This window comes from Adiantum capillus-veneris, chromosome 12, assembly GCF_014529385.1.
Source record: "Adiantum capillus-veneris isolate H3 chromosome 12, ASM1452938v2, whole genome shotgun sequence".
NCBI lineage: Eukaryota > Viridiplantae > Streptophyta > Polypodiopsida > Polypodiales > Pteridaceae > Adiantum > Adiantum capillus-veneris.
Genome location: NC_140942.1, coordinates 85062892 through 85134980, shown reverse-complemented (window position 1 = coordinate 85134980; position 72089 = coordinate 85062892). Strand labels below are relative to the sequence as shown.

General features: G+C 40.6%; 2 pseudogenes; one reads left to right on the top strand and one right to left on the bottom strand.

Moving 5' to 3' along the window:
• Positions 1–36087: 36087 nt before the first annotated feature.
• Positions 36088–37048, bottom strand: LOC147446066 (uncharacterized; annotated as a pseudogene).
• A 14852-nt stretch (positions 37049–51900) lies between these two features.
• Positions 51901–55701, top strand: LOC147446065 (uncharacterized; annotated as a pseudogene).
• Positions 55702–72089: the final 16388 nt, after the last annotated feature.

Sequence of the window (72089 nt, the reverse complement as noted above, 5' to 3'; positions counted from 1 at the left end):
TATGAAAAAATATTGAGGTGAAATTTCAGTTCAGGAGTTACAACTTTTGTTTGTATCACCTTTTCAAATTCGGGGAGCATGTGATCTTTAAAATTTTAGAAAAACCGACTGTTTTTTCCACTGCACAAGGTCCTTGTGAGGTCCCTCTTTGGATGATTCTTTTGAATACCTCCAAGAGTGAGCTCCCCATGGTGCATGCATGCATGCCACATACCCTTGACCTTATTTGTTAGGTCTATAATTGAAGATATTGTTGAGATCATGATATAAGTGAATAGTACAACTAAGAAAATCAAATATTGAGGGGTCTAAAAAAATATGTACATGTCAAATATAAATAATATAGGTGGAAAAAATATAAAGGGGTCAAAATAAATCTCTCTCATTGTAGGTCTACCATAAAAAGATGAATATTTTTGGTGTTCTAATTTATGAGAGTAAAAGAGAATAGATGTAGGAAGAAAAAATCACAATAGTGAAAAAATATACACATAAATAAAACTAGTTTTTCTGGATTTTTGTTGGGATGGAGTTACACCAAAAATAAGAGAAGCTTGCATGAAATTATTTTTATATGGAATAAAGAGTATGCAAAATGCTAAGAAAAAATATGGTAATGGTGAGTCAATGTACATAGCATAAATAACACACCATAGGTAGAAATATTTAAATAAATACCAAAATAATTTTGAAAAATCCTTTTATTTAGGCCCTATATACAATGAAATATTTACACACAAATGGGCCATAATATACTTATATTTTATATATATATATATATATTTTTTGGCTCAACTAGCCTAGTGACTAGCTAATTAAGGGTTTTAAAGGAAATATAGGGAAAGTCTCCTAACTCACAAACGCCTATGTACAGTGAAATGGTAAGGATAACCAAAATGTTTGAGTGATTTGATAGGGTGAGGTAGCTTACTATGGCAATTATGGAAAGCTAAAAAACGGCTATCAATACTAAAGGTTTGACTTCCATAAACATTAGGCAAAATTTGGACTCACAAAGGGGCCCTTTAAGGAGTTTGACTTTACCTCTTTCTACCAAAACGGGCGCATCGATAAATTTTTGCAAATAAACTCCAAAGTTGACGGAGTTCTCACAGTTAGAATGTCCTTTTCAAGCTCTATCTACTGATATATAGCACACCATGAGATTCTTCATATTTTAAAAGATTCTTTTTTTGATTCACCTATGATGTGACAACTCTGTCGGAATCTAAGTGAATCAAAAAAAGAATCTTCGAAAATATGAGGAATCTCATTGCGTGCTATATATCAGTAGATAGAGCTTGAAGAGGACATTCTAACTCTCAAACCTCCGCCAACTTCGGAGTTTATTTGCAAAAAATTATCCATGCGCCTGTTTTGGTAGAGAGAGGTAAAGTCAAACTCCTTAAAGGGCCCCTTTGTGAGTCCAAATTTTGCCTAATGCTGCCAAATAAAGAGGCCCTCCTAGACCCCATTCTCTTCCTAAGGCCATCTCTGTTCCGAACCCTGGCATAGGTTGAGCCATCATCCAGGACCTTGGTTTCCATCCGCACATGCGTAATGTAGGGTTGTTCCAAAATAAATGGATAAGAGGAATGCTCTTGTATAAAGAATTTTTTCTCATCACAGACATCCCCTACAGTTACCTTAGCATTTGCACATGCACCATAGAGGTCGCCTGGAAGCATATTAGCAGCTCAAATCTGCCAACCATGGTCTACATCATTAGGCCATTTTACCTTTTTGGGTAAGCTTTTTTCCATCAAAGGTATCCCCGATCCATGATCTATTAGTGCTAAGACCTGTTCTTCAATGTGGCCAAGCTTCACAACAGTTTTGATTGTTGGCCTTGCCTAGTGAGTCCTTCAAAAGTGACTCGTGGGTGTCTTTGTCATCATTAAAATGAACATGTCTTCCCTCGGGTACAATTGGGTTTGAAACCACCACATACCTCGCCTCTTCTTCTTCAAGATCTCATAGTCATCCAAAATTTCTTCAATGCATCGAACCTTCTAGCTCTTAGCTGATTTTGCCTCCTGCGGCTCACTTGGTATCTGTTGCTTCCTCTTGATAATATCAATGATCTCCTCATGGAACTCGCGTTTGGAAATTCCAGAAAATATCGCCCAATCTGAGCTCCACTTTTCTATTTAGGATGCGCTTTTCAAAAACTTTCTTTAGATCTGTAGCCAATTCAATGTCAGATTTAAGCTTATACGAGGATCTCCTAGGCTTACCTTGCTTTTTGTCCTTGGGTGCCTCCTCCATAACCACTTCAGGAGCGGGATTAGGAGTAGGACCTTCTTCTTTCTTGCTGCCAGATCTTGTTGCCCTTTTTGATGTCCCTACAGATAGAATTCCCTACTTGTCATAGCTTCCCATAAGTTACCTTAGCTGCTTCTGTTGTCTTTAGAGCATAAGGCCACAATTGACCCTTTGTACCTACACCATCATCATTACCCTTTTTGCAAACTTGTAACCCATATGTTGCTGCTTCCACAAGAGAAACATTATGCTGTATATCTTCAACTAACTTTTTCATGCCGCCCTACCAAAGTTCAGGTGGAGCATCTCACGTGTTGCCGTGAGGTGATTCTTGTCCTTACCAAAAACATTATTCCTTTTGTAAGCTTCATGAAACTCATCACATTCCTCTATGGTCTTCACTATCGCACCACATACACCAATCCTCGCCTTTGCATGGAGGTTGCTGCCTAGGCTCAGAAGTAGACCCCTTTGGAGCTAACCCTTCAAATCTTACAGCTTTGAAATTCAAATTTAACTCTAGAATACCTTTCATCAATTTGTCAAGAATTGGCTCCTCCACTTTGGGTATTGTCGAGGTTGATTTCTCCTTAGTTTCCTCTTCCACATCATCCATGACATCAACCACAATCAGCTTATCAACTCTCATCTATTGTTTCACGATTATATTTATTGCTTTAGAGACTATCTTCCATTCAAACATTAAGCGCACTTCACTTAGTGAATCCTCCAACAATTGCACTAGACTCCTCTAAAGCCATGGATTAGTAGCCTGAATAAACAATTCAACCTTCTAATCCTTCATCGAACGTTGCTCTGTGGAGGAAAATTGGTCAAATTTATTTTCAAACTCTTGTAACAATTCTTGTGCATATTTTTTTTTCCCCCCTTCAGCACCCACTTCATGAAGCTTTGTCTGATTACCCTTTATGAATCTTCAAGAATATATTCTTCCTGCAACGCCTTCTTAAATTCTTGCCAATTTGGGCCTTGAGCCGCCTGAATTTCTTTAAGTCGGTCCCTAAGCTCTGGAACCGTCATTAAATGAAACCCTTCCACTGCATTCTGATAATGGATTCCATTATCTTCCATTGCGTGCTCGTAGATATTGCAAAATTTGCTAATCTCCCAGCCTTCAAATTGTTGTGATTTATCTGTAATTGTCTGTCGAGCTTTACGAATCCACTCTTGCAGATTATATTGCTATTGGGCAACCTATTTTTGTTGCATAGACACTGCAAACTACTGCATCATTTGTTGCATGGCTTCCTCTTGCGATGTCAACATCTTCCTCCACAAATTCTTCTCACCCCGGCTTGTTTTGCGTTGGGTTCACCAAGATGTCGTCAGGGGATTTGTGTTTGAAAGGTGAGAGGGAAGAAGCAAGGCCTCTAGCTATGAGAGCTGTGAGAAAGAATGTTGCAGCAGATACAATTAATGTAGACAAAGCTTAAAACTGACAACTTGAACACAGTTTTGAAGCTTGATTACCCAAAGTGGACAATGAACAACACCACTCCTTAAATTATTTAAACTACTTACATCAGTTTAATGTGCCTTCATTGGCTTGCCGAGCTTGCCTTGATAATATTTCTCTCCTTTGTTCTTCCTCTTCTGCTTTAAGATTGAGAGAGAGAGAGAGAGAGAGAGAGAGAGAGAGAGAGACAGGCAGAGAGAGAGAGAGAGAGAGAGAGAGAGAGAGAGAGAGAGACGGAGAAAGACCCCGGGAAAATGATTAATAATGGCTTATGAAAGAGATTACGGCTTGGGTTATGGACTCTTTGATTAGAGTGGCTATGGAAGATTGCCTTAGAGTGGGCTATGGAAGCTTGGCTTAGATTGTGCTATGGAAGCTTGGATTAGGATTAGAATGCTCAAATCTTATAGCTTCCCCCCCTAATACAACAGAGTACAAAAACTTAAATATCTCCTAATAGGTGCAGAATTAGCCCCTGTGCGTGAGACAGAAAAATGCTGCAAAACGATGTTTACAAAAAGGCTGTTTTACAAACAATTTAGAAACTAAGACTTTTTCAGCCTCCCTTGTGCAGAGGTGTGAAGTCTCTCACACACTTTCCTTTTTACCACTAACCACATGTCTTCCTCTACCCAAGTTGCCTTGCATGTCCTAAAAGCCTTTTCACATGTAATTTTTTTTTTCTTCAAGCATGAAATCTCTACGCTTAGGCATTCATAACCACATAAAACATACACTTCCTTGATCTCCTTGCTTATTCGCGAGCCCTGGTCACTGCTCAATAAATGTGTAAGCTTCAAATGTAGTTTTTCTACCTCTCTTTTCTCTTTTTCCCATCATGGAAGCGGAGCTGCATGACAACGAGGGGAGATTTATCTTCTGTTTTCATTTCATATCGTATTTAGGGAAGACACTTCCATAGAGATAGTATCTATATTTGGTCAGACCCCCATTGCATATCCTACAATTCTCAAACATTTTCATCCTATGCACAATAAAATGATCATCACTCTATTATATAGTAAAGATATGTTGTATATGATCCATGACTTGTATGGAGACATGAATCAAGGAGTTGATGAAGATGAAGGGCATAATGAACTTAATGAAGAACACAAATGGTAGTCAAGACACATGAAGCAACACAATCTTCACCACTTTTATGGTTATAAATATGATGTACTCTAGAATTGAACCTAAGCATGATAAAATGTCCACCTTCTGAACATAGAGAGATGTATCTTTGTTGAACCTACTATGATGTATCAATGGATCATCGCAAACCCTAGATGAATCACTAAAGAGTACCATGATTAGGTTTCAAGGGGAGTTTGTTAGGGTAAACCTCCTCATGGAAACCATCTCTTTCCTATGACATATAATGTATGAGGCATACATGCATGCATACATCCATGACCCATGAAGACCCCATTAAATGAATCCCACAAAGATTGCATTTAGGAAGGTCCACGATCTCAATCTTTTAGCAGCCTAACTTTTGGCTATAAAAGAACTTAGTACATTGTTCATTATGTATCTAATGCATTGTTGTTTTCATTTGCACTTCTGGTGAGCTTACTTGTTATTTTATTTAATTCATGACTAATCCCATATTCTAATCAATCATGAATGGCACTAATACCCATCCACCCTAACTAATCCCCATAAACATAAAGAGGGACCAAGCCAAAGTAAATAGCTAGACTCATCAATGGGATCATGTAATTAGTAAATATATGTTCGAAGGAAAAATAAATCTATAAGATTTTAATTTAGTGTGTTTATGGGTGAGTACTCTATCCAGGGCTTCATAAGTCTATGTGAACCTTAGATCCGATTGTGTAATAGGAAATCAAGGCCTATTTGGAGAAAACACCAGTAGAGTATCCACCGAAGAAAGCGTGAATCAAGGAAATTTCTTGCACACAATTCCTGAAGAAGTCTCGAACACTTTTTCAGATTCAACATCTGAAATGTCATCTTACTCGACTCACTCGAAAATCCAAACGACAATGCGCTATAAGCATATACTCTCTTTTTACAAGACTAACCGTCATGGAGCCCAGGTTTACTTGGATCCTAGCGAAGAGTATGCTATTCGCATTGATGACCATGGTATTGAGTTCAAAGAAGAGGTTAGGGCAAACAAACAAGGAAAAATGTACATGGATCGAAACGGAATTCAATATGTACAAGTCAAAAATCCTGATGTGGTAGACAAATGGGGATTAGAAGTAAACACTATCATCCCATATATGTCAGCAAAAGAAGGACCACTAACTTTGGAATTCAAGGGATACGATCAAGTAGACTTGAAGCCTTTGAAACGGCTTAGTACATATAATCCTAGGGTAGGATTATATGTATTGTTCGGAAGATAGAAACATAAAAGATCTTTTGTGGACTTCTCATGCTAGACCAGGACAATTAACGGCCATGAAGATCATCTATATCTTCAAGATCAAAGATAAGGGATGTGCGGTCCTACCAACTTACTTGTTTAGGGATTGTTATAACAACAATTTTTTTATGATGACTCCTGAGGAGATAGAACAAACCAAATACCACGGGTATTTCATATGGGATTGGATATTGGGTCAGGGACCAGAAACCACTACAAGAGATGAACAACGTGAAAGATTATCTGAGAGTAATGTGAAGAAACCAAAAACCACCTCATCACGTAGAAAACCGGGTGACACTAAGGCCAGTCCAGGGACACATGAGTCACTATTTCCGACATACTGATTTGAAGGACTCGGAACAGGACCAACTCCAAGAAGACCTGGAGTTGAACCAAACAGATATGTCAAACCAACTGATTTTCAGAAATGGGTTAGAAAATACAGTGGATCAGGGATCCATATGACCACTTAGCAAGCTTTAAGCAAGTGCTAAGAGCAGAGCGTATATTCGATTTCCATACTCAATTGGAGGGGTTTGGAATGACATTAGAAGGAAAATATTTGACATGGTTCCAAAAGATTCCACCAAAGTCAATCATGGACTTGAGTACATTAGCTCAAGGATTTGTAGCTGCTCATTCTAAAACGGGGATTAAACATAATACGGTAGCTCAAATCTAGAGCTTTAAACAGAAACATGATGAGTCTGTTAGGGATTGTGCAACTCGAATGAAACAATACATTTCCAGATGTCCAGAGATGGAGATACCTGTGGAAGAACGACTTGTATCATTGTTTCTGGAGGGACTGCTAAATAAGAAACTTCATGCTATACTCTATAGTAAAAAGACTACAACCCTAGAGGTGTGTGTGTCTGATGTTATTGATGTAGGAGACAATTGTGAGATCTTCAATGAAGAGGATGTCCCTAAGGATAACCAAAGCAAGAAGACATCCACAAAACCAGCACAGGTGGGAACGACTGCTGCGGCACCACTCTCAGCCATCGAAGATATGCTAAAAAGGATGAATGACATGATGAACAATATGCAAAAAGTGTCTATGAGAGGACCAGGAGAGGGGACAACCAATTAGGACACAAAAATGGTGTGAAATCGAGGGTAAATGGACCAACCATGAGACACACGAGTGCTACTTCAGACCAAAGTATGATGGGAATGTTCAGTACGTGCCCATGAGGCCCCAGGGACAACCCATGTACAGATATTAACATAATATGGCTCAAGTTCAAAGACCACCAATGGGTGTGGAGAGACCTCAACCTGTGTTGGGACAACAACCTCCTTATCGAGGACATAATGCGGTGCCTGTAAAGTACATGCACTCAGAAGGAGTCATAGATGAACAAGCATTAGTGCCTGTTACACCCTATGTAGAGCCTAGTCCATCTATAGTAATGGTAGAGGGAGATTGGTATAGTTCACACCCACCACCAATGGAGAAAACCATGACTTATGCTCCACCAGAGCTCGCACCAAATTTATTATGTAGCTAATCAAGTTGTCAGACCTCCCATGGGAAGACCCATGACAAAGCCCAAAACAGGAAACTATCATAACTCTGGTGCTGATGACCATTGGAAGAACGAATGTCCAGAGCCTGACAGAAACCTCACACCAATTGAATCCTATTGCATACAATGTTTCAAAAAGAAAGGACACTTTCCGGAATATTGTCCTAAGAATCCTTTGAACGAGGGAAAAACTGTAGTAAACGTAGTCCAAGTGATGCCTAGTAGCTCATCAGAGAGCGAATCAATTGTTCCAATCAAGGTAATCACTAGAGCCCAGGCAAAGAAAAAGAAACACAATTCCTCTGATGATGCGGAGAACACAAAAGTTTCTTCCCAAAGAATCAAAAGGATCAAAAGAAAAAGATATGAGACGAGAAAACAAAAACAACGGATTGAAAACAAAGAGAAAGCAAAAATGCTAGTCCTGGACAAGTTGAAAGAAACTGGCAGTGATCAAGGAAACAACCGTGAAATCTGGAGGATCCATTCTGGTTGATAGAATTTTGAGCCTATTAATGCTGCCTTGGAAGCCTACCAAGCAGGACTTAAAGCAGGACAAAACATGGAAAACAACTGAAAAAACTATGCATCTCTAGACATGGAAGCAGCTAAGCTAGAAGCCTATCAAAACTTCGTAAGAATTACACAAGAAATGCTGGATAAACAAAAACCCAAGGTTTAAAGTATTGCAAAACCGGAAGAGCTTGCGGTAGAAGAAATGAAAGCAAAATTTGATGTGGTGGCAGAACCCCACCTTGAAACAAATGAACCAGAGCTTATAGTGCCGAACAACGAAGATGCCTTAAACGGAGCTCCATCCGTAGAGGAAGACTGGCCAGGACACTGATGGGAAAAGGTGAGAGAGATCAATGATGGGAGCCTAACTTTAAGGTCAGCTCCTATAGAGGAAGTTTGGCTAGATAACCTTCCATCTCTAAGAATCTGGGCAAGTTGAAAAATGAAATGGAAAACAAAGAGATTCGATCAGTTCCGATGAACAAGGTCGGAGAATATTATGAAGGGGAACAAGAAAACACTACCCTCCCAGTGAAATAGAATGACATTGAAACCATGGCAATACTGGATAGTGGAGCTGGCATAGCCATAGCCACTAAAGCAGTATGGGAATCCTAGGGACAGCCAGCCATTAGACAAACGCGAATGAAATTGTAGTTGGTTGACGGACACATTGAGAGACCACTAGGGCTACTAGAAAAAATGATAGTCAACCACACTTTTGCCATAGTAAACTTTGGAAAAAAACTCAAATATGAAATCATATTGGGAATACCTTTCATGCGACAGGTACAGCTTATCCAAGATTGGGAAAATGACTATTTGTACTTGAAGCAGGTGGGATTTATAACAAGAGTCAATCTAAAGGATTATACCTATCGAGATGTCTTGAAAACACCCATCCAAGCTTTTGATACCTCTATTATGACACAATTGATGAGTTAGATGAATACTCAGCTACCTCAGAAGATTCGGGATTAGAAAAAGAATGTACAAGGGCTCAGCTACTCTTAAAGAGAGGGGAGGAAAAGTTTTTTGACTTTCCAAACCAGAAATCAAGAAGACAAAAATGGTATAGAAGAAAGAGAGACACTAAAATTGTGAAAGCACGACCTATGCCATCAGTCTCCAGTAAAATGCAATTCCTGATGCACATAGATGCTAATGATTGTGTCAAGGACAAAATAACTGGTAGATATCCTTTAAACAGAAACTCAAAAATGTCTCAGACATCGAGAAAAACAAGGAAGGATACTCATGAAGAACATCAGGATAAAAAACCACTCATGACCAAAGTCGAGCAGAAAAAGAAATATCAAGAGTTAAAAAAAACTCTAAAGGAGATATACTCTACCGAAATGGAAACCACGGAAGAGGATGGTAAGGATGTAATGCATGTTCCATCCCATTACAAAAAGTATACTCTCCAAGATCGGAAAATCATAATTGAACAATCTGTTAGGGAACTATAGAAACAAGGCGAGTCTTACGAAGTACCTGGACACGTTAAAAGGGTAGAATTAGCTGAACCAGGAGAAGAGCTTAGACCGGCTTACATTGCAAATGACCTAACAGAAGAAGAAGAAAAGATTTTGTTGAGCTTGGTAAAGGAATACCGGGATATCTTCGCTTGGTCTTACAAGGATCTCAAGGGTGTTGATCCAAAAATGTGTCAACATACTATACCCATGAGAGATGATGCGAAACCAAGTAGACAGAGACCATACACTTATAAGGAAACATTTGCGAGAAAGATCAAAGAAGAGATTGAAAAACTGAAGGAAGCTGAATTCATTTACGAAATTGAACACACTGATTGGGTGTCTCCAATTGTGGTAGTACGTAAGAAGACTGGGAAATTACGAGTGTGTTAATCTCAAAAAAGTGAATGAAGCTACCATTAGAGACAACTTTCCTCTTCCGATAACTGAGCATGTTTTAGAACGAGTGGCAGGAAAATAAGCCTACAGCTTCTTAGATGGTTTTTCGGGATACAATCAACTTTTGGTTGACCCAAAAGATCAGCATAAAACTGCTTTTGCAATAGAATGGGGTATATTTGCTTATCGGGTTATGCCGTTTGGGTTAACTAATGCTCCAGCCACATTTCAGAGATTGATGAGCCATGCTTTCAAAGAATATCTTTTGAAATTCTTGGAAGTATACATGGATGATCTATGCGTACATTCCTCAATCCGAGCTGATCATTTTGAACACATCAAAAAGGTATTCAAGAAATGTAGACTTTACGGGATTTTCTTAAACCCTGAAAAGTGCACATTCATGGGAAGACAAAGGAAAATCCTAGGACATATAGTGTCTAAAAATGGCATAGCTACCGATCTTGAAAAGATTCATGTCATTGCTGATTTGCCTAGACCAACAACAGTCAAAGGGGTACAAGCCTTCATGGGACATTGTGGATATTACCGACCATTCATCTACATGTATGCTATAATTGCAAAACCCATGTATAGCTTGATTACACACTTTGAATGGACCGAGGCATGTGAAGAATCCTTCATGAATCTTAAGCAAGCTCTCACCTCAGCTCCAATATTGAAAGCACCCGATTGGGATAAGGTATTCCACGTACATGTAGATGCTTCAAACTTTGTTATTGGTTGTATACTAGCCTAACCAAGAGATGAGAAAATTGACTTTCCTATTTCGTATGCTAGCCGACAATTGAACATGGCAGAAAAGAATTACACCACCACTGAAAGAGAAGGACTAGGAATGATCTATGCCATTAAAAAGTATAGACATTACCTATTCGCCAACAAGTTTGTGTTTTTTTGTAGACCACCAAGCCTTGTTATATTTGGTCAACAAACCATGCAGCACAGGGAGAACTGTGAGATGGTTCATCATTCTTCTCGAATTTGATTTCATTGTGGTTGTAAAAAAAGGCACTACATATCAACGAGCAGATCATTTGTCACGGATTTTTTCAGGGGAATCACCTAAAGGAGTAGACGATGATCTACCATATGCATATTTGTTCTCCGTGGAAATGATACCTAGATGGTCGGAAAACATTGTGTCATTGATGACAATAGCTCAAGTGGATTCACCACTTTCTATCACAATTGATTTAATAGAGTAGTTGGCTATGTCTCAATTACTGTTTGAAAGGCTTTATAAGAGAAATCGAGACGGGATATTGCTTTTATGCATTAACCCTGAAGAAAAGGATCAATACCTAGGTCAAGCACATGTTACCATAGTAGGACTTCACATTGCAGAACACCAAACTATGCAACGAATCTTAAGACTTGGAGTATTTTGATCGACTATGAGAAAAGATGTTAGATCTTTTGTAAAAGATTGCCCTCAATGTCAAAAACAACCACCCATTCCTCATGTAACATTGTTTCAAATATCACCTATTCCCAAGTGGAGTAACTATGTGATTACTTACTTATCAAGCAGAACGTTTTCTGAGGATATGAGTAAACGCCGTCAAAGAGCAATTGAAATTGAAGCAAGAGACTATGCTCTTATTGGGAACCAATTGTATTGGAGGGGTAAAGATCAGCATTTGCGTCTTTGTGCAAATGAACAAAAGTATGTTCCAATTATAGAACAAGCACATGCTGGATTAGCTAGGGGTCACTTTTCTAGTGAGACCACCGCAAGAGAAATCTTAATGGTAGGCATATGGTGGCCAACACTTTTTGCTGATGCCAAAGAATATGTTCGAAGGTGTGATGCTTGTCAACGAGCAAAAATGCCAACACGAGTAGATAGCATGCCCTTAAGACCAATGATGGGGGCTAGAGCCTTCGTAAAATTTTGTTGGACCGATACAGCCACTTGCTTACAGAACCCAAGCTCAATATATCATTGTAGCTATGGACTATCTCACCAAGTGGGCCGAGGCTAAAGCAACCCAAAAGAGTGATGCCAGAACCACTGTTGTATTCTTATATGAGTATGTATTCACAAGGTATGGACTGCCAATAGAGATTGTCAGTGATCAGGGAACTCATTTATTCAACAAGGTAATAGAGTATTTGCTTAATGAGTTTATGGTTATCCATAACAAATCAACTCCCTATCACCCACAAGCAAACAAACAAGCTGAGCATACGAATAAAATTATTATCTCAGTACTGACTAAAGTGGTTAGTTCAGGAAGGACAGACTGAGAAATGAATCTCCATGCTGCTCTATGGGTTTATCGAGTTTCATTCAAAACAACTATAAATGCTACACCCTTTAACCTTGTTTATGGTCTTGATTCCATACTGGCAATGGAATTTCTATTGCCAACATTAAGGGTAGCACAAACTCTTGAGTGGATTGGACATGAATTGCCAGAAAGACTTGAAGTTTTGGAAAAGCTAGACGAGCAAAGGCTAGCTGCTGCTGTAGCTCATATCTATGCACAAAAGTGGAAACAAAAATAGTGTTTTGATTCCCACTTAATCACAAAAAATTTCAAAAAAGGCGACTTAGTTTTAGTCTATTCTCTTACGCAACACATTCCCAAGTTTAAGAAAAAGGGAAATGGACCATTTATCATTGAAGATGTATCTCCAAGTGGAACAGTAAAATTGTCTACCCTAGATGGTGAACCAATGGCTAATTGGATTAGTGGAAGTCGTTTAAAGAAATACAATTTGCCACTAACCAATGAATTGCTAGAGAGAATGCATGCAGCCAAACAAAGGAAGATGAAGCGACAACAGCTTATTGATGAAGCCCAAGAGGAAGCTAGACTTCTGGTACTCAAGCGTAAAGTTGATCTCAAGAATCAACAGATACCGATTCCCATCAATACTTTGGATATAGATGATCGACAATGGGAATTACCTAAAGACACAGTTTCAACAGATGACGACTGGTTAGATGGAATGGATCTGCGCATCAAAGTGCAACTCAACAATCATAGCACCAATGCTTTGGTAGACACAGGAGCTAGAGTGAATGCAGTCAGTTATTCCACATACAGGAAGGCAACAAGTCAAGCATTGACCGCAGGAATAACGACAATCAAAGGATGCAACAAGAATCCAACTCCAACATTGGGAGTACTCAACTTGAACATGGTAGTACATGGATGTTCATGTCCGCATCAGTTTGTATGCTTGCTAGATGAACACATGAATGAGACGATGATTCTTGGCATTCCTTGGATGCGTACATACAAAGCAGTACCAGATTGGGATACGAATCAGCTCAAGCTATTACTTAAAAGAGGGCAACTCATTGTTCATATTGCACCAAGCAAGGAGGAATGGAAAAGATGCAATCAAAAGACCAACGAAGAAAATATTCTCCATTCCCTCGACAAACAAATGCTACAAGTAGCATGCAAGGAGTCAAGAAAATTTGGGTACCAAAAGCACAGCTTGTTGTAAACCAAATCAGATCTTGGTGCCTAAAACTTCACCAAAGAAACAGAAGATGGTTCCAAGGATTTGAGCACAGAATCGAGCATCTAGGAAGAAGGAACCTAACATGAAAAAGGTTTGGAAGAAAAAGGAGCACCTATCTTCTCCACACAACGTGAAACCAATCAAACAGTGGCGAGTTAAGTCTCAACAGACTCTAACACACCACGCAACACCAAGCCGACCGAGCTACCAATGGTGAGAAAAAGCTCTACAACAGTCTAACGTGCTACCAATAGCTCAAGCAATCAGCGTGCTAAAACACCCTAATGGTACTATCAAACAGAGAGCACAAAGGCTACAAGATTTGCTCTTTGGAAGACATCAGCAGCAAACCTCGACATCGGAAACCCTTGATTTATTTACTCAAGACCCAGCTCTCGCACAACATATTGAGTTTAATTGCATTGATCTTCATATCATGGTAGAGCCAATCACGGCTATGCATAGACACAACTGTTCAACCCATGCATGCAGTCATTCCAGAGAACGCCATCTAGGAGGGGTGGAAGGGTACTAAGTAATAAGTAATTAAGGGCAATGCTTGGAGAGGGAGGAAAAAGTTTCATCTTAACGTGTGATTATTTTTGCAAAATTACATAATAATGCCCTTATAATTCATCAACAAGGGAAAATTCATTGATAATATCTTCCCGATGAGTGTAGATACTATCAGAAAATCATCAAAAATCGTCCTTTTTTGGGTATTTTTTATCATTTTTTGTTGATCGGGAGGCTTAAAAATGAAGAAATCCAACAAAAAACAATAAAGCTATGTTTTTCAAGCGATTTTCATAATTATTGGATTTTTGCTTTACTTTTTTAGAGCAATTTTCTATTTTCTTTAATTTTTTCAAATAAAAAGATCAAAAATTAATAATAAATAGCAGGGAAGCTCATGTGGAAAAACAGAAGACACAATGGTGATCAGAAAGACAGGGCAGACAAGCACAAAAAATTTCAACGAAATGAGAAGATGGAAGCGGGAAGCCTACATTAGGCGGCTAAGCCTACTTTTGCAAAATTCTTACAGAATGAGCTACAAGAATCCGATTTTGGAAATTTTGAGCCTAACATAGATTTCACGGCCTAATAGGACTAATGGGGGAATCTGGGGAAAATTTGGTTCAGGAAGTCCAAGTATAGATATCTAGGGTAGGCTAAAACCACCTCATTTCCACTTGGAGCCTTTGCAGAGAGAGTTTTTTGGCTTCTTCGCGCGTCAGTTCTGGAGTCCACAGTTGATCTTTTTCAGTGCCCTCTCACACGAGACATGACGGGTAAGTTCTTTACTCATCAATGATCCATTTTGTACGGCCGGTAGCTAGTCTAAATCCCTAGAAACCGAACAATGCACAAAGACCTACGACCTAAAACTGACCATAGCGACTTGCCAGCTTCATGAAGTCGAATAGGAGTTGAACCATAGCATGCCCTAACATAATACAACCTTTACATACAGTCAGATGACCATTCAACTGGGGTCAAGGGGGTCCCCAGTAGAGAAATTATGGTTTTTAAAAAATGCCAGAATTTCGACATGACTCCACAGATGGCTTGCTAATGAGGTTCATATACAATGTATATGATTGGTTTGGTGAAATCCATCAAGCAAAGCCCTCGAAAAGTAAAAATAGCTCGAAGATTACAAAGTGTCAAATTCAACATACGAGGCCAATCTGACTCCAAATGAGCCAAAATTGAACAGGTAGCTTCACAACTATGTTACAGACAAGTCCAAAGCCTCACGGTTGACTGACCAACCCAACAGATAGAGTAATCACAGAAAATGATGATTTCACAGTCGATAGAGCCCAAAGTGATGCCGGCATGACCAAACTTGACCAAATTCAATTTAGGACTCGTATTAGGTGTATGAAACATGTCTAGGTCAAAATTTGTGAGAATTGCAAAGTTTTTGTCACTGTAGTAAATAATCACGATTATTTACTTTTGCATCATTTTTGCTTGTAAATTGTCAATTCACCTCACCTATCATGTGTACACACCTGTTACATGCCAAAAATCAAGTATGAACCAAAATGACCACCCATTACTTGCAAAATTGCCAAAAAACACAAAGAAGTCTTTGAAAGCCAAAATCTAGTTTATGAACAACTTTTTCTTGATCCAAATCACCTCAAAATTCATACCCAAGCTCTATACCATGCTTAGAACCAATGCATGCCAAAAACTGTCAATTTTGAAAGAAAAGTTAATAATCGCGATTATTTACTTTTTGGTCAAATTGGGGAATTTGGATATTTTGTCATCATACATCCAAAGTACATGATGTGATAAGCCCACTAGCCAATTTTGAGTCTATTTGGATTTCAAAATCTCAAATTTCCTTTATATCTACTGTTTCAGAGACCTAAAGCCAAAATTTGGTACCATTTTCACCCTGTGCATCCAAATGAGCCCATCTTTCACTCAGAGCATGTAATTGGCATATACTTCAAGCCTATTAAGCCAAGTTTGCAAAAAAATTGAAATTTTTCCCAGCCATAAATAATCGCGATTATTTACTTTGGTTGCAAATTTTTATTTTGACCATACAATTTTGTTCCTTGCATGATTTTATCCATCCTTGCTTGTTCAAAAATTGATTAGGAGCAATTTGGACCAGATTATCAACAATTCAGTCTAAAAGGACATTCCAAAGAAAAATCCGACAAATCTGCTAGCTTTGCACTCTATTCACTGAACAGGAGCAATGCAAGCCGCGGAGAAGGCCAAGAAGAAGTTAAACCAAAAGGAGAAACTGCAAGAACTGTCCTCGTATCAATTGAACCCTGAGTCAGTAAAGGCGGCAAAAGCATGCTACCTTTCTAAAGAAGAGTTGGAAGAACACCACACCATGGTCTTCACTGGAAGGTTTAAGAGTGAAGAAGGGCATCAGGTGGAGTTGCAGCTCTTGCCTAAAGAAGTCTATGATGTAGCTGCAAAGCTAGAAACCAAAGAGGCTAACCACATGTTGGGGCTCCGACAATTTTATCAACAAGAGCCTTGTGGAGTGGACTTTGAGAAAGCTTACGAGCTTCTGTCCACAATCAAAGAAGACGGAACCGCCCAAATATCAGACAATCAGGGAAACAAGGTCAAGGTTGTAATTACAAAAGATATTGTGGCAGAGGCACTCAAACTACCCACTAAAGGGATGACCATGTGGGCAAGACACAGGAAGATAGCTGGCACATTTACCAAGGAAACAGTCGCGACTACACTCATCCACAAACAGGTGGAAGAGCGAGCCCCGTCTGTACCATCAACACTTCCATTTCTTGGCAAAAAGGCCACCAAGGTACACGACACCAAATCACGCCGTGGCCACCACTTTTACACAAGTTCTAAAGTCAACAACAAGGTAGCCTATGGACCATGCGCAATATGTTTTGACAACATTGAAGGCCACTAAGAAGCAGGGTAAAATAACATACTTGGGCGCGCTAGAAGTATTAACAAGAATAGCCTATCATGCCATCGACATGGCTGACAACCTACTACCTGCCCCGGATCAGAATACATGGATCTTGGTAGCACAACCCTCTTCAAGGGCTACAAGATCAGGTAAAAGATCATTTAAATCAGGTGATGAATCAGATGACAGCTCATCAAAGCGGCACAGCAGTAGAGCGAAAGCTCTGACATTGAGGAAAAAAGAGCTAGGAGGGACGAGATGAATAGGAAAGTTGTGGCTGCCCACCAAGAGGAGTCAGCTCAGAAGCAAGAAATATTTGAAAGAGAAAAATAGGCATATCAGCGCACTAGGCAAGCACATGGAAAAGACCCAGAAAAGTGGGTACACCCACACAGGCCTGAAAGGACCTAGAACAAAGCATCATGCGAGAAAAGAGGCCGAGAATCCACAAGACTATTTAGAAAGAATGCACCAAGAGGCAGAAGCCTTAAAGTTGAAAGAGTCCGAAGAAATGGCAAAGAAAGCTGAGGAAGCGGCTACCCAAGAGCAAAGCCAGGCATCTCCCCGACTCACCTCACCACCGTCGGAACAACAGGACCAGCCCATGCCTAGTCCACCACCATCACCGACAGGCTAAGAGACCAATGAGGAAGCCACGACCGAAAAAGGAAAAGATTTGGAATTCACCCACCAAAAGGAAGCTGAGCCAGAACTAGAGTAGGCAGCCGAAGAAACTCACAAGCCTGCAGATGAAACTGATAAAAAGAGGTAGATACAAAAAAAGAGCAAACCACAACACATGAGAAAGAAACCGAGACTGAGAAGGCAGAAAGGCCTGCAACCAAAGAAATGGTAAGGATTGAGACCACACTAGTTATTTCCACTCAGCCAAAAACTACCAAGGTATCAAAGCCTTAGGATGGAGAAGGAGACGAACAACCATCCACCTCTACAGAACCACCAACAACCATTACAACACAGCACGAAGCAACACAGGAGGCTGTCGGCACATCACAACTCCCAAGAGAGGAAGAGCGGCAGTCCAATGACAAAGTGATCTTACAAGTAAACGAGTATGCAAGGCAGATGCAAATCATGATGGAGAAACTCCGCTCAATAGCCTTCGACCGCAGTACAAAAGCCAAAGAACTAGAAATGTTCATCGATGCTCTTCAAGGAGAGCTCGACGACAGAATGGTTACTATCACTAATCTCCAAAATGAAGTACAAGAGAGAAAGACTGAAGCAGAACGGCATCAAATATCTAGGGACAAACAATAGAAGGAAATGGAGGAGTTAGGTGCCCTCCTTACTAAATTAGCTGATGCCTGTAAAGTGAAAGATGAGCAGCTGTGATAGAAGCGACTAACGAACTTCTTAACACCTCTCTTTCAGCTCAAAAAATTCAAGTGCAGTTAGATGTAGCCAACGCTTCTCTCCAATATTTCAAACAGAGAATCAATGATCATGCCACTTTCTTGCGACAAATAAGAGAAAATCCAGTTGTGGCCTCGATCAAGGGTACAGATGAAGTGTACAAGGCACTTGAAAAGAAAAACAAAGAATTAGAATTGGAGTTCAAGCTTGAACAGTCACATCAAAGAGACCTAGCACTGATGCGGGTCCAAAGAGAGGAGGAACTCCTCAAGGAAATTGTAGAACTGAAAAGAATGAATCAACTCCTCAGAGATGGAAAGCGTGATACATAGGAAGAGGAAGGCACTTTAGAGCCACCCCAAATGGACATCCCCTCGATCTCATTTGCTGAATTTGAAACGTAGTCTACAACAGAGCCGAGTGGCGACAAAGACTTTCAGGTCCAAATTATAGACAAAGATACAGTCCCAATGATCCAGCTGTCAAAGGCTGAAGACGACGCACTGAAAGAGAAGATAACCTTAGAGGAAGATGAGCAGTGAAAGGCCGCTATGGATTGGGAGTTGAGAGTTTTACACTCTATCAACGTCACTCAACTCACTCCCAATCAAATCAATGCTCAATGGCACCAACAATCCTTGTCATACCCTCTCATCAAGGTAGAACTCTTACAGGTAAAGGAAAGATTATACAAGGATATGCAAGAAGATGGTGCAGATAAAGACCACCCAAAGTCGAGGCTAAGTTGGCTGAACAAGAATCCAAGATACCCAATTCTGTTCACAAGAGCACCTGTGGACCTCCAAAAAGATCCGACATTATGCCTTGTACCTCGCGTAAGGACATGGCAAGTACATGAATCACTACAGAAGAAGAGGCCAACATGGCTCAATTTTCCCAGGCTGCTAGCTCTAAAGAGAGGCCAAGCAACAAAAGAATACATGGTGAAAACCCTAATGGGCGCCATGACATTCTTCAAGAGTCTGCCAGATCTCTCGTGTGAAATTCTATATAAGATCTACAAGATGCTACTCACATGCATACAGGTTTTCAATGAGCGTGAGCAGATAGGAGCCCCATGGCTCTCATTCTTGGAATGGAACAGATCCCTTTGTTATGATCTAAGTGGGCAACCCTCAGAAGAAATTCTTTATGGATTTTATGCCCAATGCATGTTCATGCCCTCACATAATATGCTAGCTTTTGAAGAGGCATCCTACACTAGCTTCTTCACCTAGCGAAACGAAGATATTTGCGCTGGTGATAAGCAACCTCACGTCAAGATTTGTAGGATACTCAATGGTGGAGCTAAAAAAAAGAGTCACCATGCAATTTTTGCAAGTGCCTGAAAAAGAATGCAAAATCAGATACCAAAAGGCACTGGAAGCACAGAAAGACCGCCTCGCCCGCCGTCAACCCGAAGACTACTTCAATCCATAAAGCTGTATCAAGGAACGACACACGCGAGGAGGGGGGGAATGTTAGCAGCAAGTTAACGCGGACACCATTTTTCGGAGTTCTCCTTGTAAAAAAATTATTATTTTGATAAATCGGGAATATTGTAACTCCTATTTTCTTGGCAAACTTTGTAATTAATGATCCGGGGCTACAAGCTTCTAGATTGTATCAGTCATTCAATTCCCAGCTGTGGTAGAACTCCAGATTATCACTTTTGACCACCCAAAAACCTTGGCTAAGGTATAAAAGCCAATTTTTGTAAGTTTTTTATAAGTTTTTGGATAAGAAATACACATCTCCTTCTCTCCTTCTTGCGCTTCCTACTCCCTCTCGCGCTTCCTACTCCCTCTCCGGTTGTTTGTCACATTGCGATTGTGTTTGTTGCATTGCAACCGCAGGTAAAAGCTCTACGCATTGACATAAGCCATTCACAGTATTTCATAGCTTTTGGCGTCGCCGACCCACGACCTAAATTCATCATAACTAGGAATTTACACTTTTAAACTGAAAACTAAGCATAGGTGGGGTATTGGGGCATCATTGCTAAACATTTAGATGCATTCTTGGTCAAAAACGACTAGGTCAAAAATCCACTGTTGTTAATAATCGTGATTTTGGAACTTGACCTAAAGTGGGATTTGAGACCATAGGCATGTGTGCTTAGGTCTTGTAAACTTGTGCTAGACATTTCATTACGTTTGGATGTCATTTGATGTTGTAACGGATGTGATTTTCTTGCCGATGAGCGATTGGCTTTTGGTGATTTCAGTCACTTGAGTGTAGCCTGAGTTAAGTGTAAGTTGTTCGTTGTTTTCCAAGAGATTGACAACCTCTTGTAGCCTCTATGAACTAGTCGAGTAAGCTTCGTCCTATGGTTTGACAAATTAATCGTGGTTCTCGTTAATACTCAAATAAGATAGGATGGTGAGGTTAGACATGCGTCCCACAAATGTCTAAAGGGTAAATTGTAAAGGGGTCCTCATGGGACAAGGGTTTTTAATGGTCTATACATTGCAAAATAAAGGGATAATTGACATATAGAGAATCATCCATAAATCTCCATGAATATAAGAAGGCTTTCATTATACCATAACGCGTAAGACGAGATAAATTTTTTATGTATTCAATTCCAAACCATGCCAAATATAAATTACACCATAATGGAGAGCAGTTATTAATATACATTTTTCTTGGCGATAAATATGTTTGCCTAATTTTGTAAAGCAATTGTCAAGCACAAATTTATTAATATTGTGTAAGTATTCAAATGTTCAGACTACCTCACTTTTCTTTTTGGTAAGCACAATCTACTTGCGGTATTTCTTAAAGCCAAGATATGTCATAGTTTTTATGAGTTTAATAATGTTTTCAAGTACCTCAATTATTCCATGTGTGCCTTAATGAGGGATAGCTTCATAACATGATGTTACATCAAATGAATGAATGCTTGTGATATGTTTTGGTAGATTAATCAAAATATCATATTGATTATATATCATCCAATACCCATTGGTTTGTGTCCCAGAAAAAGTGTGTAGCTTTTTATTTATGATTTCGATGTACTTTATAAATCCTTGTATTAATCTGTTAAGTAATCTAGTGATTATAATTGTATCAGGAGTAAATACACAATTATGTGCATTAGTGATTCATAGTCCATTTTGTAAATTTAAAAATTTTCCATAAGATATGGGAGAGAGTACTCCAATGGTGTTTCTAACCCAATTTCTTGGGTATAAGACCCTATGGCTTGACAAATTTCATCTTCATTTGAGGAGAGAAGACGGAAATCAGCGGTCTCTAATCTTCTACATGCTACTAGTTGAATGAGTTTTCTACATCTGAACACCAGATTTTGTGTTGATTTATTTAGTCCACAAATAAATAAATACTTTAAATTATACTAAATTTCATTCATCAAGTCTGTGTTTTTGTACCATGGAGTTTGGTTTTTACTGTGAAAAGGAAATTTTTGGGAAAAGGTCTCATTTATTGAACTATGGATATAATTGTGATGAGATTTACTATCCACACATCCTAAAAGGGTACATAAATTCTTCCATACTTTTCCAAGTTCTCTTATAATTGAGGTAGGGTTTACAAGTACTAATGGAACGTGATTTAATCCTTTCCTGATAAATTCTTGGAAAATTTCATGTTTAGCCATGTTAGGGTTTGTGGTGATTACATGTTTTCTGAATGATTCTGAGTCAAGTGAAAAATTGGAGAGGCATTTATGAGTTAAGCATCCACATGGTTGTGTTTCATCAAATTCCCTGGCGTTTCAAAGTTGGTTTGCAAAGAGTATGGTTCAAGTTTTTTGTATATTTCCAACGGAAACAAATCCTCATTTTAGACAAATCCTTGTTGATATGAAATCATTTATCATTGTTTACAAAAAAAAATGTGAATAAATCTCCCATGCACCCTAATCTTGCGTTCAAGATGTAGCAAACCATTATTTCTTGTAGTAAGTGAGCATACCTAGTCTTCATAATTTGATTATTCAAGTGCCTTGGGAGTTACACCATGGGCCTCAAATCCTCTGAACTGCCTTTGTTGATGCCATGATTCTTGGTGTGTGTGTGATCTTCTTTAATTGTTCCTTACTTTTTGGAGGTTTGAGTAAGGTTTCAATTGTGCTAGATACTTGTGTGTTGTGTAGATTTTGAAGAAGCGGAGTTCCTAGTGTGTATAGGACTAGTCCTTTAGCTGCTTCTAGCATGTGCTCATGAAACTGATAATAAATGATTACTGCATGTCTTAATTTTGTCGAAAATGAGGCTATCCAAGGTATAAAGGCATACACTTATGTTAATCCTGATGAAAATTGAAAGAACCTTGGTATATTATGGAATACGTACCACAAAAATTGGTCAAACCAAATGATTGAAGAGAAACAATTGGAATTTGGATCAGCTCTATTGTATTGGAATTTGAGGAAGGGTCTATAAGAATTGCAGCAGTTTCTCAGAAACTGTTTTTTATCCTTTGCCCTATCCATAAGAGAGAGTCCCTTGGTGGGAGCAATGATTGAGGAGCTTGGACATTTTTTATTATCCATAGTGGATAATTTGACCTGCTTAATCTTGAAGAGGACATCTTGTGATAATAGATGTTGGGAATGTAAGGCAAGGGTTTTGCATTGCTCTACAATGTCCGTGGGTATGCTACAAAGAAGACCTCGAGAGGAAATTGTAAATGGTGCCCGATGGTTCAATATTTCATAGTCCCAGAGCCTGTGTTCAAGTCAAATAGAATCCAATTCAACTTGCCTCGGTGGTAGTGTTCTTTTTAGGGATAAACTGTTTGCATCTGCTAAAACATTGAGCGCTTCTTTATCTTCTTCTTCAAGAAGGTCTAGATCTAGAAGGGGATTGATAACCTTTTTTGAGTGCTTAATTTCTATAGGGATAGCAGGGAGGTTATTGATAAAATACAACTTGTTCACAATAGTGGGTAGAGAAGTGAAATAAAAATCAAGATCCGAGCTATCTTGTGCATCAAAAATGGCTAATTTGGCTAGGAAAGTACTAAATGCCTCCAAAAGCTTATCCTTGTCTTTTCTAGAGAGAATCAGTAAAGGGAGCCAGTCATTGATAGAAGCTATATTTAAGACAGATATACAGTGGGTGATTATAGCTTGTTTCTCAAAATCAACCAATTTTTTGTGGAATTCCACACCTTTGAAACAAGAAATTATACATTGGGTACCATTTGGTGGAGCAAGAATTTCCTCTTCTTTACCATATCCTCTTCTTTTTAAATTGCTCTATGTACACTATGCAGGTGCTTGTTTGTTGGATATCTTGTGGATTTTTGGATTCAAGAGATGGGTATCTTTGTGAATTTCCTCTTCACAAAGTTGGAGTACCAAGATACATATTGTTTTGATTACATGCATAAGTTCTCTATATATGCTGAGCAAGCATGTAATAGTTTTTAGAAATAGCATTGTGAGATCTTTGGTATAAGGATTAGTAGAGATAATTGATTAAGATATAGCATTTGGGCTATGAAAAACTCCTATGAGGATAAAAGATACAATGAATACTTATGGAGATTTTTTGAAAAAAGAGTAATGGTACAAAAGGAAACGCTGCCAAAATTTTCAGAAGTTAGAATCTAAGTACATAGCAACACAAGATAGTAACACTTTAGTGGTTTTTTTCAAAATAAACACTTGGGTATATGTACCATAGTAGTAAAAATTTGGAATCATAAAAAGATATATATGCTTATAAAGAGGGAAAAAAGAGGAAGCTCTAAACATAGGATACTAACAAAAGTACATTTTTCTAATTATTGTTAATAAAAAGAGATATAGGCAGACAGCTAGGATGAGAATCACTTGTGGCATACTTAAGCCCCAACGAATTCGGGACAAGCTTATGGCTGCACATAGTAGGCAAAAGCCAATAGAAATTAAGGACCCTATCTCCAAACCATGTAAACCCATAAAGTATTTCAAAGACCGTAATAGACCATACTTACATAGACAAGCTAAAGAAAACATAATATATGCTTAGGAGTATGGTTGGGGTCTCGAATGTGACAACAATAACAAGCAGTGGGGATTGCTTGATATACCTGTCACCCATGTAGTACAATTTGGTTCTAATTAATTGTACTTATGGTTGGCTGGTAGCTAAAGATCCCTGCTCTCATCTAGTAGGAGTTCCGGCTTAAACTCCTACTTTGTCATGTATCAAAGTATTTTCTAATGAATTTTATATATCAAGAAATTCTTCTTTGTTTTGTTCTTTACACAATATGCTTTTGCAAATAGTATTTAAGTCTCTCAGTATAGAATTCTGAATGATGGGATTTTAAATTCAAAGACACACACACACACACATGTATAATTATACAACATTTTTTTTGGAAAAAATATATATTTTTTGGCTCTTGGTAAAGGATACTATGTTCCTTGGTCTAATTAAACAATGTTTTTTTGGGGGGAGATACCTCTCTTGGGTAACCTTCATGGGTACCCACCCTTAGGATTGTATGCATGATATAGAGCCTTCATTAATACCCAAAAAACCTCTCATGCCCTTGCTCTATTTGTCTTACTGTACACCGCAGACTACTGTGCACAGCTACTTGCAAATCTCTCTCCTTCTGAAGCACGAGCATGACTTACTTGACCTGTTCCCTCCCTTGCTCTATTTGGCTAGCTTGATCAACACACACCGCAGCCTACTACGCAATCTCTCTCACTCTCAGCCATCACTACGAGTGCATGACTGACCTTGAAGCTACTTTGGAACCTGTAGCATTTAAAAAGACAGATCGTGGGGCATCTAGTACAGCTAAGAATCTCAAGTAACTATAAAAAAGTGAGGGCACTTCAAGCCCCTCACTTAGTCTTTGGAGTTATTTCTCTTTTCTTCCTTTTTCTTAAGCCTCCCTGTGGTTTCCCACCATGTTAGAGCCTCCTTGCTTCTTTGAGGTCAAGCTCGAACGAGCACCGTTTTATAGTTCTTCTCCAAATAGAGCTTGTGTGTGTGTGTGTGTGTGTGTGCGCGCGCGCGCGTGAAGGAGAGAGAGAGAAAGAGACATGAGGTGTGAGCCTTGAGAGGGAGAGATGTGTGTGAGTGTGTGTGGGTGTGTGTGAAGGAGAGAGAGAAAGAGAGAGGGGGGGGTAAGAGCCTTGAGAGGGAGAGATTGGAAAGGGATCGGGTTTGCAATTGCAATGGCAAGACAAAGAAGAGAGCAAGGTATTCCCCAAAATGTAGCATACCTTGCTGTGTTTATTTTCTTGCTCTGTTTCTTTTCTAAGGGTTCTAGACATTCCCAACATTATCGTTAATATTACCACGTCTTCAATTTGATAAATGATCAAAAAAGAATTTGAGGTTTCAGAACTACGGACTTTTCAACCATCTTTCTAATACACACTAACTTTAATACTATTATTAATTGTTCTAACATTGTCTCTCTTTTCCTACGTATTACATTTTCTAAAACTATTTCTTTAGTCTTCTCTTTTCTTTCACTATTCAAAATTTTGCTATTGTTTGATCTGCTACCTATTCCTTTTTTATGACACATGTGAATTTTTAAGGATTTTTGAGTTAATATAACTCTATTTCACACATATGTAGACGATGATTTTGATGATTCTAACAACCTAGAGTGCAGGCGATGGCTCAAGGACAACCTTTTTTTTTTCTCTTGCGCTAAATGTAAAGGTGCAATTTATTGCTTGTGGCAAATTTCTTTGAAGATTATGGATAATGAGGGGCTTTGAATCCCTCAAAAATTTGTTGATTGTATGGGAGCATCATTTCCCCCTCGCTTCACGATGCTCCTAGTGATTGTGGCACTAGCTCTACTTTGATAGCTCCTCCACATGCCTCTTAGGGACACTTTGAGTTTGAGGATTGACATGGTTGATCTGTTGTTGGCATATGAAGCCATTATGTGCAAAGAGAATTGTAGACCATGCACTAAATGGGCACAAGCAACAGAGGACAAGCGGCTAGCCTGAGTTCTAAAACAACTCTTTATCATGGTGCACAGTACAGAATCATTTGAACTCCTCAACTTGCAAGAAAAATATGGTTAGAGAAATGCTAGTGTAAATGCACTCTTCATATTATTTCTACTTTCTGTTTTTTCAATGTCTTGTTGGTTGCTCGATGGATTTGTATTGGTTACATTTTGGATTGTAGATTGATGGGAAAAATCCTTGCTAGAGATGACCAAATGCCTTTGAATCGTATGTCACTCCATTTGGCATGGAATACGAGTGTAGCCATACATGCATCAATGATTGTATACTTTACCGCAATCAACATGCACATGCCACCTCCTATCTCATGTGCAAAGTAGCACGCTACAAGAGTGGCATGTTAAGATACTGAAGCATTTTGCATTGATCCCTCGGATGGAGCACATGCTTAAACGCAAGTCTATGGTTGAGATTCTCACATGGCATGCCAACCACCACTCAAATGATAGAGTGATGCATGTCCTAACTAATTCATGCCATTGGGTGCCATCTAAATTGTTGCATGCAGCACTAAGAGAGCACCAACTGAGCCAATTCCCTCTCTCTCTCTCTACACCCATCAAGGGCCATGCCCTAGTTTATAAAGCCCACAAACCTTCTGCCTCCCATGGCATATGTGATATTTAGTAGTTCCATATGGCAGGTGTTGGCCCTCCAAGCCCTCTTTGAACCTCAACAAAAAAACTTAAAAACCAAGTTTTTTTCCACCTCACTTTAGTACTTTGCAACTTATTGCTTGGTACTCTGATGGTTAAGCCGGCAAAACCAGTTGAAAGCTATGAATCTTGGCTTTGATCCCTGAAACCCGCACCGCATTCCAAGATTCTTGAGTCCACAAATTGATGTAGAAAAAAACTATAAAAAGAATATGGAAACTTCTTTGTAGCATTTGGGGCCAACTTCTATCTAGTATATCATCCATTATGCCTCTCTTTGATAATCCGGCATACCCAAACAACTCCATATGATACACAATACCTATTAAATCCCTAGCAAAGCTGAGAAATCTCCAAATGGTACATCTACCAAAGCAGTCAAAATGCCCCACAACTGGTCCAAAGAAATCTTCATAAGACATAAGTTGCCCATGTGAGCTCCAAATGATGATCCAAAAATACTGGCATGCTCCATAGATTGAGCACTTGAACTCTATCTGCTGGCATGAATAGAAAAAGTGGGCACGTGTCCCCACTTTTCCTATTCATTGTGGGAGCCTGCAATCCAGCTTTAGCTGGACATAACTTTCATATTGTGGCATCATTTGAGGAGTCGTCTAGACCGGCTTGCAGAGTATCACGTGAATTCTACATTTTGAGGCACCATTCCCATGTTTAGAGACCTAGATATTCCATCCTAATTGTCCCTTTTTGGACTTAAAATTTGCATCAACCATACATTTCAACCACCACTAGCCTTCTCAGGGCCTTCATACTTGCTTTAGCATCCTACCATGCACCTATTTGCAACCTTAGCACTACTTGGCACCACTTCTAGCCTCCATCAACATTGGTTGCACCATCATTTCGGAAGCCCCTTGTTGAACATCTATTTTCAACCAAGAGCATACTTACAAAACTAAAAAACTTCCACACCAAGCTAACAACCAAAAGCACTCACAAACCATAACCATATAAACAGGATATATACAAAGTTTCATCCCCTTTGCACATTGCCTCTTCTAGGTGGGTTGACCACCCTCTTTGTTTACAATCTAGTGTACATCATTTTCTAGATCTTCATCAAAGTACACCTTGAACCGCACACTATTCACCATGTGCCTAAGAAGCTTACCACTTGCTCTCACCAACCAATAATAGGTCCCATTAGGAAATAATTTTTGCACTTTATATGACCTGTTGTCAGGGGTTTTTTGGAGCAAGGGATTGTGCATATGTACATACACATGGATGGTGCATCAAATAAAATATTGCCCATTTTCCAGAGCCAGGTGGTTACGTGGGGCCACATGTGTAGAGGTAGGACAATGTGTACATAGTGCATCAATTTTCATCGTTACCAGTACCAGTGTGTTTTTTCTACAATAATGAGGAGTTGGTAACACGTAAAACTTCTTGAGGAAGCTATCAGCGGGCCCACGATATGAGGTAAGCAGGTGCGTCAGATGGCATCTAGTGGTTTCAAGAGGTCGAATGGGATCAATACCTGCATGTGGATAAGTACGGACACAACGGACACGTGGATAAGTACGGACACAAGAGGTCGAATGGGGTCAATACCTGCACATGGATAAGTACGGAAAAAACGTGGTTGTTTTAAGGTGCTAATTATACAAAAAGGTCATCATGAGGACCGTCTTTTGGGTCCACTTCACGTGGTGGCGGGATGCATTATTGGAAAAAGTTGAGTGCCAGGTGTGCGGATGGATGCTGCAGGGTGACAACTATGCACTACGAGGCCACTTTTTGGCATGTTCGGGGTCCGTTTGAGGTCAAGTAAAAGGCAAAGGGTGCCCAACTAATAAAGATACGTGTGGGAACTGAAAAAAATGAGAGAATACCTGAAAAAACGTGGAGAAGAGAGAAGGAACAGCCGCAGTGTATTTTTGGGGTTTTTGGAGCCTGTTTTGGCCGTAAACTGCTCATCCAAGGTCGGATTTGAGCACTTTGACATTGTAGACTGGGGTTTTGGGCCGTTCCGGACGCGATGGTGCTGTTCATTTTTCCAAATTACTCACTATTTTTCTGTTGTTTTAGTTGTGTAAGTTTCTCCTATGAGTGAAGCTTCTGCTCCAACTTGTGATTGTATCTGGCATATTTTACCCATATTGTGTGAGCTATTTGCCCCATTGGTGTTGGCCCAAGCTCATTTTTATCTAAACATCAGAAATTATCCTCTTTTGAACTGAGTTTTTTTTTGGACGGGGGGCGTGTGTGTCTCTCTGTGTGGAGTGGGTAAGTGGGTAGTCTCTCTCCTTTCAGTCCATTGGTGTGTTCCCCGTCTCGGCCAGGTGGGTTGTATAAGCCGAGTGGTGCCCCATAGTGTGTGTGTATATCATCCCAAGAGTGTGTGTCGGGTCATTATAGAGGCATTCTGTGTGTTTCCATCCCGCTCACATTCTTTTGGCACCCCCACGGAGGATCTTCTTTGAGTACCTTCTGCTTCGAGCTTCAAGCTTCGAGATTGCAGATTACAGGTTGCAGACTACAAGTTATAGGTTACAAAGACAGGTACAGGTACAGGTGATTCACACAGGTAGAGGTAGCTGGAGTATAGTGGTATACTAGCAATGAAGTCACTTGCATTTTCCGTGGGTATGCATCATCGGGTGCCTGCTTGAGCGCATTGTTTGTTGGTATTGTACGTTACTTGTAGAAATTGCCAATTGTACACCTTTGTGGAGCCATACTTGGTTTTATTCGGCAGTCCCAACCATTTCTAAGACTTGGTCTGAAAGATTGTCATTTCTGAGACTTGACTATACGAGATTTGCATAAGCCTTCGTGTGAGGGTCGATAGCGTGAGGTTTTATTGAGCTGGGGGATTCTCAAATGTGGAGATCCTTTCGGTGATATAGGTGGCTGGAGCACCATTTTCATGACCTCGTCATAGGCTATGTACTAGTGATTTGTACTTGAGGCTAGGGTTCTATTGTTGGCAGTTTATGCACACATATATAGTCTATATTTTGAGTTTCTACTGCTCTACTTCTGGGGAAACTCTACCAAACGTTTTCCAAAATATGATGGCTGGTTTTTTGGTCTTTTGAGCCATTTATGCTGTCATGTTTCTCAATTTTTGGCAAAATCTGAGGATAAGATAGGTGTGCTTTCTTGGGAGCTGCATGGTTGACTTTAATGGATGATCAAAATGGCCCTCAATTCACTCCTTTTCATTTAACTCAGAGAATCCAGATACATGTTCATGTGTCCAGGAAGATTTTTTTCCAGCAGCGCATAGTCTTTATGTTTGGGCCAAGAAGATTAAGAGAGATCCTAGAATGTCCTTTGCCTGTTTGTAATTCTGATGATTAACTATGAATACTCATTTGATGTGCATGTGTTTGTCATTATCTAAAGTTGAGCTCCATTGAAGTTTCAGGGAATTGAGTCAGTAAAAGTTTTGGGTTCTTACACGTGTGTTCAAAGGGGTTCTCAAAGCATCGTAACTTGGGTAGCCATGGATTTCTCTTATCCGGAGTTTCATGGAAGAAGTGATGAAGATGTGGAAGACTTTTTGGAAAATATGGAGGTTTCCTGCATTAGCAACCAGATTCACGACCCTGCGAAGATGTTACGTCTTCTCCAAATCTGTTGAAGAGTGATGCACGAGTTTGGTCCAAAGAATTTGAAGAGGAGTTGCGTGGGGCTGATCCACCCGTAAGGTTGAGTTGGGACAATCTACGGCATGGGTTGGAAGTGGAGTTTGTGAAGATAGAATATCCTGACAAAGTGTGGCAAGAAGTATAGGGTTTAGTGCAAAAGGAACGTGAGCCAGTAGATGTGTACATACGTAAGTTTTCATTGGCATGGGAGTGGATGTACAAGGCCTTAGCACCACACGTACCTCCACCTGACATGATGAAGAAGGACAGGTTCTTGGCTGGTCTTTGGGAGAATATACATTGGAGAGTGGAGCTAAAGAATCCTAGGACATATGAAGATGCACTAGAGGTAGCAAGGAACAAAGAGTGGAAACTGAGAAAAATGAGCCAGTTAGAGTTTGATTCTTTGTCCATGAGGTCTGAATTTCAGCCTATGGAATCTTTATAAGGTCGCATGCCAGGGGTTCATCATGAACCAGTGGTTTCCGTTACTCCTCAGGTTATGCCAGCAATGGTCACTACAGTAGTGCAAGATGATAGGCTAAGGCAAGACATGAGGCAAGTGGTAGATTTAATGAAGAATCTCAGCCTAAACATGCTAGGTCAAGTGGAAAATAATCGAGGTAATCGAGGTCGAGGGAGGTTTATGAATCAGCCAGGAGGTCAAGAAAGACCTAGGAATGGTGTTGGACAAAACAATGGTAGGTTCTGGAGGCAGACACCCACGTGTTATAATTGTGGAGAGTTGGGTCACATTAGCCTGCAATGTGATAAGCCGCCAAGGATGGGGGGAGACATGTATCCATTGCCAAGACAGGTGCTAACTAGGTCAAATGATTATGGCATTGAAATTAAGGGAGAAGAAGGAACCAGTGGATTAACCAAGGAGGAAAAGGGAAAGACAAAAGTGATAAGTGTATTCACCTTGGAGAAGGCATCAAAGCTAGAGGATACATTAGTGATGCCTATTGGGAAGAGAACCACAGAGGAAAAGGAAGGAAGAAGTGCCCCAGGTCCTAGTAAGAAGAAGGGAAAGAGTCATGAAGGCTAGGATGTCAAGGCTAAGAGGAAAGAAGTCATCGCAAGTTTCATGTTTCAGATTTTCCACTAGGGCATGTGCAATTAAGCTATGACTTGGAGGAGGATCTGACAAGCAGGAAGGCAGATGTTACCTTTGGGCAGCTTATAGAGATTGTGCCTAAGCTAAAGTGACAGTGGAAGAGGATGGTTAACAAAGAGCCAGAGAGAGGTTCAGTAAAGGTGTTGGTGATGGATGAGCTACCAGACATTTGCCCAATAGTAGATGTGTGGCATAAAAGAAAAAATATGGGACAAGGTTATGTTGATGGTGGGGCCCAAATATGTGTCATAACACACTCATGCGTTGAGAGGATGTGTCTTACAGTGACAGGGGTGTCAGGCTTCCGGATTAGATTGGCAAACCATCAAAAAGTAAAATTTTTGGGTGTTGTAAAGAGTTTGGAAGTGGAGGCATATGATGCAAAGGTGGTGGTTGATTTTCATGTGATGCCTTAAGGGTTGGGATCATATCCTATTATACTTGGTAGACCATGGTTACGTGTAGTGGGAGCTATTCAAGATTGGAGACGTGGTACTATTAGCCTCTATGGAAAGACAGGTGCCAAGAAGCTATACAATATGGACACAAGGAAACGATTGGAGGAACTTTATGAAGATGAGGATGAGTCTAGTGATGAAGACTATTACACAGTGTCTGATGAGGACAATGATAGTACTACCAGCAGTCATGAGGATGCTGATGTTGCACTTCTTTTGATGGTAGACAAAGAAATCCAGGAGTCTAGTTTAGTCGCATTTGCAAATGAGGTTGAAGATGAAAGTGAAGGGCCTTATGAAGTGACTGAAGGGCTGATGCAAACCAAGGTTGAGTTGTCAAAGAAGCAAGAATTGATGACACAAATGATCAGTGGAGACCTCTCAACTATGGAGAAGGAGATATATTTTCACATGATGGCTAGTTTTCCTGATTTGTTCATTACTTCATATGAAGAGATCAGAGGGTTTAAGGGCCAAGAGATGCATATAGAGCTGAAAGAGGGTGCTAAGCCAGTGCGGCAAAGGCTAAGAAGGATGGGTCAAGAGCAAATGGAAGCCTTGAGGAAAGAGGTGGACAAGTTATTGAAGGCAGGGTTCATAGTCCCTGTGGAGACCACAGAATGGGTGAGTCCAGTAGTAGTCATTCACAAGAAGGATGGGAAGTGGAGGATTTGTGTAGATTTTAAACCCTTAAATGAAGCCACTAAGAAGAACCCATATTCTCTTCCATTCATCGATCAAATCTTGGATTCAGTGGTGGCAGGTTATGAGAGGTACAATGTGTGTGATGGTTTTTTCAGGCTATTTCCAATTGAAGATTGCTCTTAAAGACCGAACAAAGACAACTTTCATTACGCCATGGGGCTGCTATTGCTACATGGTATTGCCATTTGGGTTGTCAAATGGACCTTCCTTCTATCAAGAGAGAGCAAATTGGGTATTGGCACCATTCATTGGTAGTTGTGTTAAGGCTTTTATGGACGACTTATGTGTCTACAGTAGTAGGGCTGAACACCATGAGAAGTTGCAGATGGTATTGGCTCGATATGATGAATGTGGAGGACAACTAAATCCCAAGAAATGTCATCTAGCACAGCCAAGGGTGAAGTTATTGGGCCATATGGTGTCAGAAAATGGCATTGAGGCTGATCCAGACAAGGTTAAGTCTATTATTATTCTTCCATCACCTACGAGTACAAAGCAATTGGCAACCTTTATACACAAAGTGAATTACATGGCACGGTTTATTCCATTGTCTTTGTAGCTTCTTTATCCATTACAACAAGTGGCAAAGCATGATCCATTGCAATGGGATGACAAGCGTGAAGAAGTGTTTCAAGAGGTGAAAGATGTGTTAGGGGGGTTGTCAACCATGCAGGCTCCTGATTGGGCGAAAGTTTTTTATGTAAATCCATCAGTAGGGGATGATTCCATTGGAGCCATGCTATTGAAAAAGGAGAAGGGCAGCCATTATATGAGGCTAGTGTATTGTGCAAGCTAAGTGAAGCTGGTAGCAGAGAGAAAATTCTCGAAAGTAGAGCTAGTGATGGCCAGTGTAATATTTGCTTGTCGTCGATTTTGTCATTACTTGCTACCACGACCTTTTGTTTTCTTGACGAGTCACGCATTTTTGCCACAGTTAATAAATTGCGCTAACATGTCAAATGTGGTGGTAATTGAGCTACTAGAGTTTGAGTTCTCTTTTTTCGTGGAAGACAATACAACAACTACCCTAGCTGATTTGTTGACTTACAAGGAGAATCCCCTTCTTGTTAAGGAAGAGGTGGTGAGAAAGGTAGTTGAAGAAGTGCCAGAGATCCGCAATGCACATGTGTTGTTCTTTGATGGTTCATACAAAAAGATCCATGATGCGGCTTCAGAGGGTATAGCACTTTATAATCCAGAGGGGAGGCTAGTATGCAAGAGAGGGTTCAAATTGGATGCACATAGTAATAATGAGGCTGAATATGCTACGTTGGAAGCCGGATTACACATTTGTTTGAAGCATGGGATTAGAAGGTTGAGCATAAAAGGTGATTCCTTGTTAGTTGTGAAGCAAGTGCTGGGTGTGTGGAAGAGCAAGAACACCTCATTGAAGAAAATGTGTTTCAAAATTAAAGGCCTGTTAAAAAAGTTCGAAGCATGGAGCATTAGACACATTGAACGTGCTCTAAATGGAGAGGCACATGAAGCGGCTCAAGGCATGATTGGGGAGCTATTTGTGTTGAGGAACAACTTACCTCTTTACCATGGTCGGGAGAGTTTCGCTCAAGAAGAGAAGTTTTTGCTAACAGGAATCATTCCGAAAGACATTCAGAAGTCTAATAAGTATGTCTTTGTGCGTAGAGCATACAGGTACAAATTGATTGGTGATGTCTTGTACATGCAAGGGGCTGATCTTGTGTTGAGACGTGTACCTTGGCGGGAGGAGCTGTATCGAGTGTTGGAAGAGAATCATGAAGGCGCATGTGGCAGACATTTTTCTCTAAAGATCACCTTGCATAAGATCTTGCAAGAGGGGTATGTATGGCCTAGTTTGCACAAGGATGTTCACCATTGGTGTTGGTCTTGCAATAGGTGTCAAGCATTTGGAAAGAGAGTGTTGAAGCCAGAGCTACGAAAAACCATTATGGAGTTCGATGTGTATGAAAAGTGGGGGATTGATGCAATAGGCCCGCATTAGGAAAATTTTGAACTCATTTTTGGGCCTTTTAAGAGTGCCACATCATCAAAGTTGTACAAAAGAAAGCAACCCGATAGACCCCTCTAAATATTTCTTAGAACCCCATGATATGACCTATCATTGGAAAGTTCTTGAAAAATGGATTCTAAAGAGCCAAGGTCCAAAAAGTTTGGATGACTTCTATGAAAGTTATGCCATTTTTTTTCAATCAGCCAGGTTTTGTTACCGTTACGATAATCTAAAATCACCTTTTTCTAGATCTACATGAAGACAATGTCCGATACATACATGCTATATATCAATAGATAGAATTTGAAGAGTAGATTCTAAATATCCAACCTCCGACAAGTTTGGATCTTATTTGCAAAAAAATTACCGATCCCCACTTTTTGAAAGCTATGCCACATCAACAATTCTTACAAGGCCCATTTTTTAGTCCAAACTTTTCCTAACGTTACCTATCACAAGCAGGGGCAAAAGCTCTATTTTGACTGTAATGGACTATCTCTCTAGATGGGCAGAGGCTATAGCAGTAAAACAGATCACTGCAAAGGATGTGGAAAAATTTGTGTATGATGAAATATGTTACAAGTTTGGGGTGCCACTGGAGCTACTTTCAGATAAGGGGCCAGGATTTAGAGCCAAACTGCCAGACTTTTTATGCGTGAAGATGAAGATTAGGCACCAACATACCACTCCTTATTACCTGCAGCGTAATGGATTAAATGAATGGTTCAATGGTGAGTTGGTATAAATTCTTTCGAAAGTGACAGAGCACCAAGGAAAGAATTGGGATTTGGATTTGCCTAGTGCATTATGGGCTTACCCTACTTCGGTAAAGACAGGTACAGGGTTTACTCCATTTCATTTGGTGTATGGAAAGAAAGCACTATTGCATGTGGAGGTAGAGTTGTCTGCAGTAAAGATGCTAGAGAAGTTTCTTGGGCCACCTAGTGATGCATTCAAAGAGAGGCTCTTATAGTTACAAGAGGTTCAGCTGGATAGGATGAGTGCCTTGGAACATTATGGGCAGATGCAGGATAAGTCTTTGGCAAAGATAAATGAAAAGGTCAAAAGTAAGGGTATCAAGAACCATGACTTGGTTTTGGGTTCTACCTCAAGATCCAGAACACATTCTATAAAAGTGTATACTTAGTACATATCTATTCTCAAATGATATCTTCAATGTCTTCAACATCTTCTTGATCTAAACATGAAGTGCCCTCTTTGTATTCAACGTGTTTCAAATCATCGTGTCGAAGTAAAAATCGTTTCCCGGAAGGAGAAAGCTCTATATATAATGTTTAATTCCCTTTTCAAGAGCATATCCAGTATATGCTAAATAACTTCCTGCAAGTTATCCTTGCATTGCATGACCATATCCAAAAACATTGATAGCACACTCTTTCTCCAAAAGGCTTACTTTGGTAGCATTTGGATGAAGAACATAGCCACCAAGATACTTTGACAATGTCTTGTATACAGACAGAGGTATATAACCATCAGAGGAGTACTTCATGTGAAAAATAACTAAATCAGGACAATCAAGGTACTTAATGTAGTGCTTCAGAGAAGCATCTTTGGTAAGATCAATGACTCTAGATGACCGTCTTAAGAACTCATCTTTTGGTGGTTGAATCTACAAATGTATAAAATCTATTAATCATTAGAAACATTGAAAGCAAAAACAACAAAACTTTAGCTTATACAAATAAAGTGCTTACCGTAATGTTCTCATCTGACACAAGTTGATTTTCCTTCCAAAGATTTATCGAACCAACATTTTCTATTTTGAGATCTGGCTCCTGAATGATTGGTACATCTTTATCTTGTTCATCTTCATTTTCACTATCCTCTTCTGAAAGATGAGGATCTATTATATTCTCTCGTGCCTTGAGAAACTCTTCTTCGGTACGCTCTTTATACTGAAGAGCTTCATTGAAACAAATCTGCAATGCTTTATGAGGCTCAAAGCAAACATCCAACTTGCCTAAAAGAGGATCTTTTTCTACAAAATCTTTGTATTTAACTGGCTGTTCATCGGCCAACATTATAGTTCAAGTGTTGTGCCAAAATAGCATACAATTCATCCTCTCGTAAACTAAATGACCTTTGGATATCTGAAAGCATTATATATTCTCCATGGCCAAGAGGAAAGCGTGGTAGAATAGGCAAGGGAAATGTTCCTTTAAAAGTAGGGTACAAAGACTTCTCGAATGCAATACTGTCTTCTTGAATCCTAGAAAGTTGAAGAGTCTCAACTTCTTGCCACTCTTTTTCTACATCAAGAACTTCTTCATTGTCTTGTTCATCTTTGATCACTTCACTTGATTTAGAGTTACTGTCATCCCTTTCTGCTTCTTCATCATCACTATCTCTTAAGAACAAAATTACAATAAACCCCACACTTTTCTTTAATAGTCTACATTTGTGTTTGCACTTTGGACATTTTGGAAGATTTAGTTTGACATTTTCTGATAAGGCGGAATAATTTTTGTTAAGCCTAGAGGATTGTGATGGATTCTTTTGAACCAAATCTATAGCATGAATATATTCTTCATCAAGGTATAGTACCATTCTTGAATCCACCAATTGATCAAACTCTTTGTTGTACTCCTGTAAAGCTTCATTGTGAAAAATAAGAGTTTCTTCAAGTTCAAAAGGAGTATTAAGCATTGTATAAAATGAATCATATGATTCCCTGGCTCCACAATCATATAGAAATTCTTGCAATAGAATCTTGGGATTGTTTTTATCTGTAATAACAAATGTCTATATTAGAAGAGCAAGGTCATAATGCAATTATAAAAAACCTCTCTTGAATTATTGATGTCTAATATACCTATGTCATCTATATTCTGGGTAGATGTTGCCAAATCGTCATAAATAGATGAGATACCATTAGTTTGAGAGTCACGTTTTCTTTTCAAATCAGCCATACCTTTGGGAAAAGATTCTCTCTCTCTCTCTCTCTCTCTCTCTCTCTCACACACACACACACAATTCAACTATATACATGCATGTATGTATTATGTAGATTAATATATGTGTGTATATGTGGGTATGTGTGTGCACTTGAAATGCGTAGTAGTCAATTCAAACTAAATGAATACTATAGGACGCGATTCAAGTGCACTTAAACTATTGATGCTAGAGATGCACTTGAAATGCTTGAAAGTGACCTCCAACACAATTGAATTCATTCTTTGAGCATTCTAGGTGTATCCAATGAGTAAATTATGAGGATATGTGTTGGTTTTCTTCCCCCATATCATTTCTCATACACAATAAGTTGATAACACAATTAATGTTTACAAATAATAAATTTTTATTGTATTTTTGGACCGACTACAATCGTGGTTAGACTTTGTTATTGCATTGAAAAAACCCTTTCGTAGAGTCTTGGATGCTAAGGTTCTGGCTATTTTTTAATAAAGAAAACCTAGGAACCCCTACTCGCATAATATTCTAGATTCATACTAGTAGCTTGTCAGGTTTATTAACTCCATCTGCCAAGATTCCACGTTGTCGTGCCACTTTGCGAGCCTCATAGCAGACTTCAAAGCCCACTTATACCAAAGGTATATTAGTAGATAGAGCCACTAACAACGTTAGAACCAAACCGACTGAAATTAGAGAATCCCTTTAGATTTTGAGCTTGCCTTTTAAGAAAATTAGCAAATTTGCACAAGTTTTAGTGTAATTACCGGTAAAACCTTCAAATTTTGACCTAAAAACTAGGAGAATTTCAAGTTTTCCCTTATATTGATCGGTTAGAAAAAATGTACTTTTCTAGCCCTAGTCACTAAGCTTGGGAGAGCTAGATGTCCATGTCTACGAGGGTGACCACGATAGCGACAGAGGCTCTATCAAAGCATCAAGACTATTCTAGCACGATATGGAAGACACTCATTACAACTATTTACAAAGGTGGACATTGACATTTCTCTCCAACATGGATTGAAATTTCTCGAACAACGCCCAACATCGGGCATCCTCCAACATTGACGATGATGATGATGATTTTAGTTTGACAATTATAGTGTTATAGTTTTAGTTTTTTCATACTGGCGTAGGGCCATACTCGTAGAAACTAAAATATATTCACCATTACCTCAAAGTATTCCCACCCCCACTTAGAACCCGTCAAGACATTCTACTTCTCCTTCCTATCTCTATTTTGCCTTGCACGGCCAGCTCATCGAGCTACCCTTCTCTCAGGTCTCCTGCAAAGATCACGCCCAAGAGAAAGATCCGACCAACTTCTACAAAAACAGACCGAGGAAAAGCAGGGTACGAGCCACCAATGGCTCCTCACAAGAGAGAGAGAGAGAGAGAGAGAGAGAGAGAGAGAGAGAGAGAGAGAGAGAGAGAGAGAGAGAGAGAGAGAGAGAGAGAGAGAGAGAGAGAGAGAGAGAGAGAGAGAGAGAGACAGAGAGAGAGAGAGAGAGAGAGAGAGAGAGAAGCCTTCCTTCCCTTTGAATCTGGTGAATGCATCTAGAGAAAGGCCTTCACTTCATCTGCGGTCATCGGTTGCCTCACCTAGTCAACTGTCAGTTTGCATGCAATTGGCTAAATTTTAAGCCACATAAAAATTCGGTATGCAACTCAGAGGCCCCCAATTCAGGTGATTCCCTCGCTTCCCCCTGCCAAGTGGCCCCGTAGATTCTCTCAAGGTAGATATCTTGATAAAGGTGATTCCTTGTAGACTAAGGTCTTTCTATGCATCTGTTGAGAACAACACAGAGCATCTCTGACACATCTGATCTCTCCACACACAAATAGGTGATTTGTGACGCTCTTTGGACACACAATGAGGTGAAAACAACGCATAGGGTGATTGCATTCGTAAAAAAGGCCTTCCCTTTCTTCTACATATACACGCTTGAGAGAGAATTAGAATGAGAGAGATTGGATAATAGCAGCGCTTATCCAGAGAAGATTGGATAAAGGTTGCTGAGAGACATGGACACACCCCGCCAATCAGCAAAGAGACCATCTTAAAAAGATGCCTCAAGTTTTCGTTTTTCTCAATGGTAATACTCGTTTCTCTTTTTAAAAAATCCCAGTAATACACTGAAATATTCCCTTGCCCCTACCCGCCAGCCTATGTTCCTCTGCGCCTTTGCCGCCCTGCTCTATAGCTGCTCTCACCGCCCTTCTTCTCCCCTAGCATCCATAGCCATGAACAATAGGGGAAGAGCCTCTTGGATTGTCGCTTGATGGCGATGGCGATGGAAGCAGACAAGCCGGTCGTGTCCACTGCTCGCAGCTCTTGAGCATGGTGGTTGCCCCTGAAGGTCACAAGAAGAAGCTTCTTCATTATCCCTCAGAGCTCTCCACGGTCCATGGCATGTCAAACAAGCATACACAAAGACTCAAACTTGTTTTTTTAAGAAACAACTTTTTTTTTCTACCCACAGAATGTTATGGTACCCCCTAGTGGCTCACACTAGATAAAATCTATTAGTTAGGATGTTAACCCTCACGGCTCATGGCTCACGGACACCCTATCACCTACGACGGACGTTGTATTATTTACTTGGTAGAGTCAGGTACCGGGCTTGTCGGTCCAATAGGAAAAGGGTAAGAGTGATCGCCGATGAGAGGCTCACTCTAAAGCGATTAGCTGGCTAAGCATGGGCACCCAAGTATGAATGGGGTGAGCTAATATAAAAGTCCACTAAACCTAAAATTCACTCATTCTCTCATTTGTGCAATTGAAGAGTGCTCTTGCTCCATCTCCATCTTCTTCTTCTTCATCTCCTTGTGTGTGTGTGTATGTGTGTGAGAGAGAGAGAGAGTGTGTGCCATCGAGCATTGCGGCGGCACGACGACGGCGAGGCGGTTGAGCGCGGCGTAGCAGCGTCTCCCTCTTCTTCGCGGTGAGGAATCCTCCACGAAGCAAACGTAGAGAGGTGAGTGACACACCATCGTCATCTTTGAGCTTACTAGTTTAGGCTTGTTGTGTGCTTGGAGCCATTTGTGGCTCGCACACGGTGTATCGGCAAGTTCCTTGCATTGACACGTGAGACATACGTGCACATTTTTTGCGCCGTTGCCTTGGAATGCCATACACTAACCTTGAATGGCACTGTGTGCTTCTTTTGTGGTGCAATTTCAATTGTAGGAAAGGTAAGGAAGGAGGGTGTGTGTGTTGAGAAGAAGGATTTTGTGTTATACTGTGTATTTTTTTTGTTAATGGAGTTTTCAAAGGTACTGTGTTATTCTCTGTGTATTAAAGTTGTTAGTTTTCTTTGTTAATGGAGTTTTCAAAGGTACTGTGTTTATTCTCTATGTACTAGGGTTGTTAGTTTTTTGTGTACAGTAAGTAGGAAGTAGATTTGTGAAAGTTAATAGAGTGTGTTAGTGTGTAACAGTAGGTGTATTAGTTAGAAGTAGGTAGATAGAGTATGTTTGTGTGCTCTTGCGCAGGCCGCGGCGACCTTATCCTTTTTTAAAAAAATTAAAATTTAAAAAAAAATTAAAGATAGGACCGGGATCGGGAATATCTCCCAGACCCAAGCTCAGGCCTAGGCCTCAGTAGCCTTTTAAAATTACAAATTTTAGATTCACACGTAGCTAAAAATCAATTTTTTGAGGACCAACAAAACTTCAGATGCCCGAAAATTATGTTGTAAAGCACACGGCAACCCTCTAAGTGATACGCTCATTTCGAGCTATCGCATACTTTAATAAAAAAATTAAACATTAAAAAAAAACATTAAAAACGTAAAAAACACGAGTGAAAACGGACGCTTAAAAAAGGTAAGCGGTTAACCTTCGAGGTTATTCGCCGCCCGATGCTTGTAGGGTGCCAAAGGCACATGCATCTGTGCTCTGTTCGTGTGCTAGAGACGGAGCAACTAGAGAGAATTTTGACTTACGCAGTTCTCAATATCCACCTACTTTAGGTTCCGGGCCCTCGGCGGGGACCCAAGGTAGTACAAACCAAGACCCGAACATAGCGGCTAGTGACTCTTCCTTTGACTATGACATCATGGAGGGTTTTCCAATGCCTAATCCCGATAGCTCAAGCCAAGACATGCATGCCATGGGCCCGCGGTCCGGCCCGAGCGTGCTTAGCCGCCTGAAGGAAACCTTTAGTAGAGTCACTCGCTCCGAACATGGAGCTAATGACGTAAATGAGGGGGGTGGGGAAGTAAATTCTCCATTCGCGACCAACGTAGACCCTATTCCGTCAGAGAATGTGCACGTGAATACTTCATTCACTGCACCTCCTGACTCTTCAGAGTTATTTACCTCCGAGGTCAAATTACCCGATGGTAGAAGCCTTGCCGAAGTGCAAGAGGTTGAGCGATATATCGTTGCAGCGAGGGAAAAGGAAGTCAAAATCTTATGTAAGGCGGAGCAACGAAGAGAGTTAAAAGCGAAAGCCCCCATTTCAATATCCTTGCTAAGAGAGCAATCGAGTGCTCTTGACTTAGCAATTGCTAAAGGCCAACCCCTAGAAAGAAACATTGCATCTAGCTCAAAGGACACCCCTAGCACCTCAATCCTAGATGGAGTGTTCCTAAATGAGTTCTGGGAGTACGAACTACAAACGGAAACCCTGATTGAACTATACACAGGTCACACCTATCACGTGGGTTGGTTAGATATCCTACAATCCACAATGGGCGCTACTAGTGTCGAGGATCAACAACAAAGAGTTTGTGAGGTCATCCATAGGGTCATTGAGTTAGAGAGACAGAACAAGGGGATCAACATGCCTTCAACGGGTCTCATGAGATTCTTGGATACAGGAAAGTCTAAACAACCGACCTTATCGCAAATGGATACTCCCACGATAAGTCCGATGGATCCTCCATATGTTGTTTCGCTAGGGGTCTCAGTGAAATCTAAGCCCACAAGTGATAGCTTCACCTTTCCAAGTCTAGCTCATCTTTCCCTTGATGACACCATGGCTACCATGCCTACCCCAATGATGGGCATGCCGAGAAACACGCCATGGACCTCATTTGTTAGTAAAGCACCGCTACATGGTAGCTCAATGCCTGCAACAGTACCTACAAGTGTGTACCAATCGTATGCACCTATGAGTCATCACACTCATGTAGTCCCTACTCCTCCCATTTTTTCAACTACCTATGCTCCACAACCACAACACCCAAGTTCTTATTTCCATGGGACTATACCGGCTAGCATTAGCATGTCACATCTGAAGTCTGCTATGCCTAGGGCCACACATATGAACTTTGGGCCACCACATGGCACAACATCGTACCTGACGTGGAACCCAAGGGCTTCCTATGCGCCAAGCCCAATGCCAATACCTACTCCACATGTAATCTCTGGAGCACGTCCACCCACGATGCCTACTCACTTAGGTGACTTGGCAACATTTGCTTAAGCTATCGATCGATCTATTGCTGAGAATATGCGTAACGCGCCTTATAGAGAGCCTAAAGTAAGGCAGTACAAATAGCGAAGCTCACACAAAAATTTAGTGGAGACGGGGATGTGATAAAGCATATCGAAGTGTTTGAACAAATATGCGATTCTCTAGGAGAACACAATGACCTGCATAAGAGCAATTCTTTAAGCCTAACCTTAAGTGGAAAGGCTAGGGATTGGTATAGAACCCTAAGGATGAAAGAAAAAATGATTTACCCTACTCTTAGGAGACTATTCTTGACAGAATACATACGACAGGGAGTGCTTTGGGGTGTAGCCTCTCAGCTACAGAAAGCCCAACGAGAGGAAGGAGAGTCGGTGAGAGACTTTAATAGTCGCTTGAAGCATTTGAATTCTCGTTGTCATCCAAATGAGCACTTCAACAATAACCAATTGCTTGATAGATTCATTAGGGGGTTACGACATGAGGATATCTACAATGGCCTAGTCATTAGAGGTATCACCACTTGGGAAGCAGTCACCACCAATCCGATCCAATTGGAGGATAATTTAATGATTCAAGGAGAAAGAGTGTTTGTTGAGTCTAAATCTGTTAGCTCACAAGCATCGGGGCATCAGCGAATGACCCTCAAGCCTATTGCTAACGATCCAAAGATATCTGAGATGACTTTAGCAGATCTCACCAAAGGCTATTCAAGAGAGTCTTAGAGACAATCGTGCTCCGTAGAACAATCATATGTATCCAAGAAGGGAGCAACAATGGTGCTCAGTATGCTATGGACCACATAGTACCAGTTAATGCCCTACTTTTAGAGTAAATTCAATGGGAATTGCAATGCCTGTGGGAGGTATGGTCATCAAGCTAAGGATTGCATAGTATTTAAGTGCGCGATGGCCAATAGACCAACCTTATCATGGACAGACACACCTCGAGTGTCTGCATTGATGTCGGCCCCACCTCTTGAACAAACAGCACAACACATGGTCCCTAGGGCCCAAAATGTTGTTCAAACAACACCCTTACCACCTCCAGTGCTAGGACCGCAACCACCACATCTGAGAATCACTTCTGTGAATCAGTGGGTTGTGAGTCATCTATTGCTTGTTTGGAAGGCTGTGAGGAGGATATAGATCCTAATATTGCCTATGCGATGGATGTGCTTGAAGAAAGTCCACAATACTACATGGAGGACTATTGGGGACAAGTCAAACCTGTATATCAAGTAGCTGCTCTTGTGTCAAGAGGCCAAAATATCAATTACACTGCTACGAGACCACCTCTTCAATGCTATGAGTGTGGAGGTCCACATCATGTAGCCGAGTGTCCTATTAGGTTACAAAAGAACACCACACTTATGCAAACCAATCAAGCGAGCACGTCTACAATGCCAATACTCATATGTAATCGATGTGGCATAGATCATTTGATTTCCCAATGTCCAAGTAATCCAAATGCACCGAAGATCACACCATTAAACTTGATTGAAGTTATCGAGGAGCCATCACAAAGTACACCTGTGGTACCAATAAACGTACTCACACGATCGATGCTCTAAAAACAAAATTATATTCTTGAGGAAAGAGACACGGTATCAATTGCCCAATCTCAGAAAAAGAAGAAAACACGAAGGAAGAGATCGCAAAAAGCAACGAAGTCAGACCCCTGTTCAAAGACCAACATAGGGACTGGTGACGACCCCGTATATATGAATGATGCTGAAGAGGATTTTGATTCAGGAGAAACCATGGAGACCAAAACAACCACTAAGATAGAAACCAACAAGGAAGATCTTCATGAGCCACAATGGTAGGGATCTAAGAAGAAGATAGGAACTTATCCAAACAATACAGAGGAGATTGAGCGAGTCAATCAATTAAGGAGTTTGGTAGAAGATACCCAAAGGGATCTCCTCAATCCAGATTACAGACACCATGTTCCCTACGCAACAACAACCTCACCAAGACCATAGACCCTTAGCCATACCTAGTGTCATCCAAGAAGAAAGTGACTTAAAGTCATGGGAAAGTGGGCGTACTCAATTCTTGATGGAAAGAATGTTTACAGAGGGACTACGTGATCCTATCGAAGAAATGGAGATCCCATCTTCCCCACGTCAAGGGATTGAAGTCCAAAAGGTGCCATTAAACATTGCCAAATTGATGGATTTCATGTCTTCAGAAGTTAGAACCACCATCATGTCCAAACTATATAAAGATCATGAGCTAGTCTCAGCTCTTCAAGCCTTCCTCAATGGAGAACTAAAGTTTGGGCTACCACAGTTTGCAAGATGGATGGAGTTGGGGAGATGCCAATAGAGGAGGAACACTTAGATCCACACCCAACCTAGATGAGAACCTTGTTATAGAAATACATGTTAATAAGTTGGGACAATACTTTGAGGGTGATGAATCCAATGCGACCATACCAATCACTACTAAGGGATTAACTGTGAAGGGAATCCTTGATGGTGGCGCTGGGGTTAGCATTGTGACTAAAAATTTCTAGGAAACTATGGGAAGACCTCACCTTGCGACCACAACCATAGTAGTGAAGATGGCCAATGGGTCTATTGTTAAACCTATTGGGATGCTAGAAGATCTGAAGATCAAGGTATTTGGACATAAAATAAGAGTTACCTTCATTGTTATGGATTTCTCCAAGCACACTATGGCATCGGAGATGATCTTAAGACGTCCTTTCATGAGGGAAGCAAAAATGGTGCATGATTGGTCTAAAAACCATGTCTACTTGCAGTTCCAAGATTCTATCATTCGAGTGGATCTTGTGACTAGTCGAGCACATCTTCTAAGAAACATGTTTATAATTGATCATAGATCTAACACCACAGTTCACTTAGCCCCTTTGCAGTATTGTTACACGTGTAAAGCGGACACTGATGTTAAGGAAGATTCTCCTTATATGGATGTACTACCTGGGATGGCTGAGTCAGACAATGTGGATTGGGTCCACCTACCAGCAACCATAGACACTTGGGGAAACAGGGGTATGACCTGGGTAACACCTGAGGGGGATGAAATGCCTGTACCCTTAAATATACTACAAGCAATGCATATAGCTTCTGACAAGACTCATCCTAATATAACGAAGAAAACATACAAGTGGGTACCTAAAGCTTCTTTAGCGACCATAGCTAGTGCTAAAAGACAGGAGCCTAGTAAGAGACGTCCCACTCGCTCCAAGGAATGTAAGGAAACGTGGCGTTGGATTCCTAAACGATTATTGGAAGCTCAAGGCTACTATCAAGGAAATGATCACATCTGGGAGCCAAAACGTAGATTGTGTTCTTACCTGTCACCTGACCCATGGGCGCCCAATCTTTTAGCTTCAAAACAATGATTGACAATAGTGGAAAGAAAAAAATCACAGAATGCCACACACCCTCTCCAGAGCTAGTTTGGGTACCAAAGAAAGAACAATTTGCTCCACCTAGCTCAGGAAGGGGGGAGTCCCATGAAGCTTCTAGATCCTCATGTAATCCATCCATAGAGGTAGAAGCTTCTCCACAGCCTCCACCTACAATAGTGGACCTCCATAGAGCTACAAAAGAGTCCACACCTCCCAATGTTCAAGAGTCACCTAATGAACCACTTCAAGTTCGATCCTGGGAGAGTACCTTACCACCCTTGCAACTCGATGAGGCACCTAAGGTAATAGAAAACTACTGGCAAAAATCCTCACCTATTACCAACTAGAACAATTGGTTTCAAAGGGTGGCAAGCACATTTCAAACGGTATGATCTACCCAAGGAAGGGGGGGGGGGTGTTTGTTGACAGTCATCATTCACTCACTCCCCTCTCAACCTTCCTCCCTGACCTCTCAATCTCCCAATCTTAGGGACTATATATATATATATATATAGCCTTATACTCACAAAAAACAAAAATAATAAAGAGCAAGAGCAATTAGAAAACGAGTATGCACCATAAAAGTCAAAACATTGACTCAAACCTACACATTTGTATCCGGTACACTGAAACAGAAACCTATGCCATAAAACACCTTTGATCCTCATCATTCGAGTGATGGAGGGTAGGTAGATTTAGTACGATAGGAGTGTTTCTATTTTTTCGTTGAGTGATTAGTAAAGTTCCTTTTCCCCACTGATGTGCCTCCTAGAGCTATTCTTTGTGTTTCCTTGTGTGTACAGGAACGTGTTGCTGTGGTTAGGATTTGGACCTTCATGGAATCTTTCTCTCCTCCACTTTTCAAATCAAGTGCGTTCATCAACACAACAGGTGTTTCTTGTCCATTAGCATTGCCCCTTATCTTTTTGCATCCAACGGTTTGTCTACTTTAATTGTGATTGATAGCATAATATCCATCAATGTAATTTTTTTTCATGATCACTTGTCTAGGTTTAAAAATCAAGCAGTCCGACTAAGCTAGTTTGACGAAGCTAGGCGTTAGAGATCTTCTCCTAACACCATGGGGAATGCCTTCCTAATAATTAATGGTTACTTAGGTTATTAATCCGGCTTAGGCAGCATTGTGTGAAATATATTAGGGATTTCTAGTGGGCTTAGTCCCTATTAACCTTTAGCTTAAGTATTATAAAGGGAGTTTACTAGTGTGATGAGTCTGGGGAGGGTAACAGTGTTATATGACCCCCCAAAGTTACAAAATTAAAGTGCTGAAAATGAACAAACAAAAAATCAAAGTGCCACAATCTAAAATCTTAAGCTAGAAGAGAAACATCAGCTTGATTTGGTACTCCACTCACATGTATCGCCTATGGTACTGGAGCCCTAGAGGTTCCCAATGTGGGCGCTTTTCCTTGAAAAGCAAAAAACCTAAGGCATACAAAATAAGCACACACATCAAAATGGAATCACTGTGAAAATATTTTGGGGGGTCAAAGAAAAGGTAATCAGTTAGGCGATGATTTCATGAGAAATTTCTTTTATTGTAGCTTAACTACAAGGTCTTCTAGGTATAGTCTCTAGTCAGCCCTCGAACATGAAATACTTGGCTCTCGCGATTAAACAACTTAATTGACCAGAGAAAATTAAAAAGCTTGTCCATGGTATTAATAGTCGATCTTTAGTGCCTTTGGACCATTGAATTAGCGACCCCGAACTTGTTTAGTTTTTTACCTTCCCAACTGTTTATGTGTTTGATTATATTGCAATTTAATGTTTATTGCTAACAAATGGTTTAGAATTATGCTACCAATCAATTTGTCTGCCTAAAACCGCATATGCATTTTAATTGCTTATGAGAATGCAATTACTGTGCCAATGTTGTTTGATTTTGCAGTGACTGAAGAAGGCTACGGACATTCATCTCAAATGCTCCTCTATCTCGACGAACATGCTGCAACTCAATAGCTTCCGAGGACGGAATCTACATCAGGAAGGGGGGCATGTTAACCCTCACGGCTCACGGACACCCTATCACCTACGACGGACGTTGTATTATTTACTTGGTAGAGTCAGGTACTGAGCTTGTCGGTCCATTAGGAAAAGGGTAAGAGTGATCGCCGATGAGAGGCGCACTCTAACCGGAACATTCAAGGGATTAGTTGGCTAAGCATGGGCACCCAAGTGTGAATGGGGTGAGCTCATATAAAAGTCGACTAAACCTAAAATTCACTCATTCTCTCATTTGGGCAATTGAAGAGTGCTCTTGCTCCATCTCCATCTTCTTCTTCTTCATCTCCTTGTGTGTGTGTGTGTGTGTGTGTGTGTGTGTGTGTGTGTGTGTGTGTGTGTATGCGTGAGAGAGAGAGAGTGTGTGTGTGTGTGTGATCGAGCATTGCGGCGGCACGACGGCGGCGAGGGGGTTGAGCGCGGCATAGCGGCGTCTCCCTCTTCTTCGGGGCGAGGAATCTTCCACGAAGCAAACGTAGAGCAATGAGTGACACACCATAGTCATCTTTGAGCTACTAGTTTAGGCTTGTTATGTGCTTGGAGCTATTTGTGGCTCGCATGCGGTGTATCGGCAAGTTCCTTGCATTGACACGTGCGACATACGTGCACATAGGAATATTCTCCCTCTTCCCCTTTCTCACTTTCGTTCGCCTCGACGCTCCTCTTCTCTCTCTTTCCAGTGTTTGCATGGCCCTCGTTGACCTACACTACCCTCCATAGCCTACAACCCTTTCGTAGTCATCTACAGCTCCATCACCCATAGCTCTCTCCTGCTCCTCCATCGACCTGCAAAGCCCTCCATTGCCTACAGCCCTTCTGTAGCCCTTTGCAACCCTCCACTGCCTACAACCATCCATCACCTATGGCAGCCCTCCATCTCCTCCGTAGCATTCTGCAACCCTCATCAGTGCATCCTCCTGATGCGTGCACGAGAGAGAGAGAGAGAGAGAGAGAGAGAGAGAGAGAGAGAGAGAGAGAGAGAGAGAGAGAGAGAGAGAGAGAGAGAGAGAGAGAGAGAGAGAGAGAGAGGAGCCAGCCTCGACTTGAGAGAGATAGAGCTATGCACAACGTAGAGAGAGAGAGAGAGAGAGAGAGAGAGAGAGAGAGAGAGAGAGAGAGAGAGAGAGAGAGAGAGAGAGAGAGAGAGAGAGAGGACGCCCGCAATAGGAGAGAGGGAAACCAGGTGGGCCACCTCGCAATAGAAAGAGTGGGAAATACGGGCCAATGCAACTCCTCCTGCCTCCCTGGTTCTAGAGGATCTTCCAAGATGCTCTTTATTTTATGAATAAAAACCAGTTGGTACCCCCTACTGGTATCTTCGAAAGATTCTGGCTTTTTTTATTTTTCTACAATCGTGGGCACATACTACTCGGTCCTACCTACTCGCAGGTTCATTATTATATTCATTTCTTCAGTGATTCCTACATTGAGTCTCATTGCTCCCACCCTTTCATCCATAGCTTCCCCTTTAAAAATTGTAGGGCACATACTACTCGGTCTCACCTACTCGGTCCCACCTACTCGCAGCTTCATTATTATATTCATTTCTTCAGTGATTCCTACATTGAGTCTCACTGCTCCCACCCTTTCATCCATAGCTTCCCCTTTAAAAATTGTAGGGACAGATTCGAACTCGTCTCCTATGGCAGCTCAAATACTAAGCCGTAACCACTTGAGCTCCAATAGGTCATTACACATCGACACACGTCGTTGGATTTTAAAAAAACACGGCTCGCATGGCTTCCTTGCCTTCTGCATTCTGCACACTACCTGCTCCCATCTTCTGCGTCTTGCTTGAGGTCCTCATCCTACTTGCACGCCACTTCTTACGCTCTACGAGGCCCGACTATGTCCCCAAAAAAATACAGGTGCAGGCTCAGACTGCGGCCGCGACAATCGTGTTGGTTCAATTCTTGAATGTAGAGCAATCTACGTTTTTTGCGCGGGTGTTTCATGGCTGCCTCCACCATCGGTAACTATTCGTTGGGTTCGTTCCTAGGACCCTTCTTGTAAAGGCATCACTTTAGATTCGTTTTTTTTTTTAATTTTGCGCCAGCTGGTAGGGGAGTTTGTATAATAGCCCCTACTACTGGCAGCTTGGTACTTTCATTCATTTGTTTAGGAGATGACCCCAAATCTCATCCAGGGGTCACAACCTTGGAATGGAGTTTCTCCACCCTCTAAAAGGCAGAAGGGGACCTAGGACCTCGTCTATCCCCCGTAACCAACAAACCAAGCACGCTCATTCGCTCATTTGCTCCTGCTTGCACGTCACACAACAGACGACTCTTATCTGCTCTCCCATCACGGCTTTCCTCTGCTGCATGTGCCATCTGGGTGCTCGTCGCGGTGCTTCTAGGCTACTCGTAACACTAAGACTCAACGTTTGCATTGCAAGTTGTCATATTGCAAGTGTTGTTATTGCATGCAAGGCTCTGCAAATTCTCCATGTGGACCTTCCACACTAAATCACACGAGTTGCTTCAAATGGGATCTACAACTGGGGAGAGTTGTCTAACGCATATTTGTAAATTAAAAAAACTTCGTAAAATTTGGAATGCTCGTAAAATATAGCCAATTCATGTCGTGCGTCTTGAACCCACAATATTCACGTGGTGATCCATGTGCTCTAAGCACTATGCCTACATAGGTTTAGGGAAAATCAACGACTTTGGATGTTACATGTTCTAGATGCGGGCGGATATCTAAATTCGGGGAGCCCATGTGTTGCCAAATCTCACGGCTCATGATTGACGCATTCCAACCCTCACCCAAGGGTTGGGCTTATTGCTGGAGTTGGTGATGAAACTTTTTCTCTTTGTATATTGATCCTGACTAACTTGCTCGATTAGGCTCAAGAATGAGTAGAGAGGTAGCGATGAAAAATCATATTTTAGACTTCACTAAGTTGTAATTTTCTTTACCAATGCTTAGAGCCAAGAAAGGTTGTCATATGAGCATCCTACATACATAATATAACCAATTCTTTAACCCTTCCATGTACACAAAATTATTGTACTTGAAATCGCCGGGTACCCCTACTACTACATTTTATTTTTGTACCTACTCTATCCACAGCGTGGTCTCTCTCTCTCTCTCTCTCTCTCTCTCTCTCTCTTACATTGACGGGATGGCCACCTCTGTTGATGCCGTTGTTGCCGCTTGATGACGGAGCCGCCTCTTCTGCCGCTGCTACCGTTAATTGCTGACGATGACGCTCACGACAACGCAGCACTTCTCTGACGACGGGTGGCACTTTTGCCCTGCTGACGATACAGCACTTCCGACTGCTGACGACGGGCGGCACTTCTGCTGCTATTGGCAACCAACACCTCTACTGCTGCTGCTGGCGACTGGTGACGGGCTGCTGCTAGCGACGTGCGGAGCTGACCTGCAATTCCCGTGACCGGCAAGACCTATGTTGTGCTGCTGTGACGAGTAACCCTGCTGCGGCACGAAGGCGCACATGAAAGCACAAAACCCTAGGAGCAGGTACACGTGTGTGGCCGAGAGAGAGAGAGAGAGAGAGAGAGAGAGAGAGAGAGAGAGAGAGAGTGTAACGGTTTAAATAAGTATCGTTTATATTTAAATTGCCTATTGACAACTATAAAAAAGAAAGCACTAAAGAGCACTAAAGAGAGAGAAGAAGAAGAAGAAGAGAGTTCTAATGTCATAGGAAACTATCCCAAGAGACCTTAAAGAGCTAGCCTAGGAGGGGAGTTGAACTCAAGACCTGTTAATCAAGATGGAAATCACATAATCAATCTACCACATTTGGGCGATAGAAAATTATTGACAAGCTGATATGTGATATGATATTTAAAAGTTCTCAAGTTTTAGGTCCAAATTTGAAAAAAAAAATCCTAAGTTGTATTGATATTTGTTGATTCAAACTTATAATCTATGTAATATTTTGCAATTTAGTTGGTTGAAGATGTATTTGTGAACTTTGTTTATTGTGAATAAATGCGGTGACTTTCTAGGCGAATGCATGTGCATGTTGTGTGGATGGGAGGGTGTGTATCCTACTCTCATTGGATGTACTTGAAATGCTATTTGCCTTTACAAAATATTTAAAATGCAACCATAGCTTTTTAGGTACATCCAACTGAAATACACACATACACACACATAATATATATATGTCTATTATATATGTATATTGCATGCACTTACCTATTTGCTCATTTACACTCAATCGGTCCACAACCACACAAGTAGATCTGCCATGGTCCTATTGTCTGTCCAAGCCTCCAATTCCCTCCTCTCCTTCTCTTCCTGGTTCCCCCTTCGCGAGTCTATCTAAAATGAATTGGGACCCCTACCAAACAAACACATATATGATTTATATTATCCAGTATTATATATGATAGTTAGATAAATAAGATGGTTATATGCTACATATTATATATTATAGCTAGACAAATAGATTAGATAAATACAACCTCTCGACTTATCTATGTATGGACATGTGTGTGTGTGTGTATGTTTTTTTTTGTAAATTTGGTATGTTTACACACACACACATGTCCATATATAGATATATATATATATATATATATATATATATATATATATATAGAGAGAGAGAGAGAGAGAGAGAGAGAGAGAGAGAGAGATTTATGTGTGTGTTTATGTTTCACTGGCATATACTTGAAATGCTAGTAAGCCCTCACAGCTATATTTTATCAGTGTGTATAGCATTTCATGTACATCTAAGTAGAAGTACACACACATACATAGAGAAAGAGAGAGTGAGTTACCTGTGTGTTTATGTCTCATTGGCATATAATTGGAATGCTATTAAGGACTTACAAGTATATATTATTAGTGTGTATGGCATTTCATGTACATCTAAGTGGAAGTACACACACACATACATAGAGAGAGAGAGAGAGAGAGAGAGAGAGAGAGAGAGAGAGAGATAATCTTGTGGTATTAAATCAATTCACTATTGTGATAAAGGTACTCTTCAAAAAAGAAAATGGCAAGAACAAAACAAACCGCAAAGAAAAGTCGTGGCGGCCGTGTTTCTCAACCCTCAAGCAGTAGAACAACTTCAGAAGTGCTTATTGGACCAAATGGTGTTAGTTCATCCCAAGAGACCAATAGACCAAGTTCTAGTGTAAGCGTAAATTTACCAAGGAGACAAAGGGTTTCACAATATCTAGGTGTTCTAAGACAAATTAGAAAAGCACAAGATGCAACCACAAATTGCATTCCTAAAGCACCATTTGTCAGGATAGTGCGAGAGATAACAGAAATGTGTAAAAGTGGGACAATATGGATGGCTACAGCTGTTGCATGTCTTCAAGAGGCTTGTGAAGATTATCTTATTGTGTATTTTAATGACACTTTCATTCTTGCAGCACATGCTCATAGAGTTACCATTATGCCTAAAGACATGACAAGCTTAAGCATGCTTAGACACCGTTACGAGAAATTTAGATATATGCCATCATTTGTAGATAAAAAATGAAAGACATTCTTTTGATTCCTCTTGCAAGAAGCCCCAAAGACTAGAAAGTAGAAGAAGTGAATGAAAAAGACATACATAGTAGAGATACCAGGCTGAACCAAGACAAAATTGAGTGGCTCAAATTAAAACAGGATGACCATGAAGAGTTAAAGAGAAAGGCTCAACAATTGGAGATTTTGCAAAGAGAAGAAAAGGTTTTAAAGACTTTAAATGTTGTTGGTCCAAAGGTCGAAATCTTAATGAAAGGTGATAACCATGTTGCCTTTGTCCCTTTGGAAGCCCAAGATGTCCAAATACTGAGGAGCTTTGACAATGACATCTCTGATACCCTTGTCATGATTTTTATAAGGTAATATTTTTTTCTGTTTTTAATAAAGGGCTCCTTTCACCCATTGCTTTTATGATACTAACTTAAGTGTTCAATTGTAGCATGATCAAAGAAGAACTTCCTGAGGACGCACAAGATGAGGTGTTTATAATTGACTGCCAAATCTCTTGTCGTTTAGATGAAAGAAAGCCTCCCCAAGAGCTTATAGCTTGGTTTACCCATTGCAATCCAAGTGTGAGAACTATTATTTTGCCATATATCTCAAGGTAAATCATTGTTGTGTACTACAAAAAGTGTTGTCAATTGTGAAATTTATTTTTGTTCATCCTTTTTATAGGAACCATTGGAGTCTTTTCATGCTAGATATGTAAGAAAAAGTAGTTCTTTATCTGAATTCTATTGAGAAAACAATACACTTGGATATCAAAGGGTAAGAAATTTAAAGTCCTTACAAAAAGTATTAAGAAAAAAGATTTGAAGTATTATAAACTGTTTCAACAGTCGCGTCAACATCTTACTTGCAACCATTGAAAGCTTCCATGCTTTGGGAAATATTTTTTAAGAGGTTATACATTGAAAGATTCAGGTTTGAGTTCTCTTTCTAATTGTACTAAGCTCTTGTTGTTTTTGTAAGTTTCTTTTGTCTTATGAATTATTTTGGTTTGACAGGTACCACAACAAAAGGACAATCATAAGTGTGGATGGTATTTACTGTATAATGCCAAAGCCATGTTGGATCATGTTTACAAAAGCGAGACCTCTCATGTCTATTTCTTTATAACACTTAATGCATAAACAATATAGCTGCTTTGACTCACAAAATTGTTTTTGTATTGTAGCTTTCTATTACAACATACACAGAGCTTGATGTAGCAGACTTTCGCATCAAGAAAATTGAAATCATGATAGATAATTTCAATGTGAATAGTTGGAGTAACTGCAAAGCTTGCTCAAAGGAAAAGCTAGAGTTTGATAGAAGAGAGGCCACAGATGATGACCTATCAAAGGTTTTGAAAGAGATGGAGTGTTTTGAAGATGAATATCGTCTCGTAGAAGAATCTCCATCACAAAAAGAAGAGGTTTAGAAAAAAGATCCGCCGATTGACCCTCATGTAGAAGAATTTGTTGAAGACGGAGACATAAAGAAGTCGCCAATGCCAGAACCATCAGTAGTAACACCTCATGAAAGGACCAAAAGAGATTGAAAGTGACAACGTATCTGAAACTCAATAAATTTATTTGAAGTACTTTTTGTATTAAAAAATCTTGCTTTAGATTAGACCTTGTCTTTACCTTCTCCATATTTGAATTTTTGTACCTAAGTGATAATTATAAAGACTACGTTTAAATATATGTCCTTACACTTCATATACTTCTCTCTTCTCTTCGATAGCTGTTAAGATAAAGAATTATGTTAGTAAAGAATCTTTATGTTTCATGTAAACCTATCATTTTGATGGAGCTACTTACTTGTCTACCATTGATCTGAAATAAAAAATCTTGGGGAAGATCAACTTCATCTTCATTTATCAAATCTTGTCGAAGTTGTAAAAGATTGCACTCTCCACCAATAGATAGAGTGGTTTGAAGTTCTTCATTCATCCACACATCAATGTGCACTAAAGGATTGCCTTGCATATTTTGAAGGTCATGATGTAATATCACATGAACACCATTCACTCTATGAGATCTCTGATAGTAAAATGTCATGATAAAGTTCTGACTTTTTATCATGTACTTCACGTTTACACTTGATGCATCCACTTTTCAATCAATTCCGTTAGAATGACAAAAATCCCATCCTTTGTCTAAAAACTCAAGTTCTGTGTCCTGGTCTACATTCTTACACACAAGCATGGTATTTTTAAGAGCTACTAAACATTCACTTGTGGCAAAAAAATCCACAAATACATGGATTGGCATGCTGACTTTGATTTTCACAAGCCTACTTGCTACATTAGTCTTCACCCTTTTTGCACTTCATTAAATAGCTTCAAGAAAAATGCCTCACTTATGTCACTAGTTGGCAAGGGCCAGTCTGAACTTATAAAATCCGGTAAAGAAAGCTTTTCTAGTGTTCCAGAAGAAAGATCGGTACCGACATGAAAGAAACTATCATAAAAGAAAACACCTAGCTCTGCAAGTTGTCAATTTTTTCTTCCTTGATACTATTGACTACCAATGAAAGCATGGTAGACATTGATTACTCCTATTATACAATCCACTGATTGCCATTCTTCATAGGAAGAAGGATAGACATCTACAAAATATATAAATAAAATCATCATAAAATTCTAAGAAACCACATTAATAAACACTTCTGCTTTATGACTTACAGTTTGGTCTATCTAATGGAAGGTCCATTGGCCATTCAGAAAGCGTAAGCTCTCTATGCATATAAACATGTTGAACAAGAACTTCTTTCACTGATTTATTGTTGTCATTGACATGAAAATCCTTCACCCTTGCCTTCCAAGACGACAAAAATTCATTTGTACTTTTTCTCTTTCATTTTATTGATTGCATTAGAATCCAAGATCCTTTGGTTATTGTCAAAGGTATCCAATGATTTTGATCATCAAGTGTATTGAAAAGAGTTATAGACTCAATAGAAGCAGAGGGTTTACGTAACCTGCTTGAGGAAGCCATAGAATGCAGAGAGAAAACAAGAGAAACTTGAGAAGAGGAAGTTCAAGAAGCTTTAGATGAGAGAAGTATAATTAATCATAAGTAACTAATGAACGGGATATTTTTGTGACTAGCAGTCCACTTATGCACGATTTCAATAATAAAAGTATGTTTTTCCTTGAGAGAAGGATTGCATCATGAAAGTACTGGTTGATTTGAAAGTGACTCTTTTTAAATGAATAAAGCTTCTTGATCTGTGAGAACAATGAAGATTGATATCTTTGTTTTAAGGGTTTAGTAGTCGCACTTCTTTTGTCACAAAATTCTTATTTTTAAACTCTTTTTAGTAATACTTTTCACCCTTACGATGGCTTAAAGCTGATTGGTTCTTACCTTTCCGTCCTCAATCCTTAAAAGGCCCTCTCTAGATCCCAAATTTTTCCTAATGCTACGCGTAGGATGTCTCCTGCTGTGTTTTGCCTGGATTTTTGCACTGTTGTTTCCTCTTGTTGTGTTGAGCTTATAGCTGATTTTACTTTTTGATTTGGACACCTATTAGCTGGTCAATGAGTCAGAAATCTGTTTTGACGGCCAGTTGATGATATTGATGAGTCTAATCAACTCCAAATTGGACCAAAATTGACTAGGAGGCTTGCCTTAGGCTATATAACACCTTACTCTGCTCAAAGTCAAAGTCTGGCTTCAATTTCTTGCATTAGACATCCTACGCGTAGACTGTCTTTTTCTTCAGAATGGCTTCAAACTCAAAGCCCAGGCTCCCCTTGAGTTGCTGATCACTTTGGTATACTCAGAATTCAGTTTGGAGTCCAAAATCACTCAAAAGACATACTACGCGTAGGATGTCTTTTTGGCCTGTTTGACCCCAGATTTGTCCCACAGCTTCCCTTTGATGTCATTAACCCAGTGGTATGCTTAGATTTTGTTTTGGATGTCAAAAGTCCCAAATTTCAGCTATTTTTTCTTTTTCAGTCAAAAGTGCTAAAGTCCGCTTTGAATCCAATTTTCTTACCCAAATGAGGTGAAACCCCTTTCAGTCACTCAATATATCATGCAAGACATGCTCATGCAGCCATCTTATGGTTTTGGTCTCAAAATAATGTTTTGGCACTATTTGGGTAGGATGTCTGGCAATTTCAGTCTACCTGGACTTATCCTGTCAAGATATCGCCAAATTTCCACTTTCCAGTTGAAATTAGGGTAAACCCTACCTTTTGAACACATTGGTCAACTCAAAATCCCAAAATTCCTCCCAGATTAGCCTGTAGACATCCTACGTGTAGGATGTCTCCTGCTTTAAATTAAAGTTTTTTTCTAACAGGAATGCTTCTGATGCTCTGTAGATCTATCAGAAACACTCACAGTAACTTTTGGACTTCAATTAGGCTTTCAAACACACTTTTACGTCTTTTTGCGTCTTTGATGAACTTGTAATGATTTTACCAAGCAAGTGTACATGCATGAAATGCTCTAGATCCTGAATCATGATGTCCTACTTACTCTACTCCTACCTATCATGTGAAATGGTGATAATGGTGTTTTTGGTTGCTTTTTGGCCTCTCCGGACTCTCAAGCTCTCCTCTCACCGCTTCTACCACCCCAAGCCCTACTCTAGGAATCGACTACTACCTAAAACTACCTAAGTCAACCTTGTCTACCTAAGTCGAAGGATCTAGGCCAGACACACGCTTCCTAGACTCCCTCTAAGACCTAGAGAGTCCTCCACCCTCTGATCCTATCTAAATGTAAAGCGAGACTCTTGGCAAGCCAAAAATACCAATCCTCAAGGATTAGTCTCGGTCACCTACCTAAGGTTTTCGTCCCCGGTAGCGGTGCCAATGTTTGACGGATACGCCGCGACGGACGTCAGCACAGTGAGAACTCACCTAACATGTAATGTCAGCTAAGGACGAATCTCGACCTGCAGGCGCGTGGAAGCAAGTATAAGGTGTCAACCTACATTCGACCTATACTCGACCGACTCCTAACTAATTCCTACAGAGGTTTCTACCAATTGTCTAAGTCACAGACTTCAAGAGTGCAAGAGAGGAAACTTCCTACAATGCTTTCTAGAGCCGAACACCCATCAAACAATCTCGAAACACCATAGAACTTTAAGGAGACCCTACTAATACCAATAGGTCACTCTCCCTAAGGTCTATGAACCAAAATCCTGACCCAAAACACCCGGTGCAGAAACACGTAGTATGTCTGGCCGAAATCTGCTGGTCTTCATTTCCAAAATCTAAAGTGCCTAATGTGTAGTTCTCATCAATGTGAACGCTTGGATATGCTGCAATGCAAAATCGGACAACGTATGATCACCCAAACAACCAATGAAGCTCGTAGAAGGAGCTCGCAAAGCCAGACCGTAGGCGCGCAATGTTGGTATTGGCGCGTAGCTCTAGTCGGGGGCAACACACTTCACTTCTCCGCACTCGATTCCGACCACCGGAGCACACATAGCGTCAAGAAGAAGCTCACACTCTCTCTCTCGTACACAATACTCTCACTCACAGACTTCAAAACTTCTTTAAAATGACAAAAAAGGTTTTTCATTAAGGTCAAAAAGTGGTATATAGACCTTACAACTTCTCAAACCCTAAAGTTCCAAAATCAACCATCTACTCAATCTAACTATCAAAACTGGGATACAATCTGGAAACTTCTATAAGTCCCAATATTTACAAGGTGAAAAATCGGGTTTTCCTCAATGAATGAATAATTACAAAAAATAATAGTCCTCCGAGTAGTTAGATGCCGTGGGGTGTGTCCAGCTTGTAACAGACCCCATTCATTGCCGACATTTGTTGGCCTTGTTAGAACTTGTGCCCCCTCAACTAGTGCGATGCCTGTCATCCTTTGACGTCCAGATTTGGCCACACATATATTTTTTATTTGTCTTGAAAAATTAAGAGGTGTTCCCATATAGTAGCAACGGACGAAAACTACAACTATTTCAAGTTTAAAATGAAAAAAATATTACCCGTAGCCCCTGGTTTCAACATCAACTCTTTAAATTCAATTACTTTGATGAAAAATGTGGCGATTTATTTTTCCTAGCAAGTACATCTTGCATGCTATCCATGATCACATGAAGTATCCACCTGGTTTTGAGCCCAAAGAATAAGTAGCAGAAAATGACCTTTCAGAAGCTTTGCTTGCATATGAGGTATCCAAGATCAACAGGGTTCCCTTGGGGGGGTCACTATATGTAGAATCTATATATCACATGGTTGAAGCACTATTTATAAAACCCCATAGCTATGAATTTCTCACAGATAATCTATATGTGAAAATGTGAAAAAATATAGAGCATGGCTCTGTGCATCGGATGCATAACCACTTCAAAGCCATTGTAGATTGTCAGGGAGCATGCAATATAAGTATATGAAGCACATTAGAAATTATATTGACATCCACATCTATGAGGTGAGTCCAATGTCGACCACCACTCATAGGGGATCCTATGACCAATGCCAAGGGAAGTCTCGGTAAGTATGGTAACTTTAAGTTCCACTTTTGAGCTTATTCACTTTTGCAGGAATTTTCACAAAGCCAACTTGTCAAGCAAATGATGCTTTGATCAAGCAGTATATGGCAATAATTGACACTTGATAGCTAAGTTGTGGATGCTATCTCTATCAATATTGGGCAATCTCTAGATTTTCACAATAAGCTGCATGATTCAAAAAGGCCAATTTTCTATGAAATTTCAACAAGGTCGATTTCTCTCTGCTTTGACGTATGTATGTCAATAGGAACACCTGTTAGCTATGAGCACTCACTATATGTTATGTATCATCTTTTTTATGAGCTTAGGTGAAGCAAGGCTTCACTTATGGGCATCTTGCATAGAAGTTTCCGAAGTTTCGAATATGCTCGTAGAATACGGACTTTGAGAAACTTGGCATAATGTCTATCTAATTTTCTCTTGGAGGCCGGTATGCCCATGCCATGATGGAATGTGGGGTACACTAGATAGCTCTCAATTTTGCTGCATATATAGCTACAAGACAACTTCAAGCGGCAACAACTACTCATCTTTTTTATGAGCTTAGGTGAAACAAGGCTTCACTTATGGGCATCTTGCATAGAAGTTTCCGAAGTTTGGAATATGCTCGTAGCATATGGACTTTGAGAAACTTGGCATAATGTCTATCTAATTTTCTCTTGGAGGCCGGTATGCCCATGCCATGATGGAATGTGGGGTACACTAGATAGCTCTCAATTTTGCTGCATATATAGCTACAAGCCAACTTCAAGCGGCAACAACTACTCATCTCAGAGGGGTGACAAAATTTCATGCAAAGCAAGAATTGTTTTATGTGCTGAGGATCTATCACTTGACTTCAGATCAAGGATAATTGCACACATATTTAATATCAATGGATATAAGCTCACAATTGAGTCCGACAATGACGCACTATGATGTATCCATGCCAATGTAATCGTGCAAGGCATGTACTGCAATAGCTCACAAGGTTGAGACTATTATTGAAGCCAAGGGCTTACCAATCCATTTTTCTGATGTGCGTGCATGGCATGAAAATATGATGGCAGTACGTCTAATTCATCATTTTATACATTTCTGCAAAAACATTAGCTACTCTGACCAAGAATATTTGAGACTGATAATTGGGCTTTCGATCGTGTATATGTATACAGCGGCGGTGAGCACTTCACATCATTGGCTCTATGTGCAACCAATCCTAATGATGGTTTTATGGATAGCAAGTAGGAATGTCCTAGATATCAAAAATTTAATGCAATCCTAATGATGGTTTTTATGGATAGCAAGTAGGAATGTCCTAGCTATCAAAAATTTTATTCATGAGAAGACATGAATACATTAAGAGAACCTCCACGTAGGTAGTCTCTTTTGTTAGCACCTGAGAAAATCTATAATGACTATTTTTCTTTGGGGGGTATTTGACATCTCTCTCCTTGGTTCAAAGAGGAATAAGATTCTGTCACAACTTAGTTGTGAATACGATTCCAACTGTAGAAGATGTGTTTCCTAGTTGCAACATGGATTATGTTTCTAGGAGTGATATTTTGAGGGATGTGACTTTACTGATACCCAATCACTCCATAGGTGTTGAGTGTCATAATTTGAGATCAACACAATTGTACTTTCAAGAAAATAAGTCCGCAATCTACCAAGGGGTAGTGGACAAATTTAACTTTCTTAGTTGATTTCAAACATTTTCGACCACGGTGGACTATGTCCGACACTGCTGGATGCTAGTTTGCTAGGAACTCAAGGAGTTTGGTTCTGCCAGTGTAGAGGAAGGTGAATGAGGGTCCCTCTCACTCACGTTGCAGAGAGTTTGCAGTTACCTCCATACACAAGTATATCTCCTACTTGAAGGATGTTCTTTTTTCAGAATCCTTACTTGAGACATATTCCACAGGTGGAGAATATGATTCTCTGGGACTGACATTGGTGCCCCTTTTTTATCCATTATGTGTAGGGACAAAGTCCATAAGTGCTGATAAAACCCGTTTATAAGACCATTATGCATAGCGTATCACGAACAATTTCATTAGAAAAAAATTATTGGATATCAAGTCTGACTTGTTAAGGTACAAGTGTTGTTAAACAATTTTAATGGATAGTTGTTTATACATGTAGAAAATCTCCGTTCTATTGATGAACATGTTTCATTGGTTCCTAGGTGTGATTGATCTTCACATTATTCCATTATGTTCCAATGTCAGGCCAAGGGCTGAGACGGACATCGGATATGCAGGTTTGGATTTGTTTTTGCTAAATCCATGCACACTAGGTATACAACATGGTCTAGGAAGTCAAGGAGTTTGGTTTAGCCAGTGTAGACCAAGGTTAATGAAGGTCCCTCTCACTCATGTCGTAGAGAGTTTGCAGTTACCTCCATACAAAGGTACATCTCCTATTGAAGGATGTTCTTTTTTCAGACATCCTTACTTGAGACATATTCCACATGTGGAGAATATGATTCTCTGGCACTGACATTGGTGCCCCCTTTTTTATCAATTATGTGTAGGGACAAAGTCCCTAAGTGCTGGTCAAATCCATTTATAAGACCATTTATGCATAGCATATCACGAACAATTTCAGTGGGAAAAATTTGTTGGATATCAAGTCAGACTTGTTAAGGTACAAGTGTTGTTAAACAATTTTAATGGATAATTGTTTATACATGTAGAAAATCTCCATTCTATTGATGATGAACATGTTTCATTGGTACCTAGGTGTGATTGATCTTCACATTATTCCATTATGTTCCAATGTCAGTCCAAGGTTGAGACAGACATCAGATATGCAGGTTTGGATTTGTTTTTGCTAAATACATGCACACTAGGTATTTTGCCCCTAGTGTTTAGCAAAGGCCAATTTTCCAGCGGCATGCACATTCATAACATGGATCGGTTTGAGTGCTTGTAAATTTTTCAAGTTAACCAAGAAGGTTATTCATAAAAATTTTGCTTTCTCAGTAATGCTCTAAAGCAGTGTGGACTGTCTATAAAACGGTAGGAAAAACATCTCAGTATTGTCATTTATCCAAAGAGGATAAGAAAATTACAAGTGTAATCTTGTGCTAAAGGATATGAAAAGCACGCACGTCAGCAACAAACAATCCAATTACAAAGCATGCATTTGTCCTTGCCCTTTTTGCCAAATGGTTCCTCCTAATCTGATTGACCTTATGAATCTCCATAGCTAAGGGTTTAGCTCTTAGCAAGGCATCTTGAAGAGTTGTTGGCCTGAGAGCTTCTAGCCGATTGTTCAAGGGGTCAATGATCCCTTGGCAGAACCATGCTACTTGCTGATCCAAGCTCATTCTAGGAGCATATCTTCGAAGAGTAACAAACTTTGAGTAATACTCCTCGACTGAAGAAATCAACTAACGAAGGGAAAAGAACTTGTTCATCCTCAAGGTTTTATAGGTGGGTGGTAAGTAATGCCCCATCACTGCAGTCTTGATGTCTTCCCATGACTGGGAAGATCCCTTGATGTTGAGATCTCTGCAATGTTGTTTCCACCAAATCTTGGCATTGCCAGACAAGCGGAACATTGCAAGCATGGTTTGATTCACGGGTTGGGTTCCCGCAGCTTCGAAATAGTCGTCCATAGCCTCCATCCATACTTCCGCATCTCTCTCCACATTTTCCCCCTTGCCCTTAAAGAGTGGAGGTTGGGCTTGTTTAAAGAGGAGCTTCTTTTCTTGCATTGTCGAGTAGAGAGCAGCAGGCGGTGCCTACATGGGTTACACGAGATTCTTGATACCATTACTTGGATTTCAAATAGACACGAGACTTAAATAAAATTCAAGATCCCACTTTATCAAGAGACAGATACTTAGAGACAAAAACACTTTATTGATGAAGATTTTATTACAATCAAAACCCCTCAAGGTTTGTGATAGTTAAAAGAGGAGATGATAACCTATTATGTGTACAAATTTGGATTCATTTTTTTGGTGGAGAGTCACACCAGGACAGGGAACTATCTTTGTTTCTATAATAATCATGGAAATTTCCACATGCTTTAAGCCATGCACAATTTTGATGGAGGTTAGGAGACTAACCTTGTATATACAAGAGGTCTTATTGAAAGTTTTGTCGTCTACGGCTCTTGGTTTTTGATAATGTGTCCATGTTTTTGGGTTTAATCATGGCAATGAAGATGAAAGTTGGAGAAAAGAAAGTTCATATCATATTTTTCTTGTATTTTTTCAATTGATAAACTGAAGTTTTACCAAATTTGCAAAAGAAAATGTCATTGGAACTGTTAGTTATGAGAGTGTCATTATGTGTGAGAGTTTCATTCTTTGTGAGAGTGGTTATCATAAATAATGAAGGCATGGGCATGGAGGTCATTTGTGTTAACATGGATGACTAATGCATGGAGGTCATTTGTGTTAACATGGATGACTAATGCAAGCTAAGTCAGCATGGTACCGCTTCTAAAAAACTACTCAATATCACTATTTTTGGAGGCTTTACAAAGGGAATTTTTTTGAGCATGGAGATCATCCGTGAGGGAGTGAAAATTGATAAAACGGTACTACTCAATATCATTGTTTTTGGTATCTCGAAGAGGTCTCTTGAAAACTATTTGGATATGGAGATCATCCCTGTTAACACGGTGACCCACTCATGCAAGCTAACTTGGGGTGGCTGCACAAACGGGTGGTGCCCATCCATCACAAGGTCCCTACATGGATGCTCTCAAAATAGTGTTGGGCACCTATGGATTCACAACTACATGGGTAATCTCAAAATAGTGTTGCGCACCTGTGGAATTACAACTAAATGGAAACATATTATACTTCTCACTCAATGTGCAACGATGGTGATTGGTTAGCTTGGATATCCCACAAATGTTGGCAAGGCATGGTGAGCATTCTAGGCCCACTTTCTTTTTCAAAAAGTGGTTTGCAACTACTTTATGGGTGCACCCATTCCTTGGGCCAGGGGGGGGAGGTCACCCATCGAAAAGGTAAGAACGTCCAACTGTGCTGCCATCATTCGCCTTTCAACTTTGTGTGTGAAAGAGCTCTGGATGGTTATTCTGATGATGCAAAGTTTTATTGGGTGCTTTGTTTGTCCTCCAAGAACTTTTTGATGTTTGTGAAGCCACTGTTGGTTATGGAGTGCAAATAGATGCAAAAAAGTAAACTAAGGAATTGGCATGTTTTTGTTGGCTCAGAGAGGTCCCATGGGATTTACTTGGGGAAGGGGTTCATATGCGTTAATGTTGATCACCCTCTCATTCCAACTAGGTGTAGGTGGAAATAGTGCATTGTCCTTTCTAGTGGTGGTGGGGTGCTTTGCATGCAGACTAACAAGCTAGCTCAACTCAACAAAATGGAAGAAGAACTAAATGAAAAGATAGACAATGGAGACACCAACACAACAATAGACAAGATAGCCACAAGCCCTCCAAGACCACACCCTGTACATAACCAAAGAATTGTACAAAGACTAGTCTGGACAGAGTTGGTTGTGGCCGGCCAACTCTGTCCAGTCCACGACTACCAACAAGTTACAATGGGGATGTAGAGGCTAAGGTGCAATTGAGTGTGGAGTGGTGAAACATTACTGAAAACCACAAGGAAATTGGCTACAAGCTACAAGACTCACACACCCAACTGCTTTCAACCCAGGTGAAGAGATCTAGGCAAGTGCTCCAAAGAAATACATTGTGGACTGGACTCTCAAGAACTATATCTCATGGAAGTCCACATGCTACTGTATAAACTAGGCCATCGCATGTCCACAACACATATCTAGTCCTACTAGTGTCGTGCCGCTTCGCTTCCACGATGGAAAAAAGAGTAAAGAGAAGCAGAAAAAGTCTATTTGAAGCTCACATATTTATTGAGCAGTGACCAGGGCTCAAAAACAAGCAAGGAGATCCAGAAAGTGTATGCTTTATGTGGTTATGAAGGCCTAAGTGTAGAGATTTTATGTTTGAAGAAAAGGTTTTACATGTGAAAGGGCTCTTAGGACATATAAGGCAACTTGAGTAGAGGAAGACATGTGGTCAGTGGTAAAAAGGAAAGTGTGTGAGAGACTTCACATCTATGCATGAGGGAGGCCGAAAAAGTCTTATTCTGCAACTTTTTTTAAAAACGGTTTTCTGGAGAAAACGGCTTGCCATGGCAAAGGGAAAAGGGCGTTTTGAGCATTTCTGTGTCTCACGCACAAAGGCTAATTCTGTACCGATTAGGAGATATTCAAGTTTTCGTGCTCTGCTGTATTAGCGGGGAGGAAGCCAAAAGCTTTGAGCACTCTAATCACAATCCAAGCTTTCATAGCCCACTCTCATCCAATCTTCCATAGCCAATCTAATCAAAGACACCATAAGCCACTCTAATCCAAGCTTTCAAGCCACTCTAATCATGGAAGGAGTTTAAATAATGTAAGCAGTGGTATTGTTAATGATAATCAAGCTTCAGAATCTTGTTCAAGCTGTTAATTTCAAGCTTTGTCCACATTCATTGTGTCTGCTGCAACTGTCTTCCTCACACCTCTCACAGCCAGAGGCCCCGTGCCTTCCCGGCTCACCTTTCTAACACAAATCCCCCGACACTGGAAAGATCTAGCCAAGCAAACTCTTGGCAGCTAGAAATATATTCTATGGTGGCCTAATGAAGCCACTAGTTATTCCGACCACTAGTCTCCTGACTGGCCCTTGGACGGCCTAGCATTACCCTAGTCCACTATTGCCTCGGCTACTAAAGAAGTGATGTTTGGTAGTTCCTAAAAGCTCAGAGAGAGTTGACCATACATGGCCACACTCTGGATGGTGAAAGATACCTCTCTTGCCAAGGTGGTCTGAGTCCCCACCCAAGCAGACCTGTCCACACTAGGTACCTATCAGTGGCGATAGAGTGCTGGAGCGCCCATACCAATTGTAGTCCGACTCCAAGATGGTGTCCTCTAGGGCACTCTACCAAGGTGGAAATCATGTGTAGCACTATATCCTTGCTACGGATGCCCATCACCAGGGCTAAAGAAACCACAGGCTGCTCCAAGGATGTCATCAAGGTGAGTGTCATGAAGGTAGCGAAGCAATGCTCGGTCTGTTAAGTATGAGCCTGATTTACCCCTTGTAATTTTTTGTGGTAAAAGTGCACATTTGTAAGGCCCCCATTATGAGGAGAAGCCATCATGCGTGAAGGAAAATCACTCGTTGGAAATAAAAATCACTCGCCGAAAACCAAAATTTTCATAGCGAAAAATCAGGGCCATCGTTTTCCGCCCCCGAGACTTTTTTTTTCCTTCACCGAAATATTATGGCCGGACGGCGGTCGAAAAGTGATTGAAAAACGAACGGTTAGTTGGCCGGTGGCCGAATTCAATGGCCGGTGGCTGAATTAAAAGTGGACTTGTCTTCTCAAGGGTGGCCACACATGGGCAGATTGGAGGGTCCAATTTGGACTTATCTACACAAGGGCGGCTACACATGGCTACCTCTCATGAGAGAGGGCAGCCCTTTTGACCTAAAAAAGGAGGCCATTTCTACACATATTTCATAGTGTGAAGTTGATGCAACAAGGTGAGTGTGAGGTGGTGAGAGTGAAGCAAGGCGGGAGATCTATTAAGTGTATAATCCCTTTGTAAACTACTTCTTCTTTTGAAGTACTAAAGCCATTGAGTGGCTACTTTCCCATGGACGTAGCCCACATTGGGTGAACCACGTATATCATGTGTACTCTCTCTCTCTCTCTACTCTATAATCTCGTGTGTGTGAAATCTATCTCTCTCCATTAAGTAATTTACGCAAATATCTATTTAGCTACATCATATTTCCTAACACGGTCATGGTCACTCGGCGAAGCAAACCTCTATAGTGCCTCAATGATGAAGATCCTCCTATAGAGAAGCCATGCAAGCACCCTAATCAGCAATGGTATAATCCTAGAGATTCATCATCTAACAAAGATCGAGGTTCTCCATACTCAATCTCTTTATCTCTGAATTCTAAGAATAGTAGCTCTACCACAACTGGGAGTGTAGAGACAACATGGTCCTCGCCTGCTTCTGAACCTGCATGATGATGGAGTGAGAGTCCAAGAGACCTGATTCCTCTTCGGAAGGCCAAAATTCCCAATGAGACCAAATTGATACAATCTTTGTGAATCTAATACAATGTCTAGGTGTAAAAACAAAAAAGGTAAAACACTAAAATCTTTGTCATCAATGAGGAAGGTGGTCGACATTGGGCGTTTCACAAGAAAGTACTACATTGATCATTGAAGAGAATCATCAATGTCCGCCTTCGTGAATAGTCATATTGGACGTCCTAATCCAATGATGGAGCCTCCGTCAATGGGCTTGCATCGGCTATCAGCAATGGACCTGCATCGACTGCGTTTACAATCAAGAAATGGACGATACGTTGGTCGGTGTCTTTTTGTGTGCAGCCACCCGACCGTCACATCGGGTGATCCATCACACACACACACACACAGAGATAGAGAGAGATAGAGAGAGAGACGCATCTTGAAGACAATGGTGAGGGTCAGGGAGCTCCGGGCATGCATGTGGCACTTCATGGGATGTCGTCTCTTGGAATGCATGGATTGCTGGATATGCCCAACTTGGACTGCACCAAGAAGCTCCAAGCTGTTTTTTGTGGATGCAAAGCCAGGGCGTCTCGCTAGATGCAATCACATATGCTTGCATCTTGAAGGCAACAATGAGGGTCAGGAAAGCTTTGAGTTTTTTTCAGCAGGTGTAGAGGGTGGGCATCACATATGCTTGCACCTTGAAGGCATGTGGAAATATGCAAGATATTCATATGCGAAGCCACAGTGTCTGGCTAAATGCAACAATCACATATGCTTGCATCTTGAAGGCAACAGTGATGGTCATGAAAGCTTTGAGGTGTTTTCAGCAGGTGCAGAGGGTGGGCATCACATATGCTTGCACCTTGAAGGCATGTGGCATTACGCAGAATATTGATATGCACATGTGAAACCACAATGATATTGTTAGACAGGGGTTGTTGAAAGAACACGTCCTGCTTAGCACTGCCTTGGTTCACGTGAAGCAAGGGTGTCTCTGAGAGAGAGAGAGAGAGAGAGAGAGACAGAGAGAGACAGAGAGAGAGGGAGGGAGAGAGAGAATTGGTTGCATCTCTCTCTCACACACACAAATGGCCCAATTTGGCAAAGAGCTTATGGGCTGTTTTTGACGGATGAAAAGCGAGGGTGTGTCAATATGTAATCACATACGCTTACATGTTGGAGGCAACTGTGAGGTCAGGGAGCTCTAGGTTATTTTCAATAGATGTAGAGAGAGGAAATTTCCTCTGGCGGTGCCTATGTACTAGGGCAAAGAAGGTTTGGCCTATTTTCGGGGCTGCAGTGCACTTCTTCATAAAGCACAAAAATATCTTGAGGTGCTTCCTTTATGGGATGTCATCTCTTGGAATGCACTGATTGTGGGATATGCCTAACTTGGGCCGCACCAAGAAGCGAGGGTGCCTCTCTTGATGCAATCACAAATGCTTAAAATAAGGAGAGGTAAAGAGATATAGTTATATAGGTATAATCTCTGTGTGTGTGTGTGTGTGTGTGTGCGTGCGCGTGTGCATGCACGCTCGGTTTCACATTATGCCCTTAGGAAAGTCAACAACCTTTTGCTATGGCCATAGGATGCACACATGCTTTGGCTATTGCTCTCTCTATGGCCACCTTGTGCCATGAAGAGGGAGGTATAGAGAGGTGGATAGGAGAAAAATAGAGAGGGAGAAATAGATAGAGAGAAAAACATGTATAACCCGTTGCTAAATATGTATCTTATCTTACAGTAATGGAGCAAGTGCTTACCTCTCGAGGAGATTCTTTGGAGGTGATATTTTCTACCCCAGAGAGAGGCCCAGGCAACAATTTACAAAATGCTAAACGCGTTGCCCGAGGTGGGGATGGACCTTCAAAGAAGCAAATTGTAGATGGACTAGGTATCATTCACACAGTATGCTCCAAAATTCAAGCCTCATGTGAGAGAGCGGAGGCATCACAGGTTTACTACAGAGAGAGAATTCACAGGTTGAGCCATTCACAAGATGAGCAAGGGGTTTATCTTCATCGTCTAGAGGAGCGGAGCTATAGATCAATGGTATTTTGCAGCAGCGGAGCTCAGTGCAAGAACAAATTTTTTGCATAGAAAGAAACCAAGCAAAAATCATGAGTCTCTTGGAGAGGTCTCTTCTTGACAAGGATAGCATGGATTTCAAAAGCATTGTGCCTAAATTATGAAGCACTAGCAACAAATTGATTGCCGTAGCAATACAACATATTACAGGTGTCTCCAAAGTCAGATCTATCTCAAACAAGGTCAATGCATTGGTAACGACCCATTGGACCAAGACAGGGATTAATGCCGTTCAAGATGTTTCATCCATTTCAAAGCAAGGCAACCCTTGCAAGAAGTGAATTATGTAATCAATAGTAATACTCACTTCTTTCTCATTTATAGGCTTAGCGGATCTAAATTTTGGTGGCTTTGTAGATATTGACTACATTTTGGGGGAGGCTTATGTATGTAGTGGATACCAATTTGCTCACGACTCTTGGTTGTCTTCTTTGGATACTACATTTCCAGAGGATCTCCATCATTGTATGATTTTTGTTTGCCAATATGTATTTTGAGTCACACCTCCCGTTCCCCCTTTGTTAACCCTCGTGGCTCACGGACACCCTATCGCCTACGACGGACACTGTAACCATATTATTTATTTAAGTAGAGTCAGGCACCGGGCTTGTCGGTCCAATAGGGAAAGGTAGAGTGATCGCCGATGAGAGGCGCACTCTAACTGGGACATTCAAGGGATTAGTTGGCTAAGCATGGGCGCCCAAGTGTGAATGGGGTGAGCTCCTATAAAAGCCAACTAAACCTAATTTTTACTCATTCTCTCATTTGTGCAATAGAAGAGTGCTCTTGCTCCATCTCCATCTTCTTCTTCTTCACCTCCTTGTGTGTGTGTGTGAGAGAGAGAGAGAGGGAGAGTGTGTGTGCGATCGAGCATTAGGAAGGGACGACGGCGCCGAAGCGGTTGAGCGCGGCACGACTGCAGCTTCTTCTTCATCGTGGCGAGGAATCCACCACGAAGGCGAGCGTAGAGCGGTGAGTGACACACCCTTTGCTTTCTTGAGCTTGCTAGTTTAGGCTTGTTGTGTGCTTGGAGCCGGTTTGTGGCTCGCACACGGTGTATTGGCAAGTCCCTTGCTTCGACAGTGCGGCAAGGAGCGCACATTTTTGGCGCCGCTGCCGGGGATATGCCCTACACTAAGCTCGGTTAGCACTTTACGCTTTCTTGTGGTGCAATTTCTATCATAGGAAAGGCAGGGAATGAGTGTGTGTAGTTGTGTGGAGATTTCTGTTTTTTGCGTTTTCTACGTTTTCTGGTTTGCACTGCACAGTTAGCATTTCTTGCGTTTTAGCA